This window comes from Arvicanthis niloticus, chromosome 5 (genome assembly GCF_011762505.2).
Source record: "Arvicanthis niloticus isolate mArvNil1 chromosome 5, mArvNil1.pat.X, whole genome shotgun sequence".
Taxonomy (NCBI): Eukaryota; Metazoa; Chordata; class Mammalia; order Rodentia; family Muridae; genus Arvicanthis; species Arvicanthis niloticus.
In genome coordinates this window covers 54,708,104-54,780,192 of record NC_047662.1, presented here as the reverse complement: position 1 = coordinate 54,780,192, position 72,089 = coordinate 54,708,104, and the positions used below count along the sequence as shown (strand labels likewise).

The 72,089-nt window shown below is 38.7% G+C and overlaps 1 protein-coding gene across 1 annotated transcript; it reads right to left on the bottom strand.

Annotated features, from left to right (window-relative positions):
- Positions 1-23,731: 23,731 nt before the first annotated feature.
- On the bottom strand, positions 23,732-70,220 carry LOC117709299 (cytochrome P450 2J4-like). The gene is given in 9 exon segments (XM_034503592.2): positions 23,732-23,910; positions 26,408-26,546; positions 36,651-36,838; positions 39,761-39,899; positions 42,457-42,633; positions 54,629-54,789; positions 55,408-55,557; positions 66,693-66,855; positions 70,011-70,220. Coding segments are annotated over 9 exon segments (1,506 nt in total).
- Positions 70,221-72,089: the final 1,869 nt, after the last annotated feature.

Here is a 72,089-nt window from a genome sequence, read left to right as displayed (position 1 = left end):
CCTCTTTCTTGTTCGAGGTTTACCTACTGAATGAAAGTAGATGTTTAATTTTTTTCCTCCATAATTACTAATAATTACAATGCTGTGATGGTTTCCTGAGATATTGTGCCTGCTAATGAAGTCTGTAATTAAGAGAGAATACTTAATCCTCAGTGAATCTCTCTATATTGCTGCTTTTATTTTATAGTTGATACAGATTAAAAAAAAAAAACAGTTTAAACTGAGTGAGACATGAAGTCCCTATGGGAAGAGGATTTTGCACTGTGAAGAGAAGGCATGTACATAGTCATCAATGGGGCCTAGAGGAACATTGTCCTATGGAATCCATGAATACAGATTTGCTTGTGTTTCTCTCACCAGTCTCAGAAAATATTACACAAAGCATTTATTTAGAATATAAAAGTGGACATAATTCTTGACTGTGCACATTTCATAGATTTGATTCATAAACTAAAAGAGACTGAGTATAGAACCAAGCAGGACCAATAATGATATTCTGCTATACTCTTCCATTAGAGTCTTGCCCCTTGCCCTGTTGACATCAAGAGGTCTCCTCTGGCAGTATATGGGAGTGGGTATAGAGGTTCACAGACAGACAGACAGACAGACAGACAGACAGACAGACAGATGAGACACACACACACACACACAGAGAGAGAGAGAGAGAGAGAGAGAGAGAGAGAGAGAGAGAGAGAGAGAGAGAGAAGAGGAAAAGGATGTGAAAGTTGAATTGGAGAACTGGGAAGAGAAAAGGGAGGTGAAACTTAGGTCAGTGTATATTATATGAGAAAAGAATCTGTTTTTCATAAAAATCAAAGAAAATAATAAAATAAAAAATAAAATAAGTGAATTATGTAGCTAAGATTTTGTATTAAAATTAAAACTTTCTTTCCTTTTTTTTTTCTGTAAACAGGAAGACTGGACCACATTTCTGTATCTATCAGCTTTCTTATTGAAGAGAGTGTGAACAGTTAACAAAGGGATAAACAAACCCAGGTAAAAAGACAAAGAAATTAGAACCAGTCTGGCCAGGTACACCCAGGACAGGTTAGCACTGGCTCTGGATCCGAATTGGCAAGAGGGACACTTCAGGCTTCTCCCTTCCTAATCCTCAGTGTCATGAGACATGATACTGCCCCAGATAATCAAGCAAACTTATTAACCTTGTGAAGCATTCCACTGTGGCTTCTGTGCAGCATTTAGTCACATTATGGAGACAGTATTAGGAAACACAACCTTCATTGTGAGAACATCTGCTGGACAGTGAGCGCTGGCACATTAGGTTAGGTCACTGTTCATATCTCTACATCACTCACTGATTGAAGCTCAAAAGGCTTTAATGGGTCACATGGTTCACAGGACAGCTCTTTCGATATCTGTATTTACAGTCAGGACCCTGTATTTCTAATGACATCCCTGAGTTAATCTCACTACTAATTTTTCACTTATTTGGGGTATGTTAAGGATTGATCCACAAAGATATCTATCTCTTCATTTTTGTAACCTTCACATGCTACATGATGAGCTAAAACACTTTGTAGGTTTGATTAATTTGAGATCAAATTATTATCCTGCACTATCCATATAAGAAGGGGCTTGAGAATTAAAACCAAAGAGATCAAAGAAAAAGAGATGCTACAGTTTGGGAATTGAAAGATAGAGGAAAGAACCACATCACAAGATCTATTCTCTTTAGGACCTAGGCGATTAAGGGTCATAGATTTCTCTTTTTTTTTTTTTTTTTTTTTTTTGTTTGTTTGTTTTTTTTGTTTGTTTGTTTTTTTTCAAAGAATATTGTGTGAACAACAGAAATTACCAATCATGAGAACACAGGAGAGTAAATCTGTGCCACATTAAAGCCCAAAAGTATGGGAGCCTACGGCAAGATCTATTTAAATTATTAAATAAATACACAGTCTCTAAGAAAAAGATACAAGTGATTCTTTCTAACCTTCTTTATTTCCTCGAGGAAAGCATCAATGAAGTCCTTGGGCTCATCAGGGTTCCAATCTCTCCTGTGTTCATCAGTCATACAAGAGACAAAAAGTTTCAGTTTTTCTAGTTTCTGAAAATTATTTGAAGTGATCCAGGAATATATGTCATTATTTAAAAAACATTACATAGCTGATTAGAAAAATAAGGCAGTCATGTAGACAATATTGTGCCACTTTACAATGTTTCAATATATACTCTTGCCATTCCTTTTATTTTTACTGTTATGTTGTGGGTTCAGCTTCTGTTTTCCTCTCATCTACCTCAACAACATTTCTCCTGTTCCATTCAAAATATATTGAGTCTCAGACCACTTCTTAATAGCTGACTTGTCTGTTCCCTGTTGTACAATACCACCTCTCTATCAGGTTATTCAAAGAGCATTCAACAATTTTATTGACTGTACTATGTATGCCATTATAATTATTTTGCATATAGTTTCTAGAAAGAATATCTATGAATAAAAACACATTCTTGATTCTGACCTTCAATATTGAAGGAATGTCCCTAGACATAGTATTGGACATAGTGGTTTTTTTTTTTTAAATCTGTAAGCCCTACAGAGTTGAAAGCCTCCAAATCTTTATCACTGTCCACATTTTTCTAGGTACTCCAATCACAGCATCCTTGTGATCACAATGAAAGCATTTCTGTGCTATGCCCCTGCAGGTACTATTCGTTGTGCCTCAAAAAGTACCCTTAAAATTGCTATAACACTGCCCCTCATTTCATAAAGGCATGATTCAAGTCTCCTTGGATATTGTTTACCTGATTATTCTTAAAGTGACAGACTAAACAGATAGCATAACACGATATAAATCAACAAGATTTAAAATGAAACAGACATTGGTATAATTTCTACCTCTACTGACTTCTAGTAATAATAAATAGTAACAGTTATAGTAACTATATAAGTGATGGTAATATTATTAAATTTAGTATTGATAGTACACACTATGTTTATGGTATCTCCCTGTATCTGAACACTGAATGACATGAGACATACAAAGCATTCCACAGATGTCTGGTGGACAGCAATCTATATGTGTTTGCACAAATCTGCACCAGCTTCCAGACATCACATAGTCCCATTGTTTATGTAGAGGGCCTTTGTGAAAATTAATGGACATTTGCAGTTGTCTATCAAAGTGCCTGATATAATTTGTGTTTCCCAGAATATTTATTATCACTCACCTCTTTGGTACCTTCTAAGATTTTACATCTGATATATACTTAAAAGTGAGCTGGGCACTCACTGTTCTCAACAAATTTTCTAGGCTCTTTTGCTAGATTTGGAATTATCATGAGTAAGAATTGAAACAAGGAGCTGAAAATAGTGTAGCTAATAAGTGCTACTGATTTTATTCTATATGTCCCTTTTAATACCTATAAGTGATATTAAGCAGTTCTTTAGTTTTCAGTGAGGACATCCCTGAACAGAAAGGGAAAGTGCTTGTGGGAGTAGCACAGTGAGAATAAGTCCATTTTGGGGTGCATCACAAAGAAGTCAACGAATAGAAACAGAAGGCCTTAAAGAGAAAACAAACTTTAAAGACCCAGTAACTGTGCTTCAGATTCTCTCTCTCTCTCTCTCTCTCTCTCTCTCTCTCTCTCTCTCTCTCTCTGTCTCTGTCTCTCTCTGTCTCTGTCTCTGTCTCTCTCTGTCTCTGGAACACTATGTATCTATGATAGGGTAACCTAAAACATCTGCAACTGTTACCTTCACACACTTCAGAAGTGATGTTCAAGAAAGTATAAATTATAATACAGAAATGCAGAACATATAAAAATACCAGCCAGTCGAATGATTCTGAAAAAATCATTAAATCCTAAAGTAATGAACTCAAAGATACCAAAACAAGCACACATTTTCCAGTGGACAACCTCAGCTGTTCATTCTGGTTCTCTCTTAAAGGTAGCTGAAAGGGGAAGAGCATCTGGCAGGGCAAGACTTGATCTTAGAGATATTTAGAATTGCCTTTTCTATATTAAAACTGTTGCCATCTGAAGTCTAAGTACTTTGCAGTGGTAGCTGGCCTGCCTACCTGAGGTCCTCTAGGCTAGAAAATGAACTCTGGAATTTAGCACCTCATAGTAAAACAGCAGAGGATTAAGTAAAAGAATTTATTGCTAGTGCTCCTTTCTCTTGTGAGTCAGTCAGAAGCTCCTCTGGTTAAGCTAGTTCACTCTTTGTGAACCAGAAAGGAAGAAAAGGAAAAGAATTAAGATGCTTTATCTAGGCAAATATGCACAGGCACATATACATTCATTCACCCCCAATTCTGGCTAGGCCCTAACATCTGTCACAATCAGCTCCACAAATATTCATGCACCCTTACATATATACATATACCTACACATATACATATAGACAAACAGACATATACATCTGGATGGTGTGGGGCAGTGGGCTGTGAGAGGCAGCTGGGCACCTGGTTGAGTACAAGCCTCAAACCCCAGACCCTAATGAGACAGAAGATGTTTGGCTTTGCTCTTGGGCCCCTGGTTCCTTTCACTTAGTTTCAGTGCTCCACAGCCCCTCCCAAAGAGAGGTTTGTGTCACCCAGCACAGATAGAGGGCATGACTATAGGCCTCAAGCCTCAAGAGATTTTCATACTAATGAAATACCTGAAGGCCAGAGGGCATAGCCAATTAAGCATTCCTCCCCAAACCCTCCTCCTTACAAACAGTATTTAACCAAAGGCCTGCCCTGGACTTACAGGGGTGCAGCCACATTCGCTTTCCTTCCACCATGACAATAAACCTTTTAAACCCATGGGCTTCCTCATGACTCCTCATGTCCCCAGCATGGGGAACCGTGGAGAAGGCCTTTAACTAATGAGCCGCTGCCACCTAATCTCCCGCCTAGAAGACATCTCTATGTTCCCACCATGGAGGCCACAAATCCAAGCAAGCTAGCCGAGCCAGCCTTTATCCAGCCAAGCGATTGCCTTAACCAAGAATCTCTACCCTCGGGGTGCTTCTGGGGCTTTTCTCTCATCCCTCTTGGCTGCAGGCGGTTCAGCCCGTATGCCCCCCAGTCTCTGTTCTTCCGTGGCTTCCAACGGTGTTTGGGAGCCCAAAGACGGAGACCTTCAGCCTCTTGGGTCAGCCACCTTGGCCCAGAGACCACACTCAGGAGCCCTGCCCCTGCGGGACTTCAAGCTGAGACCTCTCCACACCAGGGCAGAGTAGCTTCTCAGTCCAGTGTCGGCATGGCACCACTTGGAGTGAACTCAGTCAAATTCCCATGCTTCTGCTCTCCAGAGATGCTGTCCCAGCCACCTGGGGCAGCAGCCATGCAGGAACCACAACTCTGCCCAACAGGACCCATGCCCACATGCACAAGCTAACAGCCCTGCAGGATGGATGGATAGATGGATGGATGGATAGATGGATGGATGCATGGATGCATGGATGCATGGATGCATGGATGCATGGATGCATGGATGCATGGATGGGCCAGAGCTTCCCAAGCCAAACCATTCAACCACCAACTTTATTTCTTTTATATAGTCATTTTGTACCTTTTTATACAAAAAATCTTTAGCAAATTACTGTAGAGTTAAAAAAAGTTACATAAAAATGCGAGTTACAGAAGGATGTTGATATTAAGTTTAAAGCAGCAGTTTATTTTATATGCTTGTTATAAGTTCAAAGCAAGAGGTTTTTCATGGCTTTGCCTTATCATAGTGCATACCTGTGACTTTATCCTTAATCTAAATGGGTTTTCTTAAAGATAAATTTGTTTAAAGTCTATTTCTCTTTTTAGTATGATTATGAAACCTTACTGTATTTCTTAGTATAAAGCCTCTAGTCAACGTACTGGCTGGTTTTGTGTGTCAACTTAACACAAGCTGGAGTTATCACAGAGAAAGGAGGCTCCCTTGAGGAAATGCATTCCTGAGATCTAGTTGTAAGGCATTTTTTTTTCAATTAATGATCAAGGGTGGGAGGGACTATTATTGGAGGTGCCATCCCTGGGCTCTACAAGAAAGCAAGCTGAGCAAGCCAGGGGAAGCAGGCCAGTAAGTAACATTCCTCCATGGCCTCTGCATTAGCTCCTGCTACCTGACCTGCTTAGTTCCCGTCCTGACTTCCTTTGGTGATGAACAGCAGTGTGCAAGTGTAAGCTGAATAAATTCTTTCCTCCCCTGCCCCAGGCTATGGGGAATTCAATGAAGACATAGGAAGTGGGGGCAAAAAAATTCATTTTAACCTCCACACTGTGAATTCAAAGAGTGGTTATGGTGATAGCCAGGGCAAACATAGAAGGGAAGCACTCTTAACATGCTCCTTCTATCTTTTGTGCTACACCTGCCCCAAAGGTCTAGGCCTTTTCTGCCAGGAGGAGAGGGTGAGGAGGGAGCTTTTTGAAAATCTGTATGTCCTTCCAGGTCCCAATTAGCAGGGCACCTATGGCTAATTTGCAGAGATCAAGATAAAAGCTGGGCCATCAAGTGCCAGGATGTTTGACCTGAGAAGTGCTCCACACAGAGTCACACTCTCCATTAATTACTTGCCAGGTCAAATTAAGGGGTTGGTGGGGATTATTATCACTTGTTCTTACACATTCTGTGGCTAGCATCAGGATCAGAACCTTCAACAGCAAACATCACCGGTGGATCATATTCATCCTAGAAAGGGAAGAAGAAGAGAATTCTCAGGGAGATCTCTCCTCCCTGGATCTCAATTGTTATCTGTTTTCTCTACAATTGAGTCTGGTTTTGTGGAGGTATCTATTTGTTTCACTAATCTTTCTGGCAGCCATCTAGCCATGCCTTCTTTGGTATCAAACAAATATATCTATCCTCAGCCCCATATGAGAACTGGGTCAAGGCCATTCCATTTTAAGGTAAGAGTATCCTTTTACATAACTATGGCATAATGTTTATTAGTCTCAGGGTGCCAGAGGCATTTGGCAGCAGATTTGCCCTGAGTGTTCAGATTTAGAAAATTGAGAACAAACAAGGCATAATGGAGAATATTTTTAGGGGACTCCTTCTGGGGGTATAACTCCCCCTTCTTTAACTTATGTAGAGTATTTTTGATAGTCTGGTGGGCACGTTCAACAATGTCTTGTCCCTAGGAATTATAGAGAATGCCATCAGTATGTCTTATTTGTAACTGGCAGCAAAACTCTTGAAGAGTTTTTCCAGTGTAGCCAGGACCATTATCAGTCTTAATAATTTTAGGCTTATCCATGATGGAAAGACAATTTAAAACATAAGCTATAACATTTTTGGAAGCCTCTCCAGTATGTGAAGTAGCAAAAATAAATCCACTAAAGGTGTCTATAGTCACATGAAGAAATCTAAGATTGCCAAATTCAGGAAGATATGTGACATCCATTTACCATATTTCATTTGGAACCAAACGTCTGGGATTAATGCCCAGGTGGAGAATGGGCAAAAGTGTGACACAGCTGGGGCATTGTTTAACAATTTGGCCTGCCTGTTCATGAGTAATCTTAAAAAGTAGGTAAAGAGTCTGGGCATTTAAATGATGTAGGGCATGGCCTTTTGGGGCTTGTTCTACAGAGCTTATCAACACCAGAAAGGTCAAGCAGGTATCAGCATCTGTGCAAAGTATTTCCTCTAAAAAGGGGGCCAGGCAGATTGTTGAAATGGGTGCAGAGATGTTCAATAAAGAAGGGGTGGCATCTAGAGGCAATTAATTCTTGAAGCTGGAGAAAAAGAGGTCTACCATAAGGGACTTTCTTAAGAATGGGAACAGAATGAGCAATATAGGCACTATTAATATACACATTGAAGGAGCAATCTATTAATAATTGAAAAACCTTTATTACTGCAAAAGTTGGGCTGATTTAAAAGGGGAACAAATAGTAGTAGCCTGTCCATCCATAACACAAGCCACAATTTCATTAGAGGAGCCATCAGTAATCACCAAGCAAGCATTTGGTATTGGTTGAGGGAAGGTAAGTTTTGGAAAAACAAAAGGATGAATTTTAGCAAATTGAAGCAATTTATCAACAGGGTAATGTCTATCAATTATTCTCAAAAAGGAGGAAGAAACTATGGGCCACTCATCTGTGGTTTGCATGAGCCAATCTTGTTGATTTTTAGAATACAGCATAATTTTTTTTATCAGGATCTTTACCAAAAATCTGGCAACTCTGTTCGGGTCCCAAAAGAATAAGGTTAGCAACCAAGGATGTATAAGGGGCAAGTACTTTGGGGGGGGAAGCTGAGAAGTGGACCCAGAGGAGAGGGCCACACTGCCAAAACACTCTGGTAGGTGTATGAGAAGTGTCACAAACAACAAACAAAAGAGGCTCCTCATAGGTAATCCTCTGGCTTTGAATGGGTAATTCAACAACACAATTGCTTCAGGAGTTAGGGAGGACAGGAGGAGGGATGAGGATCTCCCTTGAGAGTATCAAAAAGAGGTTTAAGTTCTCCAGTACTAAGTTTAAGATAAGGCCTCATCCAATTGATGTCTCCCAGGAGTTTTTGAAAGTCCTTTAGGGCTCTTAAATGATCCTTTTGAACTGAATCTTTGAGTAACAATCTTTTGGTGATACAATTCAAAACCCAGATAAAAATAGGGATCTGTTAACTGAATTTTGTCAGGTGCAATCTGGAGATCATTTTCTGTCAATTTCTGTGAAATTTCTTGGCAGCAATGAAGCAGCTGAGGGCCATTGGACCCAGCTAAAAGAATATCATCCATATAATGTATAATGTAAAAAGAGGGCCAATGTAGTCTAAAGGGATCAACAATCTGAACCATGGATTTTTGACATAGGGTTGAGCTATTGGCCATGTCCTGAGGCAGGACCTTCCATTGGAAATGTACATGGGCCCTTTAAAATTGGTCACCTGTAAACTGAATGCCAAACAGTCCTTATCTTTTGGATGTAAGGGGTTGGTGAAAAAGCAGTCTTTAAGATCTATCATTATCTTATAGAATCCATCAGGAATAGCCACAGGGTTGGGCAATCCAGGTTGTAAGGTCCCCATCGTGAGCATAGTTTTATTAATTTCTCTCAGATCTTGTAATCATCTCCACTCTCCAGATTTTTTTTCTTAACGACAAAAATAGGTGTGTTCCAAGGGGAGGTGGTGGGTTGAATATGGCTGGCAGCAAGTTGTTCTTGTACTCATGCTGTTGCTGCAGCCAATTTTTCTGAAGTTAATGGCCATTCTTCAAGCCACACAGCTTCATCAGATTTAATCAGATGTAATTTTGTCTGTGTGGGGTACAGGGATGTCAACAGCCATTAGTGTCAGCCACTGTAATACAGTCAGCCACTGTAATAGGCTCTTTTATCCATTATGAATGTTTTCCTAGTGCCCGTACAAGTAGAAATCCTTGCTTTAACATTTGATAAGTAACTGTCTCATTGGGGCTACACATAATAAGATTTAATTGGGCAAGTATATCTTTGTCTCATAGATAAACAGTTAGACCAGGCACAACATAGGGCTGTACAGTACCATGGTTGCCCTCTTCATCTGTCCATATAAGGACCTTAGAACTTTGTTGAGGGTCGGAAGTTTGTCCAATGCCTTTCAGATGTGTTCAAGAAGCCAAGAGGGGCCAGGAGGGAGGACAGTCCTTATCCAATATTACTGTGGCATTGGCTCCAATATCTAAAGTCCTTCAAAAATCTTTCCCTCTAATTTTAATATAAGAAGAGGTCTATCTTGGGTAATTTGTTGGACCCAATAAGCTTCGGGTGAACCAAGGGTATTAGAGCTCCTAGACTCTTGAAGGAATCTTTGATTAGGATTTTTAAGGGGGACCAAAAGTAATTGAGCAATTCTCTGTCCTGATTTCACAGTCAAAGGACCAGAGGTGGACGAGGATCTTTATTTCACCTGTATAATCATTATCAATCACTCTGGGGGAAGTTTTTAAACTCCTGAGAGTGGAGTTGGCATGCCCAAGAAGGAGTCCAAAGGTATTAGGGGGCAAGGGGACAAAGATCCCAGTATATAGAACGTGTCTCCCCATCTCGGGTGTCAATATTGTATCGGTGGAAGGACAGAGGTCCAATCCTGCACCGCCGGTGGTTCTCAGTGGAGGGAAGCAACGCCTGAGTCTGAGAGGTTTATGTTTGAGGGACCATCCTGACAGACCCAGGTATTTGTCTCGGGTTGGGGGCCAGGGGCTGGTACAAGTTTCCCTGCCTCGGAGGCAAGGCATTACCTTGTACATCTGTCTTGGAATGGCACTCTGAAGCCCAATGCCTCCCTTGCTTGCAGTGGAGACACAAGGAGGCAGGGGGTGTATGTTCTGCCTTAGGGTTTTGAATTCCTTAGAGAAATGCCCTCTCTGTTTGCAATCAAAGCAAGTTTTTGCGTGGCCTCCCTGAGTAAGGTTTTTTTTACGGCTGCTCCAATGGCAACTCCCATTGCATGAGCTGAACCAATGCCTGCACAGTTTTATATAATCAAAATTTCACCATCTCTACAGTGGGGCCGTATGGTGGCCTGACAGGCTGGGTTTGCATTTGAGAACACAAGGTGTTTGAGAAAGGCACTTTCATTTTCATTGCCCCTGACAAGCCTTTCAGCTGGTTCTGTAAAGTTGGCTGATGAAGCTGCTGTAGGGCGTCAGGACACTGTCAGACTGGACTTTGGCTAGAATAGTGGTTGCTGACTCCTTGGGAGGGAGTCGTTTCCAGAGCTTAAGGCCCATATTTTGAATTTGGGCCAGAGGGTCAAGAGGGAACTTAGCCTGTTTTTCGTTAGTATCATAAAGGCTCTGTTCCAAAAGCTTAGCTTTGGTCCACTTCTTTGAGGTTTTACTTTCATAATTGCAAAGTGCTATTTCTCTGCAGTTTTTAATAAAATCGGTCTTCCAAAGAACATAATCGCCTCCCGCCAGGGTAGCACATGCCAGAAAATACCAATCATCGTGGACAAGCCACCAATCACTCAAATTTCCAATTAAGGGTATCGTAAAGGGAGATGTAGGGCCGTAATTCGTCACTGCCATTTTTAGGTCATTTACATGCTTAAACCCTAGATGGCAAAATTGTTGATCTTTAACCTCTTCCTTTTCTCCCTCTGAATCTCCCAAAGCCTCATTTTCATTATCAGAGGCTTTGTCGCCAGAAAGGTTGTTGTTCTCATTGTTAGACAAGTTGCCTCCTCTAACTGTCCTTTTGGAGGGAGTAGATATCTTAATTTTGGAAAGAGGGAAAGCCTGTAGAATTTTCTGAGGTTTCTGTTTTCTTTGCTTGCTTGAGAAAAGCAAGCGTGCAGGGTGGGGGGAGAGGTATTGCTTAATTCAAGGTTGAGTGCTGAAGTTCTTTTATCAATTGTAAATGTTCCCTTTTTTATGTAACAATACTTTAAGGGAAGCCACCTCTCTACAGAGTTTGGCTTTTTGGTAGAATCTGAGATGTCTAAATTGAGAATGGGGACACAGAATGGGAGAACAGTGGCATAAGGAGGTGTTCCAGGCAAAAAGGAACACACGGGAAGCCCATCAGGATTATATTTGGCTGTCTGCTCTTGTACAGACGGTGCCTCTTTGGGAGCAAGACTATCATCAGGCCTATTCTTGGCCAAGGTTTTTATAGTTGCAAGGGAAGGAAAAGGGTTAGTGTGTGTGTGTGTGTAGGGGGAGTATAGGCACCACCTCGGCCGTCGCAACCTTGGAGAGGGGGTCAGCAGGGGTCTCTGAATCTGGCATGGGAATAGAAACAGATTCACAAACAGAAGGTGGTCGGGAGTGTCATTGTAGGACTTTTTCTCCCTCTTTTACTATCTCCTGGATGTCTGGCCATTATTTATAGACCTTAAGAATATCATTCATCAGGTTCCAATAGGAAAAGGACTAGACAGGGACTCTCTCAGGACCAAAGGTCCCACAAAAATCTTTTAAGCAGTCTCCAACCCTAACCCATCTTTTCTCATCGATAGTCCCCTCTTGGGGGAACCAGGGACAAATATCACCAATGAAATAAAAGAATTTTTTAAGATATTTTTTCTTAATCAGAGTTCCTCATGTCTTGAGGAGCTCTTTGAGACCCTTTAAGAATAAATCATGCTTACTTAATGCTTGTCCCATGATTGCGTTGCTTTATCTTACTTTAAACGAGTCAGTCTCACGGGCGGGCAAATCTGTGGTGATCATAATGTAAATCTTCTCTCACATTCACAGAGAAGCACTGATCCTATGATTGAGGGACGTCGATGCAAGAGGGACATTCGATCAGACCCCTGACCCAAATGCCTGACATTGGGTGCCAATCGCCCCAGCCCTCCAGGAATTCAATGATGACCTGGGGGGGGGGTGCGAAAGAATGAAGGGACAAGAGACACAAAGAAGGAGAGCAAGTCTAGGGTTCTGATCAGGCTCTCAAATTTTATTATCAGGTGGCAGGTTATAAAGGCATAGCAAAACGAGAAGTTTAGGCAAGGGTCACTGCTTAAGTCCATCCCATTATTGTATCCAGCTTCTGAGAAATAACAGATGTTCTTTTAATTCCTGGTACCTGACACCGCAAATGTCCTTTCTTGATCTTGTACTTTAACTGATTAGTCTTTCCAGAACAGTGGGTAATTTCATGGATTTGGCTCCCAGCACTCCTCTAACTTGCTTCTTGGTCATGATGTTTGTGCAGGAATAGATGCCCTGACTAAGACAGTCACTATTATGAGGAGTGGGTACATACTATCTTTTACTTTAATTTTATTACATCTTTCTAGCAACACGACTAAGACCATCTCTAAAAACTTCTTTTCCAAAATTGTTTGAGTCAAAACAGGAATTCTATAGAATCATTACCTATTTGTCTATATAGTATCACTACAAGATAGTACATCTTTGTAGTTCTGTAGAAATCTGCTCAACAGAGTCAGTTATTACCTAGTGATTGTTATATATTATAATAATAGGAAAAACATATTAATATCAGGAGTCTTTCCTTACACACAATCTCCTTGGCTTATAAGGAAGCAAATCCATCATAGCTTTACAGTCCATTGCAGAACCATCTGAGGATTTTAGCTTCTCCTAGATGGCTCCTGGCACATAATGCTACATAAAAATTGCAAAAAGATTCTAGTAAAAGTGACCTGGAGTAGATAAAGGAGCAAATGAATTCAATAAAAGACCTAGAGTGGGAAATCAACAATAGAAAGGGAAAAGTCAACAAAATGAGTGAGAAAATCAGCACTGTGGTTGAAAAGGTCAGCAATGCAGAAGACATGTGCAGCAAGTTCTTCTGAGGATTTGATACAGTAAAATGGAAATGCTGAAAATTAATAATTTAATGAGTCAAAAACATACAGAGTAAAATATCATAACAGACTAAATTATGCTGAATAGTATCAAGAACAGAACACAATTCTGTGGACATACTCCATTCAAATAGCCATTAAGTAAAATAATGAATATGACCACAGTGTCTAGAGACATAGCCTCTGACTAAGTTAAAGTTAGAGATCAACATTTGTACTGTCTCTAAGAAGCACATCTTATTGGTATAGATACCTACAAATTAAGGTTAAAGAAAAAAATTAATCTATAAAGGAAAAAGAAATAGAGTAAGCTTGCATAGCTATTCTTATAACTGATGAAACAGATTTCAAATTCAAACTAGTCAGAAGAGATAAAGAATAACATTGCGTAATAGAAACAACAATTACCAAATCATAACAATTGTAAAAAAAAATGACCACACACACATATCAGTTTTTCATTCCTGGTACACACATGATGTAATGAAAGGAGAAAAGGAGAAAAGTAACTTCTTACCATTGTCTGACTTGTGTTCACCCACACATATAACAAATACATTATACATGTGTGCATGCACATTAAACACAAGGTCATGAACATATTTTAAATACATACATACACATCCTCAAATGTGTACATATCAAGCAAGATATGGAACTAGCAGAAGGAAACCTAGGGTGATAAAAATCAAGAAATTGTGGTTAATTTCACATTACAACTATGCAACTGTCTTCCATATTCATGAGAGTGGCTGGCAGACCAATAGCTATAGTGAATATTTGAGAATCTTTAAGGATTAGAGATAAAAGATGGGGCACACTTGGAGGTGACATTTGAACCCCAAAGATTCCTATTTTCTAGTATTAGAAGACTGATAGCATCAAGTATCAACAGATTGGAAACAGTATATCCTCCTGAATCTTTAGTTATTTTTTTATATCAAGATGCAAATGTAAGACTAAAGCATATGTCATATGGACACTGACATAGAACTGTTATTCATAACACCATAAACCTAGGAACAACTTAGTTACCTAATCACAGGCAAAATAACAACACAGTGTACTGCTCCTCTGCAGATAACAAAGATCTGTGAACAAAAATCTCAAAACAAGAGGATGTGTTAGAAAGTATATTCAGATGTTGACTCTGAGGCAGGAAGAGAGAGGAATGGGAAAAGATATTCAAGTCAAAATCATCATTCTCAAAGAGGGCAGCACTTGCATATACATGTATACAGACTAATATAAGTATTAAAAAATTTCAAATAAATAGTATAAATGTTTTGCATATATTAAGTTTCTTTTATTAAGACACAAATCAAAGTCAAGAGTTGGATTTAAAATACAGTTATTTTTCTTTTTTATTAATTATAATAATTAAAAACAATCATATAATTGATTAACTAATATATACTTATTAATAAAATATAACCAATTATATCAACAATTATTAAATATACATATGCTTTTATTAATTATATTTATTGATTATATTATTTATACTTCAAATGTTCTCCCCATTTGCATGAGGGCTTTAACAATAGCCCTACTATAAAGGACCTAATAATTACTAGCATAATTTGAGGAATTCTTATAGAATCATCATTAAAATTAAGAAATCATCTATTTGTCTAAATAGCATCACTACAAGTTGATCTGCAGATATCTATTCAAAAGGCGAGGGCTAATAACTTGATATATATATTTGAGTAACAGTAGGTAAGGCGTATTAATAGCAGGAATCTTTACTAAAATGTTGTCCCTTTGCCCATGACTGAAAAGGGCTCATTCATTGTGATTAAGGGTCCATGATGAAACCATCTCAGGAAGATCACGTATTAGTTTTTTGCCTCCTTTAAATGGCTCCTGGCAGTTTTCAAGAGAACACAGCTGTTTGTAAACCAGATGTTCGAGTTCACATCTCCCGATTCCAACCTAAACATAAAAGTCTGCTAAGTTCTGTTAAACTGAATAACAGGAATGAAATAAAGAATAAAACAAGATACATGCATGAAAGTGATAAGAAAGGGGTTATAAAAAGGTTAGTGGTAAATATAAACTTAAAACGATGAAAAATATGTCTCAATAGTTCAGATGCATATGTACCCTACTCAGAAAGAAGAGACAGCAAGCATTCCAGTGTGCTCAGTATCCATCAGCTATTTCATGGACCATGCAATGCCATGCTCAAATCTATTTGTTAACTTTCAGAGAAATCTTCAGCTTTTTAAACAGAAGCTTTGGTTTCTCTCACCTCCAGATGTCAAGAAGGGACCCTTTCAACATGGAGACTCAGAGACTTCCTTCCTGAAGGTCTTACCCAGTGGTATCTGAGTTCCTTCATTTCCAATTTTTCGATGAAATTTTCCCACAACTATTAGTGAGTTGTTTTCTTCTATCAACTCTTGAAATATTGGAGTTTTTCAAGACTAGACTACCTCTCTTCTTGCTGCAGATGCTATTTTAGAAACTCTCACCATTTCTTTCATTTAAATATTATCTACTGACAATCACATATGGTGTACACTCCAGAAACTTGCACAGGACTATTTCAATTTACCAGTTATGAGCATTTGAACTTAGCATGACTTTGACTGATATTATGTTTTCTACTAAAACTCCTAACACAATCTAGAACTACTGACTTCTTTATGGCCTAGTGTTGTCCCTTTTGCATCACCCATCTGCAGGAGACACTTTTCTATCAGTTTCCCTGAGACTATCAATCTCCTGATATCTATCTACATCATGAAGGCATGTAATTTCTCTCCTGAATGATTTTGGTCTGTGTGTCTGCAATGCTGTTATCCTGATCAAACCAAGTGTCATTTCTTGACTCAATTTTCTAAATCTTAACTTTTATATCTTTCAATGATAATATCATACTGTCTTTATTCCATTTTCTAAATGAAAGCACAAGAAATAGTCAGAGTGTACATTGTGTGATCTTCTGTACTCAATACCACTCTTTTTTTTTTGTTTTGAGACAGGGTTTCTCTGTATAGACTTGGCTGTCCTGGAACTCTGTAGAACAGGCTGGCCTCGAACTCAGAAATCTGCATGCCTCTGCCTCCCAAGTGCTGGGATTAAATGCATGTGCCACCACTGCCCGGCTTTCAATGCCACTCTTGTTGTTCATATTAAAACCAATATTCAGCTCTCCTCCTAGCCAGATTTATGAGATTTTTTTCCACTTAATAATGTCCTGTAGATACTATGCTTGCCATACTGAACATTTCCCAGTTTCTTAAGGTCCCAGTCCTTGTTATTTCAGGGATATTTTGCCCCTTATGACTATTTTTTCATGTTACTAAATGAATGTCCTTACTTGCAGAAGTTTCCACTGTATACCATGACAACCTGAAAAGTACTGGTAAATGACTTATTCCATACCATTGTGGCCTTGTGTAATTTTAATTAGCTAATTACAGTGGGGTTTTTCATTTTATGGGTATATGTTATATTAATGATGAACATTTTTATTCATTCTTTTCACTGCTCATCACTTATGCCTAACACTGTTCTTCTCACATCAGATAATATGATCAATGATATACAATGATATACAATTAATGGTTGATTTTCTCAAGGAGTGATTAGTAAATGTTTTAAACCATTGCTTTGGTAGGTTAGTACACTTGAAGTTCTGCTTTAGATTTTAGAACATATAACTTGATTTAATGACAATACTGAGTACTTAGACTATTTTAATCTAACACTCTGTAGAAGGCTAGAAGTCCCTGTGTGGCATGGCTTTAATAATGAAGTATAAGAAGCCTTAAACAAGATAGATAAACAACAGCAGGAAGAAGGTAAAATACACCCATATTCATAGGGTTGGCATAGAACAGGGGGAGTAAGAGAGTAGTCTCTCTGTGGCAGGATCACGTAATTACTTCTAACTAACACATTTAGAGTTAGTTTAGCAAAATATGCTGTTTCTTTCGATGTCTATTAGGGTTCACACTGCTAAGTTATCTGAAGGCTGCTTTCATTCAAGATGCGACCCCATACTTCCTGTCAAAATGGCAATTCATGATGGAGTTGGTTTATGAGAATGATAGAAAGTTAGAGACACCCTTAATACATAATAAACATTACAACACACTCTCCATGTTGCTCAACAAATATATGAACTTACTATTTTTATTACATTATACATTAACACTTCAAGTTATACGTTCTTCCATAAAAGTGGCTGGGTGGTTCAAAATGTTTTGTTCCTTGTGAATATAAGCTTCTTTGGTTAAGGGCAGTTCAGTTATGACAACTGAAGGTAAGTCACCAAGATTTTGGCTAAAATAATTCCCATGTTTCTTCACAAACTGATAAATATACCAATAGTCATAATTAAGTGTGTGTGTGTCTTAGTTAGGGTTTTACTGCTGTAAACAGACACCATGACCAAGGCACTTTTTAAAGGATAACCTTTAATTGAGGCTGGCTTATAGGTTCAGAGGTTCAGTTCATTATTATCAAGGCAGGAATATAGGAGTATCCAGGTAGGCATGGTACCAGATGAGCTGAAGGTTCTACATCTTCATCTGAAAGCTTCTAGCACAATATTGACTTCCAGGCAGCTAGCATGAGGGTCTTAAAGCCCATACCCACAGTGACACACCTATTCCAAGAAGGTTACACCTACTTCAATAGGGCCACACCCTCTAATATTGCCACTCTTTGGGCCAATCATATACAAACCCTGACACAGTGAATTCAGAGATAGCAGGCATGTGTATAACTAATAGGATTCATATTGAGAGGTTTCCTTGATTAGGGTGAGTCAGTGGGTACACTTTAGTCTATAAAATTTTTTGGCTGGGCAGTGGTGGTGCACGCCTTTAATCCCAGCACTTGGGAGGCAGAGGCAGGTGGATTTCTGAGCTCTGAGGTCTACAGAGTGAGTTCCAGGACAGCCAGGAGTACACAGAGAAACCCTGTCTCGAAAAACCAAAAACTAAAAAAAAAAAAATTTTTTTTGAAGATGTTTTCTCCTCCACTGCAGTAAACTCAAAGTCAAATGAGGAATAGAATTTACTGTATACAAATTCACTAATATGTCTGTATTAATTGACTGTGAATACACTATGTTCCTTAGAAGAAAGAATAAGGACATAAGTGTCCACTAGAAGCAAAATCTCTTATCTCAAGCATCCTGAAATTTAATGAAAGGAGACCATGTGACATTTCACCTGACTAAGGCTGATGAAAGTCTCACTTGGCTTGATGTAGGTACAGATTGTTTGCACTTTCTAACATCAAAGTGTCTCTTTAATTAGAGAATAATTCCTCCCAGTAATAAGAAGAGGAACAACATATTAATATTAGGAATCTTTACTCAAATGTAATTTCTTTGGCCTTGCCTAGAAGAACAAATCCATCATAGCTTTGCAGTCTATTGGAAGCCATCTCAGGAAGATTACTTGCTAGTTTTTAGCTTCTCCTAATGGCTCTTGGCACTTTGGATTTAGGGAGATCCTTTCTAGGTCCGCATTCCCTCTCTTAGATCCCAGGCTATTACTTGGGACACTGTGTATAGGTCTTGGGGTTTCCAGCAAGGCTGGGAGACAGGCAATTCGAAGTCTAAACTTATCCTTAATGACCCCTGGGTGCTTACTACAAAATTTATTCAAACTGGAATTGTCTCATATTTTTAGCCCAAAATGCCTTTGTTCTATGGCCTGCCTTTAGAAAATGGCCAACAGCATTCTTTTTTTTTTTTTTTTTTCACTTTTTTTGTTATTGGATATTATATTTACATTTCAGATTTTATCCCTTTACCCCCTTACCCCTGTCACCCAGGAACCTCCTATCCCATTCCCCCTTCTCATGCTTCTATGAGGATGTGGCCCCCCACCCCCCCCCACTCTCACCTCCCCACCCTCGAATTCTCCCCCACTCAGTGTTCATCCTTCATAGGACCAAGAATCTTCTCTCCCACCTATGCCTGACAAGGCCATCCTCCCCTTCATGTACAGATGGAGTCATGGTTCCCTCCCTATGTGCTCCCAGGCTGGTGGTTTAGACCCTGGGAAGCTATGGTTGGTTGGTATTGTTGCTCTCCTCATGGGGCCACAAACCCTTTCTGCTCCTTCAGTCTTCTCTCTAACTTCTCTATTGGGAAACCCTTGATCAGATCAGTGGTTAGCTGTGAGCATCTGCCTCTGAATGTGTCAGCCTCTGGCAGACCTCTAAGGAGACAGCTATATCAGGCACCAGAGAGCATACTTGATGTTAACATCCTCCATGATCTTAAATTGTCTGCTCCTTTGTGGGCAAAATATCTCTTCTGTCCAGGATTGCGTATTACCTTGTTAGTAAGCATATTCTTTAGTATGTTCATAACTATACATGTAGTCATGATTAATTACTAAAATAAGCTTTATTTACCCTACTAAATATGGTTTCAAAGTTAATCAAAAACTAAATAGCCAAAAAACAATGTTTGTCTAGTTACATATACTTTAGATAAGCAGCCAGTCCTTGAATACTTCAAAAATCTACAGAATATGACATTTAAAATGTTGAATAAAAATGCTTTTCATAATAGACACACCCTGCCTCCTGACAGTTCCGCTGATCTCCTCTAAAGAAGATGGGCACAGAAGAACCTCTACCTGAAACTTGCTTTAAATGTGGCAAAGATAGACACTGGGCTATAAACTGCCCTTTGCTTGAACTGATGACAACATACTCTCCAAATGAAGGACAGGCGAGACAATAGTAAGGTGACTGACTCATTTTGCCTACACAAGGTAGGATAGTTTTTCTTCAGAGAAAAGCCTGTCAGATTTTCTGTGCTTTATGGACAAAATGGATACCTCACTGACCATAGAGAAATCCTGGGTGAGTGACTATTCAGATAGCCAATAAATCTATTTCGTTTTAATAGATCTGAAAGTTGTTTGTTCTATACTTTCTGTTTACTTAGATAAAATATATCCTTCTTGGGTCTCTGATGGGTTTGAGGATCAGTTTAACAACAGAAACCAAGATTTCAGCTGCTGTCTCAGTACTCTTTATATGTAACAATCAGTCCTCAAGACTCACCTTCCTAGAACTATCACTAGAAGTTCTAGATACAATTCACCTTATTCGTAGACAGACAAAAAAATATCAGTCTCACTTTGCAATGCCTACTCTCCCAATAGTCAGTTACCAATGTCACATGGTGAGTAGCTGGATAAAAGAAGGAATAAAATTTGTGTGGGGTCTGAGGATATAAAAGGTTAAGTTCTAAGCATGTAAAAAAGGTTGCTTTAGAATCTAAAAAGATTTATAAGGTTAATAAATACAAATTATAAGGTTAAAAGATATAAAAGCTTAAATAATTAAAAATAGTTTAAGATACATTAAAAAAATGTTTCAGATCATTCCCATTGCTTCTGCTGTTGTATTAAGACTTCCATATTCAGAGCTTTAATATTAATCATATTTAAATTGTTTCCTAAATTTCTACTCGTACACAAAAGTATAAGTCTGTTGCTTTTCCTACATTATGGGTTAGAATACAGATTACAAACAATAATAATGCTAACACATCTAAAACTATCTCTTTTTGTAAAGTGAAGAAGATATTTTTGTAAGCTTCTATGGCCATCCGGAACTAAGGGCATTTAACTCCCTTGTGACTGATAAAGATAACACCTGCATGTTCCTGGGGAACTATTATTACTATTACATCTGGCTTGGTGGAGACCCAAATCAAGTCACTCCACAAAATGTCTAAAGAATTCTCTCAATACAACCAGGAAACAACTCCAATCCATCACTTCTGACAGTCTTCACTTTTCACATGACTAGCTCCATTCATAGTGTTGATGATACAAATCTGTCTATTTTTTTCTCCTAGCACCTTATGTTTTCTTCCTCCAGGAACAGTTTCATACGTTTCCTAAATAATGGTCAACCAAATGCTTCTACACTCATCTCCCAATGAGTACACCACAGTCGACTCTAGATGCTTCCTTCTCATGTGTCTCATTTCAGCAGGAAGTAGGCAGATATGAATCAAAGTCTCTATACACAAAGAAGTCAGGATGCTAGGCTGGAACCCCTGCCTGTCTCCTGCACAAACTAGGAAACCCTGCCTGGCCTCTTTGCCCCCTCAACCCTGCCTACACTGAGAAAACTACCCCTCTACTTGAAGTAAACTCCAAGTTAACAGGACAATTCTTTGTCTTTAAGTTTCCTGCAACCCACCCAAGAGTGTTGCCTCGGGGTTCAGTGTTGTACAATGTATGAACTCAATCCCAGCTCCTAGTTGGCAGGTCATCACTCCTCACCTAAGCTGTATAAAACCCCCTTGCTTTAGACTAGATGGGTGACTTCACTGGCCTCCAGCTGTGAGATCAGTTAACCCTCCTGAGATCTGCCTTCTAATAAACCTGTCACTGAGGGAGAGAAAATGCCTGTCAGGAAGCCCTGTGTCTTTCTCAGCTAACCTTGTGTTAGGACGCATTGGATTGCAGTGATTGGGCATGTTAATTAGGGTTGACAAGAGGAGGCACTTGAAGGCTGGACTTTAATACTTAGACTTTATTTGTCAGCCTCATGGTGAAAAGGAGCCGAATAAGGGAATAGACCTTGGTGACTAGTGTTAAGAATGGAAATTTAACATTTTATAAAGGCAGAGGAATGGGGGAAGGACAAGGCCTGCCATATTTGTCATACTCAGGCCTACCAGGGCTCTTGAATTACAATTTGCCTTCTAAACTAACTTTCAGGTTTTGCTTATCTGTGACCATATATGACTTAGTCCTAGGTTCAAGGTCAAACTGCGACATGTAAAAGAAAAATATTCTTGATGCCTATGGCCTGAGAGAGAGAGAGCTGTCCCTGCCCTTCAACTTCTGCAACATTAAGAAGGCTGGTTCTGTACTTTGCCTGGTCAAAATTGTAGAGCCTTGTTCAACATGGGGGTTGCAAGTAATTGCCTCAATGGGGCCTGAGTGTTTGAGCTATGTCATGTCAGCTATGTCATGTAGAGAATGAGGGAGAGAGGCCCTCATCCTGTCTTTTGCTTCTTGACATCCATGGTAGGTTGGAAAAGCTGGCTCCTGAGTCATGACAATGTGAGAACAGGCCTTGTCCCTCACCTGCTAAAAAACTTAGAAAAGTGGTACCTCTACCCTGCGCCCATGTAGGAAACAGGGTAGAGCCAGCCCTAGTTTATGAGGTTGTTGGTGAGTCAGTTCAGTGCGCTATGGGAGCATGAGAGTCAGTTCAACATCTGATTCTTTACCTGAAGAACGTGGGAGCATGGCCCTGTACCTCCTTTTTGAAGCAGAGTAGAGCTGGCCCTAATAGCGTGGACATAGATGAGGGGAAACAAAGTGCATGAGAGCAACAGAGTTCTACGTCCCTCAATGGCTGCGATATTGGATATCTCACCCTGGGCAGACAGGAGATCATATCCCAGTGGTGTGGGTATAAGAGAGCTGGTGTGATGATCAGCTCAGATACCTCTCAGGCTCATATCCAGGGCTTTGAACTGGCCAGCTACAAAATCTCTACCCCATCCATGAACTGCTATAGTACATGAAGGGAAATGTCCTACAAATCCAAACCAATAGGCTCTGAATGACAGAGGGCAACAACAGGATATCTGACAGGAGACCCGATGAGGTTCCAGTATTGACAGTGTACAAGAAGCCAGAGGCCTCATACTAGACCAATGACTCCTTGTGATAAATATTTGAAAGCAAAGATATATGGACAAAAGTGTATACTGAGGGACACATTGTGACACAGTATGGCCTTAACAAGGAGATTTTTTTCTCTGTTGATGGGGAGGATGCAAGGGTGGAGAGTGGATACAAGGTGAGGGGGAGATGAGTGGGATTGGCTGCATGATTCAAAATTCACAAAGAACCAATAAAAAGTAAAATTAAAAAATGAAACTGATTTTTTTCCACTCACTTTATCTACCTACATGTAGGGATGCCTGCTCTGCTGGTTCCTAATACGACTTGGAAGTAGAACTACATAAGTTATTGAAAGATCTGTCAGATGAGAGAGTATGGTCTATTTCTGTGGATACAATCAGAAACTGAGTTCTGATTCTTATATTCTCTCTTTGTACCGTTTTAGGCTGACATTTCAATAGACCAGAAACAAATACAATTGTATAAAAATAAGAACTAGGCACAGTGATGGTACACTACATGTGACTCATGATGAACTTAGCAAATTTAAATTTTGTTAATAAAAATTTAGTTTGAAATTTTAATTTTTAATTCAATTTAATGCATTTATAGGGGGTAAGGACCCTTCTCCTTGAAACTTTTAGATGAAAAGCTATTTCACTGAGCTCATAAATGATTTTCCCACTGCCAAGTTGAGGGTACAGGAATACAGAAATTTGATTCAGTTTTTTTAGCTCAATTTCTTCAGTATTTCTTGAATTACCTTCATTCTGTGATGTCTTTCTCCTCTCATATGAGCAAGTCCCAGAAACTTCAGGGCATACACCATGTCTTCCTGTTCTTTTTTTCTTTTTTCTTCTCCAGCATCATTGTCTAGGGAGAGCACAGATGCGGTAGCTGACTGGGGCAAGGTTTAGGCCCATTCTGAACTTCAGGCTCAGCTTCTCATTGACTGGGGGCTTGAAGGTAAATTTTTGCATAAGGGCAGAGAAGAAAATGAACAGCTCAGTTCTGGCCAGTTGTTCTCCAGGGCAAGCTCTCTTTCCTGAGAAACAAAAAGAAAGATGAGTCTCATTCTCAGTTGATTTTGGTGCATCTTGGAACTTGCTTTCCCACCTTCCGACTGCAAATCCTGACCTGAGCCTTTGGATTTGTGTCCAGTTGCCTATGTCTAAAATCTTGATTTAGCCATTAGAATCTGAGTCATATTGATATTTCCTGACATTTGGAATTACAGTGTTTCAAATCTGTTTTTTCATTTGTCAGCACAGAAAATTCTCATTTCCCCATGTATTCTGATGCTTTGCATTGGATAATGATCTGCAGAAGGTTAAACCTGATTATGAAGCATTCTCAAATTTCTGGTAGCCATTGCTGTATGTCACCTCACAGCATACACACATGCACAGTGTATCTTCATCAAAGTGTTTGTATAAACATTTGTATTTATGTTTATATATAGTTCTGTACCTGTCTTCTTATCAGTCTCTCTATTCAATATCTGGGTTAATATGGGTAATCACTCATGATCTAGTACTCCACTGTTATCTTCCTCAGTGGACATCCTCATCTTATATCCCAACAGCACTGCAGAACTGCATCCAATCTCAGTCCCATGTTTAAGACCCTGTTTGTATGGATGTGTTTGTGCATGTGGGTGCTCATCATGTATACATATGTGTGCGCATGAATGTGGATTCCCAAGGACAGACACAGGTGTTGATACTCGAATGCTGTACCTGATACCTTATTACAATAGGGTTCTAACTGTTTTGAACCTTCCAAGTTAGCCTGGCCATTGATTCCCAAGGGAAACCTCTTTCAAGGACCAGGCTTATAAGCACATGCTACAATGCTCCACTTTTTATGTGGGTTGTAGAAGTCATATTAAGATATATGCTTCCAAGGCAAGCCCTCTAAAAAGTGAGATATCTACTCTGCCTTTAAGTGCTTTATTTCTTCTAAACTAGTACATTTTTTGACTAAAAAAAGTAAAAAATTAAAAAAGGAAATTTATAAAGGCTTTAACAAACATACTTATACTGGTACTAAGATAAAACACTTACTAATATTTGAACATCTTTTCCACTGTCCTCATGGGGTTTCCAACAAGGACAGGGTATCAGGAAAGATAGCATGTGTCCTCTGTAGGTTAATATATAAGAAGCTGCATTGTTTTCAATGGCATTAAACATTTTAGCATTTCTGATAGATGAATGCCGTGTTACCTGCCTATTACAGGTTCTTGAGGAAATAGCATGAGAGCAAACCAAAAGATTTGAATTGTAAATGTATGTCTATGATGCCAGTATTTTGTTACATCTGTATTTTTGATACTGTGTTTTGTTTATCTGTTTTCTGTCATGAATAACATGAAATTCCCAAGATTATCCTGAAAGAATACATATATCATGATATGCAAAGTTAGGACCCAGGATTAGTGACATAACCTATGGGCCACCTCTGTGACTGTAATTAAATATCTCCTTGTCATGATGCTAAGCCTTTCTCATTTGGCAGTGATGTGAAATTGGCTCCTTGTTCCTGAGCATGGCTGGGCAGGTGGGAACTTGTGTTTCAGTGTGGAGCATGTGATTAAAAATTTGGCCTGTGTAATGAGTAATCTTGATTTTACCATGGAGGTTTGAGTGTAAATAGCCCCTATACGCTCAGCTCATATATTTGAATGACTAGTAAACAGGGAATGAAATTGTCCTGAGAAGAATGAGAAATTAGGAGGTATGGCAATGTTAGAGATGTGTAACTGAAAGTGGGCTTGGAGGTCACAAATGCCAGACCAGAGCCCTGTCACTCTCACCCTCCCCCCTTCTTCTACATCTCCCTTGCACTTTTCCTCTCCCCTTTTCCCTCTCCATCTTTTCCTCTCCCCTCCATCTCCCTCTGTACACCCCCCTCTGTGTGTGTGTATATGTGTGTGTGTGTGCTTGCACACTAGCATGCATACATGTGTGAGTGTGCATGTGTGTCTGGCTGTGGATCAAGAGATAAAACTCTCATCTAATACTCCAGTACCATGCCTCTATTCTTCTTGCCCAAATGATCATGCACTAATCTTATGAATCTGAAAGCAATCCTCTAATTAAATGTTTTCTTTTGTAAGAATTGCTTTGGTCATGGTATCTCCTCACATCAATAAAATAGTAACCAATTCAGGTACCATCTTGACTGTGACACTATTGGAAAGTAATAGAAAACTAAGTGGCTCTGTACCTAAAGCAGGTCATTGTCCCTAATGGGATAGATGCAAACTAAGAGCATCATTTTCTTGGTTTCCAGGAACCATGAGTAGACCACGTTCTTCAGCTAAACACTTCTAAAAATTGCTCACTGTCATTTCAGGTATAGGATTAGTGGCTAGCTGACTACAGACTGAAGTCTCTGAAACAAGGGACCAAACAAGACCTTGTTTGCACTGGGTGGAGCTATGTGGAGATGGTGAAATAAGAGCAGAGATCTTGACGAAAAAGAGAATGGAAGGGATGAGGAAGAATCTGACCTGTTTCTTTCTCATCATCACTCACCCACTGAGAAGGGCAGAAAGGATTGTCTCTTCTTAAAATGTCCTTTTTCCAAAAAGTGCTCTGGATTAAAGACATCTGGAGTGGCCCACTCTTTGGGGTCCCTATGTAGAGCAGTCAAATTGGTCAGGACCATGGTGCCCTAAAGGGGAAAGCAGAGTGAAGGCTTGAAATGTGGAATAGACATACACAAGGGATGGGGGCTACCAATATTCCATTCTTGTTCACACCCTAAGCTCTGTATCAAATCACATTCTTAGTTCAGATCAATGGTGGACTGTGTGTCCTTAGGATATTTTAAGACCACGAGGCTTTTTTTCATTACAAAATGATGATCTGTGGGAATAGGTCACCATGTGATAGGAAAAAGACGTTTTGAACATAAAGGGATAAAATAATGGGGTAAGAGGTGAAAAAACCGTCAGCCTAACTATTTCCTACAGTGAGGACTGCAAAGGAAATGGTCTGTATTTTATCTCTGCTTCTTACTTCTTAGCTTTCAGTGGGAAGCCTCTGAAGCCAGTCCCTCAGCTGTGTTAAGAGCACATCAAGCAGGCACAGTAAGCAAGCCCAGTTACCCAGTCTCTCTGACATGATGCCTGGACTGCTGAGAGTGCACCTTTACCTCACACTGACTTATCCACCCTGTTCTATACCTGAAAATTCTTTCAATCTCTCTTAATGTTGTCATGTCAATTGCTATTTTCCACTGTAACCTTAGTACGGGCAGCCCTCCTGCTCTATTACATACATCTGTACCACCACTGTCAATGAATGTGCCATGAACAAAACCATTCCACACTGCCAACTCCTATCATTTTCAGTACCCACTCTGTAGAAAGTTTCCATCATTGTTAGTATACAGAGGCATTGTGTAATACTCAGTGTCCAGTTGTTTGCATCGCCTGGGATGACATAGGCTATTTTTAAAATCTTTTTCTTATACACCAGTTTTGCATTCATTCCAATCTGCTTTATATATTGTTTCCTTTGTTAAGAACTCTCTTCCTCTCCTGTGTTGATTGACTAAAGTGTAATAGTCCTTTGATTCTCAGAACTAGCACCTTTTTCTTCAGAACCTGTCTTTCTCTCACACAGGTTCTGCTCATCGTTCCTGCCTATCTACCTCAAAACAGAGCCAGGGTGCTTTATTCAGGGCATTCTCATGATTTAGAATCTGGCCGTTACATGCTCATCTTGTTCAAGATGTCTTACATACAGAAAATCTTCATGTGTGTAAGCAATAAAAAATACAACTGCTATAAAGAGTGGGAAGCTCTGTGTGTAGGACACCACTTCCTGTGATTACTGCACATTGTTATGTGTCATGGCATTCACTGCATTGTAGAGATGCAGGAATACATGCTATGAGAGATTAAAAATTTTCTTAGAGTCCCACATTGGGTAGAGATGCAGATACTTCTAGAACTAGGTCAATGTAAGGACAATCTCATGGCTCTTTTCTTCACTTGAGTTGTTAGATTGTCTGTGTTCAGAGCTGATGTTATTGTTGAAATTGAAGATCCATGGTAAAAAGGCACAAGTTGAGGCTGTTTCTCTGGGGTTGAAGGCATGGTTGTATCTGTGTTTCGATAATAGACTCTTCTGATTCCAACTCTGAAGACGTTCCTCAGAACAACTTATTCTGAGGAGTTAAAACAAACAAAGCATTACAGATCTGCAGAGGTTCTGTCTGGTAGTAAATCTTGATTCTGGACTTTGTTGATTGATAATTGCCTAGAAGATTACAACAGGATTACAAACAGTGAGAGTAGCTGTGTGGCCATTTCCAAAACTCTAAAATGAGTATACTTTCTTGGATATGTGGCACCATCCCCCATGCTGAAGACTTGGGTGGAATAAGCAGGGTTGGGAGAGAGACTCCTGCAGGCTTTCCTTCTGCTTCCTGGCCACCATTATAAAGACTACTCTACTGTGCATCCTCTTGCTATACTGCTAAACTGACATTTTATGCATTTATTTTGTCAATACCGAGAAATGTGTGATTTTGGTCAATACTCAGTGTACAGAAAGAATGCAAAGGATAATAATTTAGCCTTGAACAGAAAGTATGTAACATGGCTAAAAAAGATTTCTGCAGAATTTCTGAGTAGATTCTAAGTGGAGGTCTGGGATAGAGGGACTGTAAGAGGGGTCCATGAACAAAAGTACAAGGGAAATCTTTCAATGACTCCTGGGCATAAATAGTCAGAACAAGTTTAGTACCAGATCCCAACTCTTAAGACATTTTATATTGTAGTAGAGAGAACTTATGTTCACTAATTTTACCTAGTCATATCTTTCTAATGAATAAACAGGGGATCAATGCTTATAAAAAGGGAATTAACATATTTTGGAAATATATAAGCATCTTGAATATATTTTTTGGCAAACACCTGCTTTTATTTATCCCTTTCTTATAATTAATATTTAACTTTGGAGTAGATTTCTTTAAGAAATAGAAAGTTCTCCACTATGGAAGAAGTAAATGTTAAAATGTTGCATCTATCTCACATTTGGCAAAGAAATACTGACTATTGTGAGCAAACATTAAGAGGATGTTCTTTGGCAAATACAGATTTTGAGTAAACAAATTCAAGAGAGGAAGCTCCCTTTCTGTACTTTCCTTGATAGATATAAATATCTACTGAGTTCTAGCCTCAGGGTGTGGAGTGTCCAGAACAAGTGGGAAATGGTCCAGCACTGATTCAATAATGACTTGGAGTCAATAGTGGATGCAAGTTTTAAGTTTAAGTGTTCTCTGTTTGCCTGAGGATTCTCATCTTTCTCCTGCATTCTCCTTTCCTTTTCATTTCTTCATTCTTATTCTTTTTCCTTCTTCAAACCAGAGATCCTGAACCTAGTTTTTGTATATAGTAAAGCTACATCCTCAGAGCTTTGGCAATTGTTAATCATTTTTATAAAAAAGAAAATTCTTAAATTTACATAAATTCTATAAACCCTACATCATTAGTCACAACCCATTTTCTTAAAACAGAAATTAAGCACAAAGCAAAACAGTATGTTTCCTCATAGGTTTTACACAGCCTGTTCTTCACAAGGAGCTGGGACAGCTCTTGTGGTTTTCTAGTACAACAAGGCAGCAGTCTTTAGTAATTATTTTCATGTAAAAGCAGGAAGATGCCATACGAGTAAGCTAAAAATAATTTCCTACAAAGTTTTAAAATTTATCTAAGTAAAATGCTAGCTCTCTCTAATTTCTCTTTAGGCATTACTATCTCTGAGTAGCTAGAACTTCAAGTAGTTAGGGAAAAAAGTACTTTTTACATGCATGGACATCATTTTTTTATTCTCTAATCTTTGTTTCTATATCCAAGCAATTCTGTGGACTCATATACTCTCCTTCTAATACTTCAAGTTGCTATGAGAACGTAGTACTAACTTTTTTTTGCCTTCTTTCTTTCTTTTTTAATAAATCATTCCATTTGTTTACATCTCAAATGATATCCCACTTTCTGGTTACCCCTCCACCAATCTCCATCCCACATCTGCCCTCTCCCCTCCCCTTTGTCTATATGAGGGTGCTCCCCCACCCACCCACACTCTCATGCCCCACTGCTCCAGCATTCCTCTACATTGGGGCATCAAACCTCCCCAGGACCAAGGGCCTTCCCTCCCATTGCTGTCAGGTAAGACCATCCTCTGCTACATATGCATCTGGAGCTATGGATCTCTCCAGGTACACTCCTTGGCTGGCAGTGTAGACTCTGGGATAACAGGCCAACCTACATTGTTAGTCCAATGGGGTTGTAATCCCCCTCTGCTCCTCCAATCCTTCTGCCAGCTCCCCCACCAGGTTCCCTGAGCTCAGTCTGATGGTTGGCCCCAAGCATCTATGACTGCATTGGTCAGTTGCTAGCCAGACCTTCCAATGAACCACCACACTAGTTTCCTGTCAGCAAGCATATTTGGACCACAGCAACATTGAAAGGTTTGGTGTCTACAGACATGATGGATCCCCAGGTCAGGCAGTGCCAGTTGGCTCCTCTTTCAGTCTCTGTTCCACTTTTTTTTTTTTTTTTTTTTGTGTTCTTCTTTTGGACAGGAACATTTCTGGTCTGTGGGCTGTATCATATGCATTGTGAGCCTTAGGGCTAGTATCCACATATTAGTGAGTACATACCATGTATGTTCTTTTGTGTCTAGGTTACTTAACTCAGGATAATATTTTCTAGTTCCATCCATTTGCCTGTGAGTTTCATGAAGTCATTGCTTTTAATCTCTGTGTAGTACTCCATTGTGTATATGTACTACATTTTCTGTATCCATTTTTCTGATGAGAGACATCTATCTTTATTTATAATAGCTTGTGACTATTATAAATAAAGCTGCTATGAACATATTGGAACATATGTCCTTGTTATATGTTGGAGCATCATTTGGGCATATGCCCAGAATTGGTATAGCTGGGTCCTCAGGTAGAACTATTTCCAATTTTCTCAGGAACCACAAGACTGATATCCAAAGTGGCCTTACAAGCTTGCAGTTGTACCAGCAATGGAGGAGTGTTCCTCTTTCTCCACATCCTCAAGAATATCTGCTGTCACCTGTGTTTTCAATCTTAGCAATTCTGATTGGTGTGAGGTAGAATCTCGGGGCCATTTTGATATTCATTTCATGGATGACTATGGATGCTGACCATTTCTTTAAGTGCTTCTCAGGCACTTGAAATTCCTTGGTTGAGAATTCTCTATTTAGCTCTGTACTCCACTTTTTAATAGGGTTATTTGGTTCTCTGGAGTCTATCTTCTTTGTATATTTTGGGTATTAGCCCTCTATCAGATGTGGGGTTGGTAAAGATCTTTTCCCAATCTGTGGGTTGCCCTTTTGTCCTATTGACAGTGTCATTTGCTTTACAGAAGCTTTGCAATTTTATGTGGTTCCATTTGTTAATTGTTGATCTTAAAGCATAAGCCATTGGTGTTCTGTTCAGGAAGTTTCCCCCTGTGCCCAAGTATTCGAGGCTCTTCCCCACTTTTACTTTTATTAGATTCAGAGTATTTGGGTTTATGTGGATGTCCTTGGTCCACTTGAACTTGAGCTTTGTAAAGGAGATAAGAACAGATCGATTTGCATTCTTCTACATGTTGATCCCTCCCTCCCCCATTGAACCAGCATTTGTTGAAAATGCTGTCTCTTTTCCACTGGATGGTTTTAGCTTCTTTGTCAAAGATCACGTCACATAGATGTATAGTTTTTTTCTATTTCTTTTTTCAGGGACTTGAATATTTGTAATACAGATGTTTTCTTGCTTGCTTAGAATCATACCAAGATATTTTATATTATTTGTGACTATTGTGAAGAGTGTTGTTACCCAATTTTTTTCTCAGCCCTTTTATCCTTTGTGTAGATAAAGTCTTCTGATTTGTTAGAGTTAATTTTATATAGAGCCACTTTGCTGAAGTTGCTTATCAGTTGTAGGAGGTCTCTGGTAAAACCTTTGGGGTCACTTATGTTACTATTATATCATCTGCAAAAAGTGACATCTTGACTTCCTCCCTTCCAATTTGTGTCATTTTAATCTCTCTCTCTCTCTCTCTCTCTCTCTCTCTCTCTCTCTCTCTCTCTCTCTTTCTCTCTCTCTCTCTCCTCTTTCTCTGTCTCTCCTCTTTCTCTGTCTCTCTAGTTTCTCTGACTAGAAGTTGGAGTGCTATATTGAATAGGTAGGGAGAGAGTGGGCAACCTTGTCTTGTCCCCGAATTTAATGGAATTGCTTTGAATCTCTCTCCATTTAGTTTGATGTTGGCTATTTGTTTGCTGTATATTTCTTTTACTATATTTAGATATGTACCTTGAATTCTTGATCTCTCAAATACATTTAACATGAATGGCTACTGTATTTTGTCAAAGGATCTTTCAGCATCTAATGAGATAATTATGTGTTTTTTTTTCTTTGAGTTTGTTTACATAGTGGATCACATTGATGGATTTTCTTAAACTGAACCATCCCTACATTCCTGGGATGAAGCCAACATATCATGATGGATGATCATTTTTATGTGTTCCTGAATTCACTTTGTGAGAATTTTATTGAGTATTTTTGCATTGATATGCATAAGGGAGATTAATCTGAAGTTCTCTTTCTTTGTTGGGTCTTTTTGTGGTTTAGGTATCAGGGTAACTGTGGCTTAATAGAAAGAATTAGGTAGTGTTCCATCTGTTTCTATTTTATGGAATAATTTGAGAAGTATTGGTATTAGATCCTCTTTGAAGTTCTGATAGAATTCTGCACTAAAACCATCTGGTACTGGGCTTTTTTTGGTTGGGAGACTTCTAATGATTGCTTCTATTTTCTTGGGAGTTATGGGGATATTTGGATGGTTTATCTGATCCTGATTTAACTTGGGTACGTGGTATCTGTCTAGAAAGTCATACATTTCATCCAGGTTTTCCAGTTTTTTTAACTATAGACTTTTGTAGTAGGATCTTAATGATTTTTAAAAATTTCTTCAGTTTCTGTTGTTATGTCTCCCTTTTTATTCCTAATTCTTTTAAATTTGGATACTGTCTCTGTGCCCTCTGGTTAGTCTGGCTAAGTGTTTATCTATCTTGTTGATTTTCTCAAAGAACTGGCTCCTAGTTTTGTTGATTCTTTGTATAGTTCTCTTTGTTTCTACTTGGTTGATTTCAGCCCTGAGTTTGATTGTTTCTTGCTGTCTACTCCTCTTGAGTGTATTTGCTTCTTTTGGTTCTAGAGCTTTCAGATGAGCTGTTAAGCTGCTAGTATATGATCTTTCCAATTTCTTTATGGAGGCACTCGGAGCTATGAGTTTTCCTCTTAGTACTGCTTACATTGTGTCCCATAAGCTTGGATTTATTGTGCCTTTATTTTTATTATTCTAAAAAGTCTTTAAGTTCTTTTTATTTTTTTCCCTGAACAAGTTATTGTTCATTGAGTAGGAGTTGTTCAGCTTTCGTGTGTATGTAGGCTTTCTGTTGTTTTTGTTGCTATTGAAGACCACCCTTAGTCTGTGGTAGTCCAATAAAATCCGTGGGATAAATTCAATGTTCTTATATCTGTTGTGGTTTGTTTTGTGTCTGAGTATATGGTTGATTTTTGAAAAGGTTTCTTGAGGTGCTGAGAAGAAGGTATATTCTTTTGTTTTAGGGTAAAATATCCTTTGCATATCTGTTAAATCAATTTGGCTTATAATTTCTTTTAGTTTCACTGTGTCTGTTTAGTTTCTGTTTCCATAATCTGTCCATTGGTGAGACTGTGATGTTGAAATCTACTATTATTGTGTGAGGTTCAATGTGAGCTTTGAGCTTCAGCAATTTTTTTTTTTTTTTTTTTTACAAATGTGGGTGCCCTTGCATTTGTGATATAGATGTTCAGAAGTAAAATTTTATCTTGGTGGATTTTTCCTTTGATGAGTATATAGTGTCCTTTCCCCATCTTTTTGGTAACTTCTTGTTGAAAGTCTATTTTGTTGGATATTAGAATGAATACTCTAGCTTATTTCTTGGAAACATTTCCTTGGGCAATTTTTCAGCTTTTTACTTTGAGGTAATGTCTGTATTTTTCACTGAGTAGTTTTTCCTGTATGCAGCAAAATTCTTGACTGTGTTTATGAATTCAGTATGTTAGCCTATGTCTTTATTGGGGAACTGAGTTTATTGATGTTGAAAAGTATTAGGGACCAATGATTGTTGTTCCCTGTTATTTTTGTTACAGGTGGAATTATGTTTGTGTATTTTTCTTCTTTTATGTTGGAAATGACAAGATTAATTTCTTGCTTTTTCATGGGTGTAATTTCTCTCCTTGTGTTGGATTTTTTTCTTTTATTATCCTCTATAGGGCTAAATTAGTGGAAAGTTATTGTTTAAATCTGTCTTGGAATAACTTGGTTTCTCCGTCTATGGTAATGATGAGTTTTAATGGGTGTAGTAGGTTGGGCTAGCATTTGTGTTCTCTTAGGCTATGTATGACATCTGCCCAGCATCTTCTGGCTTCTAGAGTCTCTGTTGAAAAGTCTAGTGTAATTCTGATATGTCTGCCTTTATATGTTACTTGGCCTTTATTCCTTACAGCTTTCAATATTCTTTTTTTGCTTTGTGCATTTGGTGTTTTAATTATTATGTGACAAGAGGAATTCCTTTTCAGGTCCCATCTGTTTCATGTTTTGTAGGGTTTTTGTGTGTTTATGTACATTTCTTTCTTTAGATTAGGGAAGCTTTCTTTTATAATTTTGTTGAAGATGTTTTCTGGCCCTTTGAGTTGAGAATAAGCCTCACTTGCTTCTATACCTATTATTCCCAGGTTCAGTATTTTCATCCATTGAGCCCTGGGTTTTTTGAATGTTTTGATTTAGAAAGTTTGGGGGTTTTGTATTTTCCTTGACTGTTATGTCAATGTCTTCTATGATATCTTCTACTACTGAGATTCTCTCTTCCATCTCTTTTATTCTGTTGGTGATGCCTGCATCTGTGACTTCTGTTCTCTTTCCTAGGTCTTCCATCTTCAAGGCTGTCTCCCTTTGTGGTTTCCTTAATGATTCTATTTCCATTTTTAGATCCTGGATTATTTTGTTCAATTCCTTCACCTCTTTGATTATGCTCTCCTGTATTTAAGGTATTTATGTGTTCCCTCTTTAAGGACTTCTACTTGTTTACTTGTGTTCTGTATTTTTTAATGGAGTTATTTATGTCCTTTTTTTTTTTTTTTTTTTTTTTTTTTTGGTTTTTTGAGACAGGGTTTCTCTGTGTAGCCCTGGCTGTCCTGGAACTCACTCTGTAGACCAGGCTGGCCTCGAACTCAGAAATCCGCCTGCCTCTGCCTCCCAAGTGCTGGGATTACAGGCGTGCGCCACCACCGCCCAGCTATTTATGTCCTTCTTAAAGTTCTCTATCATCTTCATGAAATGTGAGGTTAGATCTAAATCTTCTTTATAGGTATGTTGGGATATCTAGGACTTGCTCTAGTGGGAGAACTGAGTTCTGATGTGGCCAAGTCAAATAGTTTTCTATTGCTTATGTTCTTATGCTTACCTCTTGACATCTGATTATCTCTGGTGTTATCTGGTGTCAGCTTGTGATCCTGCTATCCTGTGATCCTGAATGTGTCAGAATACCCTGGAGAGTTGAGCTGCAACTGGAGTGTGAGCTGTGTGCATTAGGGTCCAGAGCCTAAGCTCAACTCCCGGCTCTGACTGGGTGGAAAATATGTATCCTTGGGTCACAGAGGTCTCGGTACACTGGATACTCTGGTAGGGTTTGGGGTCTCACCTATGATCCTGGATGTGTCAGAGTACCTGAGGAATTGAGCTGCAAATGGGGTGTGGACTGTGTGGGTTTGGGTCCAGTCCCAAGGCTCTGCTCCATGTACATTAGGAAAGCAGAAGGCAAGTTGGTCTTTGGCTGGGCCTTGTACTAACTTTTTATATGCTTGAATATCACCTCCTTATTCTCTAATCTTTGTTTCCTTATACTAGCAAGTCCAGGTTTACATGTACTTTCTTTTGAATACTATTTGTTTCTAAATTAAATACAAGCCTTTCTCTTATAAGATAAACTCATTTATCATCTGCTTGATTTTCTAAGTTCTTCTTCTTTTCCGATTCATTCATTTTCTTCTTGAGACCATTTTAATTCTCTATCCTTGATGTCTCCAAGTTCACATTGGCTAATTAATGCAGCAGTCTTTGGACCTGAGGGTACATGTGTCTCCTCATATTATTACAAGTTCATGGTCAAATCTCACAATAAGAAATTTATACAAAGGATCATATTGACTTTTAAGGCCTGCATGGTTATGTTATCTAGGTCCTTACCAACGGCTCTTGGGAAGTCAAGTAGAAGGTATGTTCATTGTCCTCCACAGCCTCCATTCCTCATTTTTGAGAACTATATCTGTTTCATTTATTATGGTGTGATTAGTTCTGAGTAATGGCAAAGAATACTCTTCTGAAAGAGTGATGGGATGTAAAATGGAAGAGACAGCAGATCAGATTCAGTGTAACAGCAATAATTGGCACATGTGAGGATAAACAACCTGGTAATACTCTGGTGGCAAGATCTGTGGCAAACTGCCCATCACAAAGTCATGCTAGACCTGGAAAATATCTCTTAAACACATTGGAGGAACACTTAAATTTTGTTATAAATAATAGCACTCTACCACTTAAAATTATTTCTTGAAGCAGAAATAGATGTTATATTTATGTGTGGGTTCCTCAGATAATACCAAGGATGTACTGGAGATCAGAAGATAAGAATGCAAAGTTACCTTAGGCAGATGGAATTCAGCCAATGTGCTATCAGCTGCTACTTCCCTGGGAAAATTCAAGGGGACAATGTTGCCCATCCTCAGCACTTCATGGATGACAGCATTGGTGTAGGGCATGGAGTCTCGGTCATCTATACTTGGCTGTCTACCATGGCCAATCACTCTGTCAATCTCAGAGTGTACTTTTTCTGCAAACAAACAGGGGGCTTTGTTAGCTTCAAGTTTTAGAGCTTTCTTCTAAAGACAGAGAAGTTTTCTCCAAGATATAATTTTTTTAGATTCCACACAGTGTTCTGATTACAAGGAAACACCATGTGCCACATCTTCTCAAAGAATTGTTTTGAAAGACTCTCAACTCTGTAATTTTTCTTCTTCTTACAACATAGCGACAATTAATTTTCTATATCTAGATTGTCAAGTTTTTCTGTGCACTAATATCCAATGAAGGAGTGAATTTCTTTGGTTTCTGTTTTTTTTTTTTAAAGGAAATGTTGTAAATATATTCTATTTTTCTATTTGTGGGCACTCACACTTGTACCAAAGTGAAAAAGTAAAGTTCATCACACAATGTGTTGGAGTCAGATGTGTTTTTGTACTATCTGGTGTCTGGGGATTGAATTCAGGAGGACAGTCTTGCAGCCAGCATACTTAGCAGCTAAAATTTCTCACTAGTCTCTCTGATATCTCTTTCAATGCCACTAACACAATCCACAAGGCCAGTAGATCCACTGGTAACAGAACTATAAGACAAAAGTTCATAAGGAGGACACAATCTTTTAAACTGCTGAGTATCTGTTAGACTGTGATGTCCTGAGGAGATGTATCAGAGTACATTACAAACTGTTAGTGAACATTGTTGTGGGTGGAGCTACTTACATTCTCCCAGGCTCAGTTTCCTTATCTTACTGCTAGGAATAAATAGTACCATGTTAAGAATGTTTTCATAAGTACATGAACTGATACAAACATAACAATGTTGAAATTGCTCTATATCCCCCCCTACAGTTTCCCCACTTTCTATCCTAATGACTATTCTACTGTGGCCCAGCTAAAACCTTACTTTTCAAGATGCCGTTTGGAATCAGTTTGAACATGTGCCTCTGTTCTGCTGACTAACATGCAAATATACATGATATTTTATGCTGTGACAAGATCAGATAGATAGTTCCCTGCTTCCTTCCCCTGTTCTTTTCATGTGTATTAAAAGGCCATCCCCATGGGTTCTACTGTGGAGAGTGTTGAACCTCTGTGCCAATTCAACTCTGAAAAAATGTGGAATTTGTAATTATGTGCCTGTTACATGTAATAGCCTTTAGTTTAGCCTTTTCTTCTGTGACAGCAATAGATGGATCTCAGTGCACCATAGTCTAAAAATATTTAAGTGGAAATGTGCATATAACAAAACTTATCACAATAGCCACACTTTGCTTTTGAAATAGAATCTTCCTTTTTAGCCAAATAGCTTCAAACCTGTACTACTCTTGCTTTAGAATCTCAAGAATTATGATTAATTGTGTCTGCCACCAACTGCAGATCACCAAAACAATTTTAAGTGTACAATCAATAAATATTAGATGTATTCATGTTATTGTGAACGTAATTGCCAAGGAATTTCAATTGAAGCAGAAACTTAATATTTATGAACTACACTTAGGTCCCTGTATTCATTTAATTTTTTATGTCTAGGGAATTTAGTAATGCAGATAATATATATCAGTGGGAAAGAACAGTTTGTGCAATTTTGCAATTGGTTATTTAATTTAATATCACATCCAGAAAGCTCATCTATGCTAAATTAGATCCTCATCCCCAATATATAAATTAGTTTTGGTTATAGTATTACATCACAGATACAGAACTGTATGTAACACAATCATCTATCTGTCTGTCTGTCTGTCTGTTTATCTATCTATCTATAGATAGATAGATATGAAAATCTATATCTTTTGATCAATAAGTAAAACAGGTTGGGCATGCAAAATCTCAGTAAATAAAGTGATAGATATGTAAGCATGTGGATCTATGTTTTATCCCAAAAATTCATTTAAAAAATCCTGGAATGGTGGCGTGGATTTCTAATCTCAGTGTTCCAGGGAGGCAGAGAGGGTCAGATTGCTATGCCTCACTAGCCAGACAGTTTTGTCTACTTGGTGAGTTCCAGGCCATTGAAAGACCCCGTCTCAAAAAGTAGATGAAGCTTAAGAAATAACCATTTGATTTTTACTACTGTTGTAAATCACTGTATTGTGTTCAGTACACCTTGTGGCAAAATAGGTGAGTTGAATGTGCCACAGTAACTTTATGCTTCACACATAAGCTTTTACCACAGCTTGAAAAAATGTTTTATGACATGAAAAATATACCACCTGAAAATATTTTCTATAATCCATTGAATTAAAAAGGTGGGATGGGCCATTATTTCTGAAGTTGTGAAGACATAAACAGAAGGCACAGTCCTATAATGGGGCACATTGGTGTGTCTTTTGATGGAAAGAATATTAGCATTATGTGAGGTAGTGAACTCTTAAGAGAATTTAAAACATATTAGAAGGTAGTATCTGAGAAGATTGTTCTGAAAGCTCAAGAAATAGAAATAGTACTTTTTAATAGATGGAATGATCAAACCCTACTTAGAGGTAAGATTAAGGACAGTGCCAGTGAAACAAATATAATTTAAAGAGGCACCATGCATAATGTGTGTGGTTGAGTCTGGACAGCAGCCATAACATCATTTGGATGCTAGGTGTCAGACTGTGGCATCCTAGTGATATTCAGGGCAAAATAGGATGACAGTGCTGAAAAGGAAGGAAAGACTAAGTGGATTTTCAAGAAACACTGTCACTCTTTGTTGGAACCCTCCACAAGGACACTGGACTTTTCTATTTAACCCTAGAATTAAAACTCCTTCAATTCATAGACTATAAAGTCTGCACCCATGACTCATCACAATCCTGATAGGACATGTGAAGGCCATGCCTGTTCTCCAAAACAACTCATCTCACAGCTGTTCCATGTCTTATGCTCCACCATTTTATTTTCTGGCCACATGTAAGTAACAGCTTTCAGACACACTATTCTCTCTTTACTAGGCTCACCCAGCACATGCTCACCTTGCACTTCAGGGTTAACCGTTATGTAGAGCAGAGCCCAGCGCAGTGCTGTGGATGGTGTCAGTGTTCCATTAACGAGGAGGTCCAGAGTGCTGCAGATGAGGTTTTCTTCATTAAAACTTGTAGTCTTGTCTGGGTACTGTAAAGACATTGCATATTTTTTGAGGATCTTCTCATTAATGAATTAATTACTTGATTGATTAGTTAATTTAATCTTCTCTTATACATTACATTTTGACTATAGTCTCCTCCCTCCAATCTTATCAGTCTTCACCCTCATCTCATTCTCCACCCACATCCACTTATCGTCAGTTTCCCTTCAGAAAAGATCATGACTCCCAGGGCTATGAACTGAATTTGGCAAAGGAAGTTACAGTAAGGCTAAGCACAAGCCTCCATATCCATTATAGATGGAGGCTACTCAGTAGAAGGAAAAATGTCCCAAGATCAAGTACAAAAGTCAGAGAAAGCCATACTACTACTCTTAGGAGTCCCATAAAAACACTAAGCTATCCAACCAAAACATAAATAGTTATAGGATTTGTGATTATCTCAAGAATTGAGTTTTGAAACTGGAATAAAAAGTTGGAAGGATCTTTTAAAAATCACATTTGCTTTGACTTCAGTGGGTAGTGCTGTTCTCCTTCAAATGAGAAGTAGGTCAAATGGTCTTGACTGGATAAAAAAATAAAGACACTTGCTTTCTGATGACTACAGTTTTGAAAAGCTTTCAGTAAAATGGAAAACAGTTGGATACATAGGAACATTTGGTTTCATATATCAGTTAAATCCCTAAGTCACAACATGACCTTGAGTGCTCAATTTACATTACTCTGCTTCAATGTTATAAGGTAAAAAGATCATTTGTGGTGGCTATTCTTTGTTGTCAACTGGATTACATCTTGAATTAACTAAGATCCCACTTGCTGGGTGAACTTGTAAGGAAGTTTTTTTTAAAATGGGTACTTTTGTAGTATAAATGTCTATTCTAAATCTGAGTCACACCTTTTTGTGGCATCCTCTCTTGATGACATTAAAGAATGAAGATTTTGCTCTTCATCTGTTTGCCTTTACTTTCACTGGCAACTCAATTCTGGTCTTAGAACCTACTTCTTCAAAAATTTTGTCACATACTGAAGACCAGATTAGACATCTAGCTTCATGGACTGAATAACCAGTGAACTCTTGGGCTTTCTATTGGTAGACAGCCATTGTTGAAATAATTGAACCACAGACTATAACACACACACACACACACACACACACACACACACACAGAGACTCTATATGGTATGTAATGTGCCTCCTCCTCTAAGGGAACCTCCTCCTTTAATAACCTATTGCTTCTAACAAATTATACCAGGAAGATGAAAGAACTGATAGAGTGAACAGGCATTTACCACTGTACACTTGGTCAGAAAATGAAGTTGGAATCCTGCAAGTCAAAGCTTCTATGACAGATGCAGTAATGTGGGTTATCGAGACGTTTACTGAAATTGTAGCAGCACAATTAGGATTAGTTATGATTGAAAATGAAACATCCCCTACAGGCTCATGTTTGGAATATCTGGATCCTAGTTGTTGGGACTGATTTGGGAATTCAGGAGAATTAGGAAGTAGGTTCCATGGGGGTCAGCACCATGGGAGGTACTCAAATTATAACAAGGCCCTGGACTATCCCTTTGTTTCTCCTTCCTGGTACATAATTATGTGCAGGCTACCCCACACTTATTTTCTTACAATGAGCTCCACTCCCACTCTTTAAGAATAAATCAAGCTCTACAATCCCTCCAAAATTATGAACCAAAATTCAATCTCTCATTGATTTTGCTGAATGGTATCACAATAAAGCATAGATAACACATATATGTGAAGGACTGCTATTTTTTTCTGTTTGGAGAGTCATAATATAGAGACAGAGGAAGGTGGAGGCCCCACCAAGACTTTGGAGTTGAACTCTAGCATTCAGTTAAAATCACTGTGGACCGAGATGGGGTATTGCCTTAGACTAACTCATCACAAACTAGAACTGTGAAGTATAATTGCTACTTTTACTTTGTATATAATTCCTTCACCTGAGTGCAAAGTGCAAGGAGGGTCATAAGCATCCATTATTTGCCATTTTTAGAACCTCATTCCAAATAGTAATGAACCATTTCCTTCTAATGATATTGCTATTCTACTGCTTTATGCATTTCTAATATATCATTCCTCATTTATATTTCGATAGTGTGTTTATCAGCACTCTTCAAAGAAGCCCAAATGTTTATTTTCTAGACTATGTTACTAATAAGCTAAAATTGACTTTGTGGTTGTGATTAACTTGAGAGATGGAATGCTCACCTGGGTATTCTTTTTACAGGGAGGGGTGGGTGGGGTTTGAAGATTAAAACCTAGCAGAGGAAATGTAAAGATGGAAGCAGTTGATGAGAGAAGAATTAAAGCTTGGTGATGAAGATGAAGGAGGGAGCCAAAGCAAAGGGTATTAGAGTCCTCTGAGAGCTTGGAGTATCTTGATGGTGGATTCTCCATCAACACAAAAGACACTCACCAGGTCAATAGGCAGTCGATTTGTCTTGTAGAGAATCAGTGCAGAGTTATAGTCTTAAATAAATGTCAGCATGATAGAAGATCAATTGGAAACTTCTAAACTACAGTGTTTTTTTCTACAAAGACCCAGGCAGCAGCGTCCTCACCTTTGTCGTTTCTGTAAGGAAAGCATCAATGAAGTCTCTTGGCTCAGCAGGATTCCAATCTTTACGGTGACTCTCCATCACATGGGAAACAAATAATTTCAATTTTTCCCAGTTGCTGAAAACTTTTTGATGTGGTCCAGGAAGATATTTAAATATGGATGGAAAGACATTGTAGAGCTTATGAATACAAATAAGAAAATATAATTGATACCATGAAATAACTTTTCTACATTTTTAAACAACCTTTTCCTTTCCTCTGTTTCCTTTGGGGTAACATTGTTGCCATCTTCATTTCTGGTTTCCCTCTCATCCCAATATATTCAGGAGATTCAATTGTTTATATATATATATATGAAACAACAGGCCACTTTTAATGAGCAGAGCTCCTTGGTCCCTGATGTATTCTAATACCTCTCCTAGATGAATGCTGACCTATGACTTAATTATTTATTTTTATTTAAACATTATTGATTTCTCATGTTATTTTGCAAATAGTTCCCATATACCACAGTTACCAGTGTGATGACATGGCCTCACGTTTTGACTTGCAATACTCAAAAGCCATCTGCTATACTCAAATTCAGCCATAGTGCTTTGGACCTATAAGCCCTACAGAGACGGAACTCACCAAGTTTTTATCATTATCCAGCTTTCTCTACAAAGTCCAACCATCATGGCCTCTGTGATCATATTGTGGGCATTTTCACTCTCAGTTCTATGATTTTGATATTCACTGTGAATAGATATTATTGCCCAAATGAGGCTGACCCCTGTCCTTCACTTCATGAATGTAATGCTCAAAAGTCAAGTGCTTGGAGCTTTTCTATTTGATTATTTTCAAAGAAACAGGCAACTTTTCACCTGTTTTCTAACTTTTTCTCTGGATTTAGTTATTCTCAGAGAGAATTACCACTAGTATGTATTGTTTATGTATCTCCATATGGTAGTCTCCCAATATGATTTAGTTTCTGTATGGCAAGATGGAAGTCTTTATTTAAATAAAGTAAATGGTGACTAAAGACTCAAAAATATTATGTAGTATATAGTATGACACAGTATAAAATCAACAATTATTAAAATATGTCACATGTGTGTTGTTCTGCTAATTTCATATTTAATAATGTTTACAACAAATATAATATTTTAATATTATTAATAATATTAAGTAGGTTACTATTTATTTTTAATATTAATAGCATTAAAGTTGTTGATATTAACATTATTATTAACATTTGATATTATTAGCATTAAATATATAAAATTTAATATTATTAATAATATTAGGTAACTTTAATAGTAGACTTTTTACTCATGGAGTCTCACTATGCCTACTGAATTGTTCTAAATACGTAAAGCATTCCACCGATGTCTGGTGGAGTAGTACCTATATTGCTTTCATTGTCATATATAAATACATTAATATTTGTGATTTGTAATATTTGTAATATCTCTTCCAAACCTCAATTTTTCTGCTTCATGTCTCTTCCAAATTACCATTCAACAATTTTCTCATTGATCTTTCTGAACTTTTACCTCTTAAAACCATGTAATTGTATGAGGTTTCACAATTCATGTTGCATCCATTTATATGTAGAGGGTCATTGAGAAAATTCATGCACATATACTTTTGCAGTGTATATCAAACCGTCTAAAAGTAATTGGTCCTGCCAAAAAGGTTATCATACTCTGCCACTGCCTCTTTTTCCTCTCTTAGCAAATTTCCCCTAATACATACACCTTGAAGTTGGCCAGGCACTAACTAAACTCTATGGACTCTGCTTACTTGGAGGTAAGAAATAGAGCTTCTGGACATAGAAATAATATGAGTAAGAATTATGTATCATGAGAACCACAACTTAATGTAGACAATTGGAAAAACCAATCTCATACCTTATGCTTCTTTTTATACTTGTAGCCAATTGCTATAGCCGTATAACCATGCTTATAATCAAACTGCTAACCAGTTCCATAGTTTTTAATGAGAGCATCCCTTAGTTTGAGGAGAAAGTTTTTGTAGGGTTAGGATGATTGAGAATAAACCCACTTTGGGTGCATCATAGAGAAGTCGATGCATGAAAACAGAAGGTATGTTATTATTATTATTATCATTATTTAATATTTTTTAACAGTCCAGTCATTATCCCCCTTCCATAGTTCCTCATCCCATTCCTCCACCCCTGTCTCCAAGAGGATGTCCCCACCCCCACAGGCACCCTGCCAAATATCCCCTCTCTCTATGGCCTCAAGTCTTTCCTGGGTTAGAAGTGTCTTCTCTCACTGAGGCCAGACAAGACAGTCCTCTGCCTTATATGTGTTGAGGACCTCATATCAGCTAGCGTATACTGTCTGGTTGGTGGCTAAGAATCTGAGAGATCTCTGGTGTCCAGTTTAGTTCAAAATGCTGGTCTTCCTATGGGGTTGCCCTCTCCTTGAGCTTCCTCCAGCCTTTTCCTAATTCAACAGCATGGGTCCATGGCCTCTCTCCATTTGTTGGGTGTAAGTATCTGAATCTGACTCTTTCAGCTGCTTGTTGGGTTTCTCAGAGGGCAGCCATGCTAGGCTCCTGTCTGTAAACACATCATAGCATCAATAATAGTATCGGGCCTTGGAGCCTTCCCTTGAGTTGGATCCCAATTTGGGCCAGTCACTGGACCTCCTTTCCTTCAGTCTTTTCTCCATTTTTGCCCCTGCAGTTCTTTTAGACAAGAACAATTCTGAATCAGAGTTTTTGACTGTGGAATGACAACCCTATCCCTCTGCTTAACGCCCAGTCTTTCTACTGGAGGTGAACTCTACAAGTTTCTTTTCCCCACTGTTGGGCAGTTCATCTCTCTCACAATGAGTCATGAGTGTTTCTCAACTCCCAGGTCTCTGGTATATTCTAGAGGGTCACCTCATCTCCTACCTCCCTGTTCCTACTCATTCTGCTGGAGCTCAGGGCTTCTCTCCTGCTCCCTCACCAATACTTGATCATATTCCCCTAATGCTCTCCCTGTTCCCTCTCCCACCCAGGGTTCTCTCTCCCTCTGCTCCTTCCCCCATTATTGCTTTCTTCTCCCACCCAAGTGAAAATGAGGCATCTTCATTCAGGTCTTTAGGCTGAGTGAAGTACTGCAGATTGTATCCTGAGTATTCTGTACTATTTTTGCTAATATCCACCTATCAGTGAGTACATACTATCCATGTCCTTTTGTGTCTGAGTGACCTCACTCAGAATAATATTTTCTAGTTCCTTCAATTTGTCTGCAAAACACAGGATATCCTCATTCTTAATAGCTGAATTGTGTCAGTGAACCACATTTTCTGTATGCATTCTCCCATTGTGGTACATCTGGGTTGTTTCCAGCATCTGGCTATCACAAATATGGCTTTTATGAACAAAGTGAAACATGTCACCCTGTAGTATGGTGGGGCATCTTTTGGGTGTATGCCCAAGAGTGGTATAGCTGGGTCTTCTGGTAAATCTATTTTCAATTTTCTGAGGAACCTCCAGATTGATTTCCAGAGAGGTTGTACGAGTTTGTAATCCCACCAGCTATGGATGAGTGTTCCTCTTTTTTCCACATCCTCGCCAACATGTGTTGTCACCTGTGATGTTAATCTTAGCCATTCTGACTGGTATAAGGTGGAATTTCAGGGTCATTTTGATTTGCATTTCCCTGGTGACTAGGAACTTTCAACATTTCTTTAATTGCTTCTCAGGCATTTGAGACTCCTCTGTTGTGAATTCTCTGTTTAGTTCTATACCCATTTTTTGATTGGGTTGTTAGGGTTTTTTTTGGAGGTTAGTTTTTTGATTTTTTAAAATATATTTTAGACATTAGCCCTCTTTCAGATGTGCTATTAGTAAAGATTTTTTTCACCCAATTTTCAGGTTGCTGATTTGTCCTATTGATTATGTCTTTAACCTTAAGAAATTTTTCAATTTAATGAGGTCCTATTTACCAATTCTTGATCTTAGAAGATCCTGAGCCTCCGGAGTTCTGTTTAGAAAATTTTCCCCAGTGACAATGAGTTCAAGGCTCTTTCCCACTTTCACTTCTCTTAGATTCAGTGTATAAATGGGTTGAGAAAGATATTAGAAAAACAACGCCCTTCACAATAGTCACAAATAATATAAAATATCTTCTGATATCTTTAATCTTTTTGATATCTTTAACTGGTGTGACGAGAACTTCAAGTCTCTCAAGAAACAAAGAAGTCCTCAGAAAATGAAAAAATCTTCCATGCTCATAGATTGGTAAGATTAACATAGTAAAAATGGCCATACTACCAAAAGCAATCTACAAATTTGTTGCAATCCTCATCATAATTCCAACTAAATTCTTCAAGACATGGAAAGAGCAATTCTCAATTTTATATGGAACAACAACAACAACAAAACAGGATAGCAGAAAACATTCCTAACAATAAAAGATTTCTGGGGGCAATCACCATCCCTGACCTCAAGCTGTACTAGAGAGCAATAATGATAAAAACTGCATGGTCAATATATGTTCAGAGACAGACAGGTGAATCAATGGAATAGAATTGAAGACCCAGTAATAAAACCACACACTTATGGACACTTGATCTTTAAAAAAGAAGCCAAAAATATAGAATGGAAAAAGAAAGCATCTTCAACAAATGTTGCTGGTCTACCTGGCTGTTGTTATTTAGAAAGATGAAAATAGAATCATATTTGTCACCTTGTATTAAGCTTAAATCCAAATGGATGAAGACCTCAACATGAAACAGAATGTTTTAATGAGAAAAAATAAACGATTGAAGGACCAGTAACTGGTACATATTTATTTTCTCTGGAGCCATTCTGTAACCAACGTAAGGTAAATTTAAAACATCTGCAACTGTTACTTCCACACACTCCAGAACAGATGTCTAAGTGAACACAATCTGTAACACAGACACACAATAAATATGAAAATACAACCTGGGAGATGTCACTAAAAACTATTAACTCCTGAACAAATAAACTCAAATATATGAAAAAGATGTTAAGTGCTACAAGAAGAATTCACAAGTTTTATTATAGAAATAAATAGTAGAATGATAGTGTATTCAATTAGAATATGAATTCAACACAGTACCTGGACAAGAAAGTCATTAAGTTAAAGAAAAAAATAAGCAACATTAATGAAGAAATCAGTAACATGCTTGAAAAGGTCAGTAACATGAAAGGCACATGCACCAATAAACAGGTTTGAAAGGAAATAAAAAGCAACAAACATTCCAAAATATGAACACCTTAATGATTCAAAAAAGAAAGAGAAACATTACCAATATACTAAATTAAACATGAGGCTATAGTGAATGGAAGACCCTGAAAGTGAATTCACATATCAATAAGAAAAAGTAACGAGCTAAGAGCTAGGATAAGCTGCAGAAACTACTCATATGCATATACAGTGACAAAGCCAGAGGAATTACCATTTAGCATTGATGATGACTAAGGAAATGGGATGAAGGAGATGGCTCCACTGTTAGAAGGGCTGGTTGCTGTATCAAAGTTTGAATCTTAGGACCAAAACCAAGACTTGTAACTTCACTTTTAGGGAATCTAAGACCCTTTCTTTCTTCCTAGAGCACCACACACACATGAGGTTCAAGTGTCCATACAAGCATAGCGCCCATACACATAAAATAAAATGAATAAATCTTAAATATTTAATTGATGGAAAAAGGAAAATATTTCAAAAAAAGGAACTGAGGAAATTCAGCTCCACTAAGCTAGCAATGGAAAAGGTGTTTAAAGCAATATTATACTCAGAAGAAAAAAAAAAGTAATGTCATTCAAGAGGACACAGGAAAGATGATATTTCATAAGGAATTGCAGAATTACCAAGAGCTATAAAGGAATCCATTTTGATTAACATACTTAACAAGACTACCTGTAAAGTGAACTAAACAAATGATAAGCACTAATTCAGCCAGCCGGAAAACCAACTGTCAAAATTATTGAAGTTAGTGGAGACTTATAAAGAATAATCTTAAATGTCAATGTCTCCAACTCAACAACAAAATAGATTGAAGACTGGACTAATATTGTATTGTTTCTAAGAAAAACATCTTTCAGGCAAGGATAGTAATAATTAAAAACATGCAAGTCTAATGATTCTCATATCTGAAAATATAAGTTTGAAATCCAAACTTGTTGAAATTTGATTTTCAAAAGGCACTGAAAGATAATAAAGAGACCATTCAGTAAATCAAGATGATTCTGACAAAATGTGATACAAATCAAGTCAGAGCTGCCAATTTTGCAGAATCAAGAATGATGAATATAAAATTCCAGAGAAGTCAGGAAATAATAAATAACGGTTATTTCAGATTGCTGCTCTCATCTGTGGATAGCCACTGAAAATCAAAAGAAAAGAGTCATATTACACTATACCTCAATGGTCTTAAGAGATGGCTAGATGGTATTCTGTCCAATGGAAACACAGAAATACAACCTTCTCTAAATGACAATGTGTTCTACACCCCAAATATGTCTCAGAAGTTATAAATGAATCAAAGTTATCTATGACCTGAACAAGGGCAATAGCAATAGATATACCACAGAGTTCTCAACCTTATACACAGCACTACAGGCAACTCAAGAATACTGAGAATGAAGGAAAAAGTCTTCTCCAGGAAAGAGTTTACCAATTGGTTATATAATACAAAATGATCATCTTTGAAACATTCATGAAAGTAATATTATACACACTGAGCAAATTATAGTATGTATTTAGAAACATTTGTATTTATACATATACTTAGAAAAATAATTAGTAAAAAAAAAAAAGTGCCAACAAGTTTGAGGCTCTTTACCACCTTCTTTTCTACTAGATTCAGTGTACCTGATTTATGTTGAGGTCCTTGATCCACTTGGATTTGCACTTTCTGCAAGGTGACAAATATGAATCTATTTTCATTTTTTTCCTACTCATCACTTGCCAGTTAGACCAGCATGACTTATTGAAAGTGCTTTCTTTATTCCATTGTAGAATTTTGGCTTCTTTGTCAAAGATCAAATGTCTATAAGTGTGTGGTTTTATTTCTGAGGCTTCAATTCTCTTCATTGATTAACCTGTCCATCTCTGTACCAATACCATCCAGTTTTTATCACTATCATTCTGTAGTACAGCTTGAGGTCAGAGATGGTGATACTCCCAGAAATTCTTTTATTGTTAAGAATGTTTCTTGCTATCCTGAGTTTTTTATTTTTCTATATGAATTTGAGAATTGCTCTTTCCATGTCTTGAAGAATTTAGTTGGAATTATGATGGGGATAGCAATGAATCTGTAGATTGCTTTTGGTAGTATGGCCATTTTTACTATGTTAATCCTACCAATCTATGAGCATGGAAGATTTTTTTCATTTTCTGAGGTCTTCTTTGATTTGTTTTTTTGAGAGACTTGAAGTTCTTGTCATACCAATCTTTCAATTGTTTGGTTAGAGATACCCTAAGATTTTTTATATTATTTCAGGATACTATGAAGGGTGTTGTTTCCCTATTTTCTTTCTGAGTCCCTTTCTCATTTGTGTAAAGGAAGGCTACAGATTTATTTGAGTTAATTTTATATTCAGCCACTTTGATGAAGTTGTTTATAATCTGTAGACGCTCTCTGGTAGAAATTTTGGGTTTGCATATGTATGATATCATATGATTAGCCAATAGTGATATGTTGACTTCTTATTTGCCTATTTATATCCACTTGATCTTCTTTTGTGGTCTTACTGCTCTAGCAAGAACTTCAAGTATTCCAGTGGCTCAGGCTCTAAGATCAAGAATTGATAATTGGGACCTCATGAAACTGAAAAGCTTCTGTAAGGCAAAGGAATAGTCAATAGTACAAATTGGCAATCTACAGATTGGGAAACATTCTTTACTAATCCCACATCTGATAGATGGCTAATATCCAAAATATATAAAGAACTCAAGAAGTTAATATAAAAAAAAAAAAGAACCAATCAAAAAATGGTATATAGAGCCAAACAGAGAATTCAAAATAGAGGAATCTCAAATTGCCAAGAAGCACTTAAAGAAATGTTCAACATGCTTAGCCATCAGGGAAATGCAAATCAAAATGACCCTGAGATCCCACTTTACACCAATGAGAAGAAGGACAAAGATCAAAGACTCAGGTGACAACACGTATTGGCAAGGATATGGGAAAAAAAGAGGAATTGCTGGGATTGCAAACTGGTGCAACCACTCTGGAAATCAATCTGGATGTTCCTCTGAAAATTGGAAATAGATCTACCTGAAGACCCAGCTACACCACTCTTGGGCATATGCTCAAAAAATGCCGCACCATGCTACATGGTCATGTGTTCCACTATATTTATAGAGACCTTATTTGTTATGCCTAGAAGCTGGACAAAACCTAGATGTGCCACAATGGAAGAATTGATACAGAAAATGTCGTTCATTTACACAATAGAATATTATTCAGCTATTAAGAATGAGGGCCTCATGAGTTTTGCAGACAAATGGATACAAAATATCATCCTGAGTGAGGTAATTTAGGCCCAAATGGACATATATGGTATGTACTCACTGATAAATGGATATTAGCTAAAAAATATTCAATACCTAGAATAGAATCCACAGGACTCAAGTAGGTTAGCAAGCTGAAGGGCCCAGGGGAGGATGCTTCAATCATCTCACTTGGGACAATGAAGAAAGCAATCATGGGAGGTATAGGGAGGGAGGGTCCTGTGTGGGAGATGGAAGAGACAGAAAAAATGTGGAACATGTTTAGTATTGGGAGTGGGGAACAGGAGAGAAGTCCTGAAGGCCAGCGGAATGAAAGGAAATATGCAGCCTCAGAGGATGGGAGGTGTGTGGCCCCTCTAGAAAGTACAAGAGCCCTGGGACGTGAGAGACTCCCAGGATTTAAAGATGAAATGCCCAACAATAGGGAGAGGGAACTAGTAGAGTCCTCCCCTAATAGAAGACAGGGAATCAAATAGAGAGATGAGGTTGCCATTCCACATTCAAAATCTCCAACCCAGAATTGTTCCTGTGTAAAAGAACTGCAGGGACAAAAATAAAGGAGAGATTGAGGGAAAGGTTCTTCAGTGACTGGCCCAAATTGGGATCCATCTCAAGGGGAGGCTCCGAGGCTTGATACTATTATTCATGCTTTGATGTTCTTACAAACAGGAGTCTAGGATGGCTGCTCTCTGAGAGGCCCAACATGCAGCTGACTGAGACAAAGGCAGATACTTACACCAAAACAATGGAGTAAAGTTGGGGATACCTGTGGCTGAATTAGGGAAAAGTGGAAGAAGCTGAGAAGGATGGCAACCCCATAGGAAGACTAGCATTCTCAACTAAACTGAAACCCTGAGATCTCTCAGACATTGAGCCATCAACAAGGCAGCATACACTAGCTAGTCCAAGTCTCCTGACATATATATAGCAGAGGACTACCTGGTCGGGCCTCAGAGAGAGAAGGTATGTTTAACCCTTGAGACTTGAGGGCCAGGGAGAGAGGAGGCTTGGGGAGTGTGTGAGGGGAGTGGATGAATAGAGATATTTTCTCGGAGACAGAGGGTATGAAGAATGAAATCAGGAACTGTGGGAAGGCTGACTGGGAGTGGGTAAGTACTGGACTGTAAAAAAATATGTAATAAAAAATTGAGACTGAATTTGAAAGAGAGCAAGAATGTATCTAAAGGAATGAAAGGAAAGGGGGAAATGATATAATTATACTAGAATATTAAAAACATAATAATTTTTTTAAATCACCCTAAAAATAATTCCAAAATGATTGGATGTGTTCACTTCAATACTGGCAGCAGACTATTTATAGATTCTTAAAACTCTAAATCTAGAATATCTCAAATACCTAACCACAGAGAAAATGAAATTAATTCGGACACTGCATTGCGTACAAAGAAGAGTCTTAAAACAAGTTGATGAGCTAGAAAATACACTCAAAATATTAATCTAAGGAAGGTAGAGAGGGTCATAGAAAAAGCCAATCCTAGTTAATGATGGCATCATCATCATCATCATCATCATCATCATCATCATCATTACTATGGTCATTATTATTATTATTAAAGTTTTTAACTTTTATTGCTTTTTTTCTGAATTTCACATTATACAACCAAATCTCTCTCATCTCCCCATCTCTTGTATCTGTTGTCTGACCTCTGAACCCCCCACAAAAGAAAACACAATAAGATAGAATATAAAAAATCTAGTTGTGGAAGTTGTAGAGTGTTACAATGTACCTCACACTATACCCTTTCGCTCAACATTTCTTCACTTGAAGTGTTCACTGCAATGGGGGTTTGTTTGGAGGCCTCTGGCTTGTGTTATACCATCTATACTAGAGTCTCATGGGAACTCCTCTTGGATATTCTGTTGTTGCCCTATGTCATGGGGATCCTGCCACTTTGGATCTACAGTACTGGTACTTTCATGTGCTCTGGCAGATGATAGATTAGGTAGATGTAGGGGTGATCCACCTCAAAATCCTGAATCTGGAAATTGGAGGTAGCTGTCTTGATCATTCCACCAGATCTCTTGTGCCCACATCACCAGGGTAGGCTCTCCAGCACTGTTCCAGGTGGCTCACAAAATGCTGCAACCAACAAGTACTAGAACCAAATTTACTGATCTCTTGTTCTAGGGCTGGATCACCCAAACATCCTCCACTAGGGTCAGCTCTACTGTGCTTTCCAGGCGAAGTACAGGAACTGCTCTCCCAAATGTGGTTGTTTGTTTTTTTAAGGGAGAATATCAGTTCAGAGTGAGGTAACCTAGACCCAGAAAGACACATGGATTGTACTCATTTGTATGTGGATATTAGCCATAAAATATAGGATAACCATGCTATAATCCACAGACCAAAGGAAGCTAAGAAACAAGGAAGGCCTAAGGGAAGATGCTTGAATCTCACTCTTAAGGGGAAATAAAATAGATATCAGAGATGGATAGAGGGAAGGAACTGAGTGGGAGACCAGATGAAGAGAGGGACAGGGATGGAAATCATGTAGGGAAAGTGGGGTGGCAGAGGTCTTGGAGAGAGAATGGAAATTGGTAGAGGGGGTCACCCCTGGGATGAGGAGACTGGGGACAGAAAGAGGCCCCTGGGGATCTATGTGGTGACCCTACCTGGAACTCCTATTGGCTGGGGATGTAGAGGCTGATGTGGCCCCATCCTCTAGCAAGCAGGACTTACATTGGAGGGAGGGGGACAAAAACCCATCCACAAAACCTTCGATTCAAAATTTATACTGCCTATAAATACGCAGTGATAAAGAGCAGCAGAGATTTAGGGGAAGCCCAACCCAATGACTTGTCCAACTTGAGACCCATCCCATGGGAGTATGTAAACCCATGACACTATTAATGATACTCTGCTATTACTGCAGATAGGAGTCTAGCATAACTGTTCTCGGAGCAGCTTCATCTAGCAGCCGATGGAAACAGATGCAGGGACCCACAGTCAAACATTAGGCAGAACTCAGAGAATGTAGTGAAAGAGTGAGAGTTAGGTTTGAGGGTCCTAGAGAGCTCAAGGATACCACAAGAAGACCCACAGAGTCAAATAACCTAGGTCCATGGGGGCATACAGAGGATGAACTTCCAACAAAAGAGAATGCAGGGCAGGACCTAAACCTGCTGCACATTTTCAGTGGATGTTCAGCTTGATGTTCATGTGGATCACCTAACAATTTAAAGATGGTATATCTCTGATTCTAATTGCCTGTCTTCAGATCCCCTTACCCTGACCAGACTACCTTGTCAGGCTTCAGTGGGAGAGGACAGGTTTAGTTCTGCTAAAACTTGATGTTCTAAGGCAGATTGGTACACATGCAGAATTTCCCCATCTCTGAAGGGAAGGAAAAGGTGTAGTGGGCAGAGGGGCTTGTGAGATTGGAACTGCAATCAGGATATAAACTAACTAGATTAATTAATGAAAAAAGAGTGATATTCCCCCACATATATATCAATGTAAATATTGAAATAGTTCATATAAATGCTATAAATATTTTATATATGCTAAGTTCTTATATTATAAATAGGTTCATATCAAATTCAAATTTTTTTGACATTTATGTATTAGCTTTAAAAAGTACCCACATCAGAAGAAAAATGTACCTGTGTTTGAGTCAGTCTTAGTCCAATACTCTTTCCAAAATGGGCAAAGGCAGAGAGCTTACCATTAACACCTTTGATGCCTCCAGACACACGGTCTCATCTATTAACTTTAGTAGCTCCTGAAACTGAGTGTCCTCATACTCAAAGCGCTTCCCAATAGTGATGGAACAAATGATATTGGAAACTGCCTTGTTGATCCTGAAGTGAGGGTCAAAAGGCTGTCCTGGGGATACAAAGAGGGGGAAGTTTGGGTCTTTAAGGTATTGATTTCTTTTCTTTCTCTTTCTTTTGTTCCTTTTTTCCTTCTGTCTATCTGTCTCTCTTTCTATTATATTTTATAAAGTTTCTACTCTGTGTGACATAAAATATGCACAGTAGAGGATAATGTGGAAATTTTTGGCCACAATCTCCTACATGGATCCTGGCATGATTCAAAGACATTGTCAATATGTGAGAACTCACATAGATAATCAGGTTTTTTTTGTTCGTTTTTTGAGACAAGGTTTTTCTGTGTAGTCCTGGCTGTCCTGGAACTCACTTTGTAGACCAGGCTGGCCTCGAACTCAGAAATCTGCCTGCCTCTGCCTCCCATGTGCTGTGATTAAAGGCGTGCTCCACCACTGCCCTGTGATAATCAGGTTTTAAGTCCAGTAATTTGTTTAATGACCCATTTGTGTGCTTAGCTACAACACTGCTGGGGCAAGGGCATGGTTACAAGCTCACTGTTCCATCCCAAGTGCCCATTACCCTGTAGGCCAAAGACACAGTTTAGACAATTAATAGATATCTGTTCAAGAATAAAATAACCAGATCCTTCTGCACTACCCTGTGAAATGCCCACCTTTTTCTTCTCCTATAGCCTCCACAAGATGGTGAGCCTCCTCCTGTATGCGCTGTTCTAAGCTCTTCTTCCCTAAACCAAAATTCTTGAGTGTCATCAGTGTGAACATTCTTTGTTCCTTCCATGTTTCACCACTGGAGGAAATAATTCCTTCAAAAAAGAAAGTCAGCATTATGGCATTATGATTCTGGCTGAAGAATACCCAAAAACCTTTATAAGACATGTGTTTAGATGAAATAAAGGATAAATATGGAAACTCAAAATTGTATGAAGAGAATTCCAGTGCAAGTAGCAAATATGTTCTGCTAACTTGTGAAAGCATATAATTTACTAAGTACTGTATTATAAAATTTTGTACTGATAGAAACAATATAGGTTTATAATCAATTAAGAAAATGTTCATTTCAGTTGTTAAAACACTGAAGTATGATAATATATTGTAAAGTAAATTTAGAAAGACAACAAATATGTAGGCATCCAGGTGTTCAAATTCAAGTTTCTATGGTTCTAAAATCCCTCTTTCATAATTAGACATATAATTTATCACAATGAGTATGCAGAATGTACTATTGAGCTCCTCCAGTCTGAGGCCTGCGGGTGAGTGCACCCAGGAGCCCCCCAGACACATTCTGGGGGATCCATAGAACCCATAGCCAGCGCTAGCACGCCCCTTCCGCCGCTCGCCCCTCCTCCAGTCTGAGGCCTGCGGGTGAGTGCACCCAGGAGCCCCCCAGACACATTCTGGGGGATCCATAGAACCCATAGCCAGTGCTAGCACACCCCTTCCGCCGCTCGCCCCTCCTCCAGTCTGAGGCCTGCGGGTGAGTGCACCCAGGAGCCCCCCAGACACATACTGGGGGATCCATAGAACCCATAGCCAGCGCTAGCACGCTCCTTCTGCTGCTTGCCCCTCCTCCGGTCTGAGGCCTGCAGGTGAGTGCACCCCGGATTCTGCCAGACATATTTGGGGGGGATCCACAGATCCCACAACCAGCTTTAGGTAGGAAAACCCACATACTACCCTGAGCTCATAGCTGGGCGCCCTGAGTGCTCAGAACCCAGCAGATACCCCTCCCCACCCCCCTCCCCCGCGCCCCTGCCGGCTAGCACCCCCCTTCTCCCCATCTCCCGGGTCTGAATCCCGGACCAGACCTCTACCAGGTCTGCAGTTGTGTGGACCCCGGATACCGCCTGAGACATACTGGAAGGTCCGCTCAACCCAGAGCCACAGAGGAACAACTGAACTCAGAGTGTCAGACAACATACCCTGAGATATCCAAGAGGAGACACTGCACCCAGAACAGCAGACATCTAGCTGGACTGCTACCTTGGAGGCACCATATCCTGAGGCATTCTAGAGATATCACTGTAATCAGGGCAGCTGGAAAAAATCACAAAGACATCTGGACTCCTAGAAGACCAAACACAAGCGAGACAACTGGAAAGACAGGCTTCAATCAGAGACAGAAGTACAGGTAGCACTAGAATTAACCAGATGGCAAAAGGCAGGCGCAAGAACGTAAGCAACAGAAACCAAAGTTACATGGCATCATCAGAACCCAGTTCCCCCATCATAGCAAGCCCTGAACACCCCATCACACCAGAAAAGCAGGATTCAGAATTAAAATCACTTCTCATGATGATGATAGAGGACTTTAAGAAAGACATAAATAACACTCTCAAAGAACAGATAGAAACCCTTAGAGAGGAAACACAAAAATCCCTTAAGGAATTACAAGAAAATGCAACCAAACAGGAGAAGGAATTAAACAAAAATATACAGGATCTAAAAACGGAAGTAGAAACAATAAAGAAATCACAAAGGGAGAACACCCTGGAGATAGAAAACTTAAAAAAACGATCAGGAGTCATAGATACAAGTATTACCAACAGAATACAAGAGATGGAAGAGAGAATCTCATGTGCAGAAGATACCATGGAAAACATTGACACAACTGTCAAAGAAAATGCAAAATACAAAAAGCTACTAACACAAAATATACAAGAAATCCAAGACACAATGAGAAGGCCAAACCTAAGGATAATAGGAATAGATGAGGGGGAAGACTCCCAACTTAAAGGACCAGTAAATATCCTCAACAAAATTATAGAGGAAAACTTCCCTAACCTAAAGAAAGAGATGTCCATAAATATACAAGAAGCCTACAGAACTCCAAATAGTTTAGACCAGAAAAGAAATACTTCCCGCCACATAATAGTCAAAACATCAAATGTACAAAACAAAGAAAAAATACTAAAAGCAGTAAGGGAAAAAGGCAAAGTAACATATAAAGGCAGACCTATAAGAATTACACCAGACTTCTCACCAGAGACCATAAAAGCCAGAAGATCCTGGACCGATATCATACAGACCCTAAAAGAACATAAATGTCAGCCCAGACTACTATACCCAGCAAAACTGTCAATCATTATTGATGGAGAAACCAAAATATTCCATGACAAATCCAAATTTACACAGTATCTCAACACAAACCCAGCACTTCAAAGGATAATTGGTGGAAAACTCCATCACAAGGAGGGAAACTACAACCTAGAAAAAGCAGGAAAGTAATCTTCCAAAAACCGTAAAAGAAGGTAGCTACACAAACATATCTCCACTGCCAATAACAAAAATAACAGGAAACAATACTCATTTTTCCTTAATATCTCTTAATATCAATGGACTCAATTCTCCAGTAAAAAGACATAGACTATCAGACTGGATACGTAAACAGGACCCAACATTTTGCTGCATTCAGGAAACGCACCTCTGTGGAAAGGACAGACACTACCTCAGAGTAAAAGGTTGGAAAACAATCTACCAAGCAAATGGTCCCAAGAAACAAGCTGGAGTAGCGATTCTAATATCAAATAAAATCAGTTTTCAACCAAAAGTAATCAAAAAAGATAAAGAAGGACACTTCATATTCATGAAAGGAAAAATGTACCAAGAGGAACTTGCAATTCTCAACATCTATGCCCCCAAATGTAAGGGCACCCACATACATAAAAGACACTTTACTAAAACTTAAAGCATACATTGCACCCTACACAATAATAGTGGGAGATTTCAACACCCCACTCTCAGCTATGGACAGATCATGGAAACAGAAACTAAATCGAGACACAATGAAACTAACAGAAGTTATGAACCAATTGGACTTAACTGACATCTATAGAACATTTCATCCTAAAACAAAAGAATACACCTTCTTCTCAGCACCTCATGGTACCTTCTCGAAAATAGACCATATAATTGGTCACAAAACAGGCCTCAACAGATACAAAAAGATTGAAATAATCCCCAGCACCTTATCAGACCACCATGGATTAAGACTTGTCTTTGACATGGACAAAAACATCAGAAAACCGACATACACTTGGCAACTGAACAATGGTCTACTCAATGATAACTTGGTCAAGGAAGAAATTAAGAAAGAAATTAAAGACTTTTTAGATCTAAATGAAAATGAGGACACATCATATCAAAACATGTGGGACTCATTGAAAGCAGTACTAAGAGGAAAAATCATAGCTCTAAGTGCTCACAAAAAGAAAGTGGAAAGAGCATACATCAACAACTTGACAGCACACCTGAAAGCATTAGAACAAAAAGAAGCTAGTATACCCAAGAGGAGTAGACGGCAGGAAATAGTCAAACTCAGGGCTGAAATCAACCAAGTCGAAACAAAAAGAACTATACAAAATATCAACAAAACCAGGAGCTGGTTCTTTGAGAAAATCAACAAGATAGACAAACCCTTAGCCAGACTAACCAAAGGGCGCAGAGACAGCATTCAAATTAATAAAATCAGAACTGAAAAGGGAGACATAACAACAGAAACAGAGGAAATTAAAAAAATTATCAGAACCTACTACAAAGGCCTATACTCAACAAAATTGGAAAATCTGGAGGAAATGGACAATTTTCTAGATAGATACCAGGTACCAAAGTTAAACGAGGAGCAGATAAACCACCTAAACAGTCCCATAACGCCTAAAGAAATAGACACAGTCATTAAAAATCTTCCCACCAAAAAATGTCCGGGGCCAGATGGTTTCAGTGCAGAATTCTTTCAGACCTTCAAGGAAGACCTAATACCAATCCTCTTCAAGTTATTCCATCGAATAGAAACAGAAGGAACACTACCCAATTCATTCTATGAAGCTACCATTACACTCATACCTAAACCACAGAAAGACCCAACAAAGAAAGAGAACTACAGACCAATCTCTCTTATGAATATTGATGCAAAAATACTCAATAAAATTCTCGCAAACCGAATCCAACAACACATCAAAACAATTATCCATCAAGATCAAGTAGGCTTTATCCCAGGAATGCAGGGATGGTTCAATATTCAGAAATCCATCAATGTAATCCACTACATAAATAAACTCAAAGAGAAAAACCACATGGTCATATCACTAGATGCTGAGAAAGCATTTGACAAAGTTCAACATCCCTTCATGTTAAAAGTCTTGGAAAGATCAGGAATACAAGGCCCATATCTAAACATAGTAAAAGCAATATACAGCAAGCCAGTAGCCAACATCAAACTAAATGGAGAGAAACTTGAAGCAATCCCACTAAGATCAGGGACTAGGCAAGGCTGCCCACTCTCACCTTACCTATTCAATATAGTACTGGAAGTCTTAGCTAGAGCAATTAGACAACAAAAGAAAGTCAAAGGGATACAGATAGGAAAGGAAGAAGTCAAAATTTCACTATTTGCAGATGATATGATAGTATACTTAAGTGAACCTAAAACTTCCACCAGAGAACTCCTAAACCTGAGAAACAACTTTAGCAATGTGGCTGGATATAAAATCAACTCAAACAAATCAGTAGCCTTCCTCTACTCAAAGGATAAACAGGCAGAGAAAGAAATCAGGGAAATGACACCCTTCACAATAGCCACGAATAAAATAAATTATCTTGGAATGAATCTAACAAAGCAAGTGAAAGATCTGTATGACAAGAACTTCAAGTCTCTAAAGAAATTGAAGAACATCTCAGAAGATGGAAAGATCTCCCATGCTCCTGGATTGGCAGGATTAATTTAGTAAAAATGGCTATCCTGCCAAAAGCAATCTACAGATTCAATGCAATACCCATCAAAATTCCAAATCAATTCTTCATAGAGATAGAAAGAGCAATTTACAAATTCATTTGGAATAACAAAAAACCTAGGATATCGAGAACTATTCTCAACAATAAAAGAACCTCTGGGGGAATCACCATTCCGGACCTCAAACTGTACTACAGAGCAGTAGTGATAAAAACTGCTTGGTATTGGTACAGAGACAGACAGGACGATCAATGGAACAGAATTGAAGACCCAAAAATGAACCCGCATACCTATGGTCACTTGATATTTGACAAGGGAGCTAAATTCATCCAGTGGAAAAAGGACAGCATTTTCAACAAGTGGTGCTGGCTCAACTGGAGGTCAACATGTAGAAGAATGCAAATTAATCCATTCTTATCCCCTTGCACAAAGCTCAACTCCAAGTGGATAAAGGACCTTCACATAAAGCCAGGTACACTGAAAATATTAGAAGAGAAGTTGGGGAAGACCCTCGAATACCTAGGCACAGGGGAAAAGTTCCTGAACAGAACACCAATGGCTTATGCTCTAAGACCAAGAATCGACAAATGGGACCTCATCAAATTGCAAAGCTTCTGTAAGGCAAAGGACACTGTCAACAAGACAAAATGGCAACCAACAGATTGGGAAAAGATCATTACCAATCCTACATCCGATAGGGGGCTAATATCTAATATTTACAAAGAACTCAAGAAATTAGACGCCAAACAACAAAATAACCCCATTAAAAAATGGGGTACAGAGCTAAACAAAGAATTCTCAACTGAGGAAACTCGAATGGCCGAGAAGCACTTTAAGAAATGCTCAACATCCTTAGTCATCAGAGAAATGCAAATCAAAACAACACTGAGATACCACCTCACACCAGTCAGAATGGCTAAGATCAAAAACTCAGGTGATAGTAGATGCTGGCGAGGATGTGAAGAAAGAGGAACACTCCTGCATTGTTGGTGGGGTTGCAAGCTGGTACAACCACTTTGGAAGTCAGTCTGGCGGTTCCTCAAAAAATTGGACATAGCACTACCTGAGGACCCAGCTATACCACTTCTGGGTATATACCCAGAAAATGCCTCAACAAATAACAAAGACATATGCTCCACTATGTTCATAGCAGCCCTATTTATAATAGCCAGAAGCTGGAAAGAACCCAGATGCCCTTCAACAGAGGAATGGATACAAAAAATGTGGTACATTTACACAATGGAATATTACTCAGCTATTAAAAATAATGAATTCGAGAAATTCTTAGGTAAATGGATGGATCTAGAAAATATCATCCTGAGTGAGGTAACCCAATCACAAAAGAACACACATGGTATTTACTCACTGATAAGCGGAGATTAGCCCAAAAGTTTGAAACAACAAAGATTCAACTACCAGATGACACGAAGCTCATGAAGAAGAAAGAACAAGTGAGGATGCCTAGGTCTTTCTTAGAAGGAGTAACTAAATAACCAAGGGAGCAAATATGGAGACAAAGTGTGGGTCAGAATCTGAAGGGGGGGTTGTAGGGAGACCATTGTGTCTGGGTATTCATTCCATAGGCAGTCACCAAAAATAGACGCTGATAGGGATGTCAGGATGAGAAAGCTGACAGCAGCCTGATAAGGCTGTCTCCTTAGAGGTCTCTCAGAGTCGGACATACCCAGAGACAGAGACAGATACCCACAGCTATCCATTAATCTGATCAAAGTTCCCAATGGAAGAGTTAGAGAGTAAATTGAAGGAACCGTGAACCGTAAGGGCTGGTGGCCCTTAGAGGAGAGCAACAATACCAACCAGCCAGAGCTCCCCAGGGTCTAAACCACCAGCCCAGGAGCACATAGGGAGAGACACATGACTCCAGCTGTATATGTAGGGGAGGATGGCCCTGTTGGGCGTAGGTGGGAGACAAGATCATTGGTACCCTGAAGGCTGAGCACTGAGGGGGGAGGGGATCTGAGGGTGGGGAGGGAGGCTGGGAGTAGGTGGGTAAACACCTTCATAGAGGCAGGAGGAGGGGGGATGGGATAAGGGGTTCCTGGGTGGTGGGGGAAATATGGTAAGGGGATAAAATTTGAAATGTAAATATTATATCCAATAAAAGAGGGGGAAAATAGAAAAGCGGTTAGAACCAACATTCTTAATAAAATGTCAGCCCTCTTTAAAAAAAAACTATCTTGATACTAAAATTTGTTTTGAGAATTGTATATTGCAGAATGATCAGCCTTGGTGTATCTACTCAACAAGCAAGCTGGGCAGACCTGCTCAAACCTCTGAGGTCCGGGAATTCCATCTGGAGACAGTGAAGACACAGCATCAGAGGATTGTCAACTTGCTCTCCCCCCCACTCCTCTTCTAATATCTCAACGCCCATAATCAGCTTGAAGAAGCTAATGATGAGTCAGCGCCCCTATTCCCTGGGCATGGGGACTAAGGTGGTAAATGTTGGGCTGTCTCCCTAGGGAAAAGTAGTGGTTTTGTCGGAATAGAGAGGATTAGCTAGGGTTTATTGCATAGCCATAACCTATTAGTAGAAATCTGTATAATTAATATCAAGATGAAGATATAAATTCTTAAATGGCACCAATTTACTTTGTTTACAAATTTTAAGGTTTTCATTGGCATGAGCTTCTTAGTGATATAAGAGTGAGATGAATATTGTTACTCTCATAGGCATTGTACCAGTATAACACACTTAGGAATACAAAGCTTAGACCCAGTCCTTCTTTAACTTTTTTAACTGATTTGAGATGGTCAGCCTGTGAGTTAAGGGACTATAGCAAATTCATGACTTGGAGTTTATTATAAGGGTGTTCTCTATGTTTTATTTAGAAATAGCCGAGTGGAGTTAACAGGCAACAGCCCAGATTACCTTACATGGATAGCTGGTTTTCAAAACATCAGAAATCCTTAGAATTGACATGACAAACATTTCAGTATTAATGTTCATTTTCATTAGAGACCTGTCTGCTCTGGACAGCTTCCTATGTTAAATTCTAAGAAGAAATTGAGCATCCTTGGAGTTACTCCAGTTGTGGTGAGACAGCCACTAGGCAAGAATTGCCACTTTCCTTCTACAGACAAATTACTGTCCAGAAAAGGACACACTTGCAGAATAGTCGACTGATTATATCTGCCTAGACAGAGTAATCAGCCCTTAATAATTCTGCAGCACTAAGGTCTGTCAGATGATCCTGGGCCAGAAGGCAGAAGAACAGATGCTCCAACGTTTTGAAGTAGAGTGAGTGTCCAGGTTTTCAGAGGTCTCTATAAATTGGCTAAGTTTTAGAAGCTATGCTTTGTGCTTCCCACAATTATAGTCAACTCAGTCATTCTGGATTTCTGACGGGGTTGAAAACTTATAGCTATTTACTTTGAGAGAAAAGATCTGAGTGTATGATCATCAGCTGACATTCATCCTAAAGCCAAGGAAAAAGACAGGTTCAGAACTAAGTGTTTTAGTTAGGATAGATGACAGAGGTGCTGGTTAGTCAACAAAAGGATGGACTGGGTATTAGGACTATCTTGTACCTCACTGGTACAAATAGGCATAATTATGCTCTAATTGTATTTTGAGAGAAAAGTTTCCTTTTAACAGGAAGGGTGATGTGTAGGAGGAGCTAAGGTGGGAGGAGTACTGAGAGGAAGAAAAGGAGTAAGAAGAGGAGAAGAAGAAGGAGAGGAGAAGCTAGGTGATGAAAGAGAGATAGAGGGGGGAGACAGGGAAGCAGATGTTCATGTATCTCCACCAGTCAAAGATAGTTGATATATCTAGGTTGGGTAGTGGGTTACACCTCTGATTGAACAATACCAAACTTATAAAGCCTATGATTAACATTTTTTTAAAAAATGTATAAATGCAAAAAGGAAAAGGGGGCATGGGATAGGGGTTTTCTAAGGGGGGGGGGAATGGGGAAAGGGGATGGTATCTGAAGTGTAAATGAAAGATCTAATAAATAAAAAATAAAAAAAATAAAAATAAAAAAAAATAAAAAAAAGAAAATAAAATTTAGAAGTTATATTACATAAAAAAAAAAGAATGTACTATTGAGTAAGACAGGGCACACATTTATGAGGGGGAGAGAAAGGAAGAAGCAGAATTTCCATAAAACATATACATTACTAAAAGAGAATGTATCAAGGAGTTAACCAGGATGTGTTTTCACTCTCACTTTTTCACAATGTACATACACACACACACACACACACACACACACACACACACACACACTAGGGGGGAGAAATATGTGAGCGCACTCAACATCTTTCAAGTCTCAGGGTATACACAATGCTATGGGCCTGATCATGCTTTTTCTTTCAGAAGAATTTTCAAGTTTATAAACACTTTTCCTGGCCTCCATCCCATGTTTTCTTTCAATGCAGTCACTTATTTCCTGATATTCTTCTTTCATTCTTAGTCCTTCAGTTATATACTTTCTTCCTAGTTCTTTGGCAGATATTTCCTGTAACTTTTATTGTTTTATTTTTCTCTATCAACTTATGGAACATTGGAGTTCTTTAATACTAAGTATAAAACCTCCCCTTTAGACTATATTTTGTTTCAGGAAATCTAATAAAGTCCAATACTTTAAATAACCTCTTCTGATTGTAATTGTAGTTTTGTTCCAGAACAGACACTCTCCTGAGGCATGCACATGACATGAACTTTGCCAGTTACAGGAATTTAGGCTCAGTACATGTATGACAGAAGTCATTATTATATTCCTGAAACTCCCAAAAAGAAGTCAACACCACCAATCACCTAATTTACTGTCATTGTTCCTTTTTCATTACCCACTCCTCTGAGAGTCCTCTGAAAATCCTGTTTTCCTGGTGTCTGAGACATACATCCTGATGACTTCTCTCTTAAATTATTTCAGTTCTTGGGATTTTAATGTCACCATTGCAGGCTAACCTACTATCTTTTTGTCACTTTGAGTGTTCAAATTCATTCTTTCATAACTTACAATGATAATATTTTTGCTACCATACCTGTATTTTCTATCAGGTATCCTAAATGAAAGTCAACATGAAAAGTGTTCTTCTCTTCTATCCAACTACACTGTAAAGCTCCCCTTACTATTATAATAAAAGTTAAGAACTGGGCTAATCTTGTCAATGTCAATAGTTTTATATTCACTTAAATATGGCCTTCAGATACTATGTGTCAACAACGAGAATGATTTTTACCTCTTCTCATTAATCACTTATGCTGAATACTGTTGTTCTCATAGCAGATGATGTAGTCAATTATGTACTATTAATGGTTGGTTGTTTCAGGGAGTAATTAGGAAATTGCTGAAATTGAAGCTTTTGCAGTTTAATATGATTGAAGACTCTTTTCAACTTTTAAGCACATAAATTGATTTAATGATCTCTTTGTGCACTGACGCTAGTCTATTCTAACACTACTTAGAAGGCTAGGAATCCTTGTGGGGCATAGTTGGAATGAGGCAGTTTAAGGGGACATAAACAAGAAGAGCATCACCAGGGGGAAGATGCTTCACAACTGTTTTGCCTTAGTTGTTGGAGTGGGAAAAGGGAATGAGAACACATGTATCTGGCTATGGAAGGTGCTGCTGTTATTTCCTGTCTGTCTCTAGAGTTAGTCTTCAGGACACATGGTTTCTCCAAGACTCTCTTAGAGGGAGATGCTGTCAGACCTCAGATGGTTGCTTTCATCTGAGACATGTAGTATCCAGCTGATTTTAAAGATAATATTGCCTGGTTTTGGATCCCTTTTCCATAACTGGGCTGCTTTGTCTAGCCTTAATAAAAGAAGAGGTGCCTAGTCTTACTACAACCTGACATACCAAGGCTGGTTAATATCCATGGAAGTCCTCTGCTTTTCTAAGGACACAGAGAGGATGGGGTAAATGGGAGGGTGAGAGGAAAACAATAATTTATAACATTGCATGAAATATTTGATTCATAAGGATGTTGTAAAATTACAGACATACAGGTACCTTTAACATATGATATACACAACTTCTATTACAGTAAAAACCTATTATCCACACCTCTTTTTCTTTTGAAAATTTCATAAATGTGCAATGCATATTGTTAAAATCCTTTTCCACTCCTTTCCTCCAGCTGCCAGTGGAATCTTTCCACATTTTCCCATTTTCCATCAAATTCATGTCTTGTTTTTAATAATCCACCAAATTCAGTATTGCTGTCAATTAAACTTACCATTGTTTTTAAAGACATGTTCCCTTGTCACTAAAATGGGGCGTTTCAATAAGTGTTGTTCCATGCCAGTTAATGCTTCTTTGATTAAGGGCAGTCCACTTATGATCACTAAAAGGATGTTACCAAAATCCAGGCTAATTAGGTTTCCATACTTCTTCACAAACTGAAAAACATTTCAATTGTCATAGTTGAGTGTTCCTGTGTTAGTGTGTCAAAGGGTGGCAAACAGATGTGTCTTCAGTGGACTTATGTTGAGGGGTCTATGTGTTAATGTGAATGGAGGGAAGTACATCAGTCTTGAAGTGTTTCTGAAAATGTTTTTCCTCCTCTAAACTAAATTCAATTTCAATTAAAATGGAATGTACTCTATAAAAAATCAATAGTATAGGTGAGTATGAATTTAGAAGTATTTTATCATGTACTCCTAAAAGAGGATATAAGGATATAAGTGTCACCAAATTATTGGGGTCTATACCTGAAGATAAGATCCAGAAAAAGCAGAGACTCAGGTACAGATGACCTAACAAAGGCTGAGTAAAGTCTGTGCATGTTTTGTACAGCTTTTATGGACTTCTTACAAAATCAAATGTCTGTTTGTCTAGAGAATAATGCCGTCTACACAGTGTCTGCCCAACTTGAGATGTACATGTGTAAATAATGAGACAAACATGGAGGGAAGTCTGCACATCTGTGTGAGAAAAGGTTACAATTGTGTCATAGGAATATTCCAGTAATTTCTCCCTCATCTCCACTCTATCAAATTTTAATTCAGTTTGCGATTTGAAGTTTCTTTTTTATACCTTTACTCATGCGTTCATCATGAAGAACTGAGTGAGCACCAATGTTTACCAAGGATAAATCATGAAGGCATAAACATTTTAAAGAAGGCAAGTTCTCAAACCTAGTGGATAACAAAAGCAGAGAAATAGGGTCATCAGTCTTTAGGGAGTTCAAGCTGTGTCTGTACAGGCCTGTTGTAGCAAGCATGGAGAGCTTTAGTAAAATATATGATAACAGTGTAGGACAGAGAATGTTCCCTGTTTAACATTTTTTCAGGGTGGTTCACCACCTCCTAATAATGTGACCTTGTAATAAAGTTCCTCGTGTTGTGGGGATTCCCAACCATAATTTTCTTTTTGCTGCCTTATAACTGTAATTTTCCTATTGTTATCAATTGCAATGTAAATATCTGTTATGAAAGATATCTAATATGTGACCCCAAAGAGGTCAGGACACACAGGTTGAAACCCACTGTATTAGTGGATGTGGACATGCAATAAAAGGCTGGGAGCAAAGACATGTCTGAAGATCTGGATTGACTGAAGCTCATAGGCTTTAATGTTCACTAACTGTGTCTACTTGGGTAAGTTGTGATCTTTCAAGTCTCGGGCCTCCAGCAATAAAAGTGTTAAAAAATCACCCCCACCCTCACAGGATCCTGGGGAGAGGAATGAGATCAACACAGGGAGAAGCATTTTATTAGGTCACAGCCATCCAATGCATCTCTGAAAAATGAATGGGCTCTGTGTGCCAAGGGTCAGGGACACAATACGTAGCGTCAGTCAGAAGGAAAACCTACTGACTCAACACTGCCACACTCACAGAGATTTACAGCTGTGCCTGGGGGTCTAGATGTCAATCAAGCTGGGAAGTAGACAGTGTAGATGAGAATGCACTTAAAGAATGGTAGAAACCTTCTAATGGGGCAAAATACAACCCTACCACAAAGAACTCAACAGCAGGAAGACATAAGCTTCATTGAGCAAAATCACCACAATCAATATAGAATCTAAAAACAGAAAATCTCTTGAAAACAGAGAGAAAATAAATAAAGTACAACTTATTATGGGGAAAGCACAAAGGCCAGAAAAAAGGCAGGATACTATGTAAAAGCTTTAAAGGAAGCATTTCATCAACCTAATGTCCTATAAAAAGGAGAAAGACAGTGTGGTCATGGAGAGGAAATCATTCTGAGGTACGGCAAAGCTAACAAGTTTCTGTCTGCTGCAGCCTCCTCTGAAGGAATGGAGGAAGGAAGTGCTTGAGGTCAGAAAGAAAGCTGTGAACTTGAAGTGCCAGATAAAAAGACAGAGCCATGGTTGGAGGAGTAAGGAGCAAAGTCAAGAGAGTTTTCTACCTTTAAGTTCTAACTGCACAGCACAGTTAAGAGCAGGTTTGTGTCTGATGTGTTTCACAGTACGTGTGGGGACGACACCTGAGACAGCTGTACCATAGAGGGGAGGCAAGGGTGCTCTACGCTTGTAGTCACTTTATTTCCTGTAGAGAAGGGTTTTAGTAAGTCTCATCAATTGAATGTGCCTACTGCATAGCACAAAGCAGCTGCAGGCTAGATGATAAAAGAAATATATGGAAAGAGTGAAGATGACTTCCTAAAAAGTGTTCAACTGTGAAAACACACAGGGAAGGAGTAATGGGAGAGGAAAGAAAGGAAAATACAAACATACAATAATAAAATTAAGGTGTGAAATTCCTTATATGACAATAAATACATAAAATGAACTACACTTCCTAGCTAATTATAAGAGATAGGAATAATAATTAATGGACAAGCAAGTAGGAATGATATTTATAAATGTGGCCCAAGCATTCTCTGCAAAGGAAGAGGACACAGGAAGTTACTATGAATAAAAAGCAACATTACAAAGAAAGTTGGTCATTGCACAAAAAAAACCACCTGTTGATCTCAGATGTGTACAACACACACACACACACACACACACACACACACACACACTCAGCAGAAGGGTAGGAGAGAGCTGAGACAAAATAGGCAAACTCCAAATGGAGCAGGAGACTTCACTGAACATTTCTCTGTAGTTGATAACGCCAGTAGAGAAGCAGCCAGCAAGCTATAGAATAAACAAGTATCAAGGAGAGAAAATCATATTATAGAAAATTTGATAAAGAGAGCAGGTGTGTTTGTGTGTTTCATGCGAGAGTGTTTAACATACTAAGCAGATGAGCACTTTCTTCCACATGTGTTAAAGCAAGAGTGCTTATTTGTCAAGATTACCTACCAACTCATCCATCAAGCTTAATATAATTAAAACAATTAAAATCATGCAAAGTGGGTTGTCATACTATAATGGAATAAAATGGAAATCATTTATGCAGGATAATAAAATCAACTCTTTGTCATTAAAATATCATGTCTCTCACATGAGGAGCCAGATTGGAAACTGTTTCTACCTGCTAGGCTAGCAGCCAGATATCTCCAGCCTTCATCCATATCCTCCTGCCCTTGTTTCAATAGCTCAGTAGGTCATGACACAGCCAGACACCCTCTACAGTTCTTACCGGTTGTATCCCCAAATGCAGACGTGAAAAATCTAAATCTAACTGGAACAAGTTGCCCACAAATGGCAGGCGCCATGGTCCAGGAGGGTAGTTCTTGGGGGTGACTGTTTTTGAGGTAGTGAGCTAGGTAGTGAGAGCAGCCAGCAGGAGAGTCCAGAGATGGATTGCTGAGCAGATGTTAGCCACCAGGGAGCCTGCAGTGGCAAGCATGGTGAAGGTCTGAGCTGGGCCAATCCTCTGACAGTACTTATAGCCCTCTGGTAAGCTTCACCATGTTCCTTGTTAGCCAATCCTGTCTCTCTATGTTTCTGGAAGGGTTTGTTCTCTTCTGGTACAGTCACCCTATCCTTACTGGCCATGCACCTTCTTAGCTCCATGCCAGTCTTTAACAATGAATAATATGGCATACAGTGTGCCCTCTGCACCTTTGCACCTTTACCCAAACTACTGTGTCCTGCACTCCTAAGGTTCGTTCTGGTGTGCTCTGCTCTGCCTCTTCTCCCAAGTCATCTCTATCTGCAGTTAGTGTGTATCTCACCCCTAGGGTATTTTGTATGTTTAGGTCAAGTTCATTATTTCGTAATGATTCCATACCATGTTTAAAAAAAGGGGGGGGGGTGTTTACAATCTACTTTCCATAGGAGACTTCATTCCACAAGCCAATTTTTACTCTATTTTGAGAATGTTTGTGTACCTGAGCGGACACATGAATGGTATCATTTGTTCTGTACCATAGAGAAAATGCAGACTGATGAATGATATGGATGGCTGTAGAAAGAGTGTCAGGGTATAAATTTATAACAGTAATTAGGGTCTGTAAGGGCATGGGGTCCCCAAACTTATTAGACACATCTGACAAAATAAAACAGTAGTGACTGCACCAGATGGACACCATAATAGCTAGCCCCTTAGTTTGGTGGCTGTCTTTAAGAATGTAATGTAACATTTTAACACTGCTGACGAAATAGGAGAAGGACAAGGTCTACCAGAGCCATGTTTGCCATGCTAAGGCCTATGAGAGCCTTTCAATTACCAATTGCCTTCCAAATGTGCTTCCAGATTTTGTTTATCTTCAGCCACATATTACTTGGCCCTAGGTCAAAAGTCAAGCTACAACATGTAAAAGAAAACTGATGCCACCTATATGAGGTGGATGAGCTGGCCCTGTGAATAAGAGTAAGAGAACTGGCTCTGCCTCTCACCAGCTGCAACACTCAGGAGAACAGCTGTGTACCATGCCTGGGAGGCACATTAGAGCTGGCTCCTGATGGTGACCCAGCCTGAAGAGCATGAGAGCAACAGTTGGCTCTGCCCCTTGGTGGCTGTGCCACTGGATTGGCCATCAGGGGCAGGGCAGGAGAGCTAGCCAGGATAATGTGGGTGCTGAAGAGCTACTGGCTGACCAGCTCAGATAACTGACAGGCCCAGATCCAGTGTTTTGAACTGGCACACTTCAATATCTATCACATCAAAGTACTGCTGTAGTGCCTAAAGTGTCAGACCTACAGATCAAAATCACAGAATCTCCATTAAACAGGATAACATCAAAATATTCAAGAGGAGTGTCAGTAAGATTTTAATATTGATGATATAGCAGCTCCAAATGGGTACACTGTTAGACACTGTGACACACGACAGCTTCCACAATTATATTTTTGTTCTCTGTTTTGGGACAGAATGTAAGTAGGAAGGGTGTGAGGTGAGGGGAGCAATAAGTGGGATTGGGGTACATGGTATAAAACCGCCAAAAAAAAAAAAAAAAATTCTAAAAAGGAAACACTTCTTTGCCTGCCTGTGAATAGGGAAATATCCCCTCTCAGTTCTTTTCCAGGACTACTTGAACATACACTACATAAGTTAGTGACAGATCTGTCATATGGAGGAATCTTCATGATCTGCTTCCGTGGATGAAGTCAGAAACTCAGTTCTGATTCTTAATCTCTTCACATCACGTTAGGCTAACATTTCGATTCCAGAAACAAGTACATATACATGAAATGGAAGGAGGCACAGAACACTTAAGATGCAATTCAAGATGCACTTAGCAAGTTTTGTTTTAATTAATACTTAAAATTTTTA